This window comes from Lepus europaeus, chromosome 20, assembly GCF_033115175.1.
Source record: "Lepus europaeus isolate LE1 chromosome 20, mLepTim1.pri, whole genome shotgun sequence".
NCBI classification, from domain to species: domain Eukaryota; kingdom Metazoa; phylum Chordata; class Mammalia; order Lagomorpha; family Leporidae; genus Lepus; species Lepus europaeus.
Genome location: NC_084846.1, coordinates 13,299,731 through 13,371,819, shown reverse-complemented (window position 1 = coordinate 13,371,819; position 72,089 = coordinate 13,299,731).

The following is a 72,089-nucleotide window of genomic DNA, read 5'->3' as shown; positions in this document are numbered from 1 at the left end:
CACTGGTGTGTTGAGTCTGCCACTGGTGTCCTGAGCTTGGGCTCCCACGCTCTCCATGCAGGTCTACTGTGAATCACTAGTTCTGGAAGAGTTTCCTTTGCTGTTTCTTCCCCTATTCTTCCTTGAACCTGAAGTATCTCCACTTTTATTAAACTGTCTCTCCTCGGACTATCAGTGTGCTGCCTTCCTATTCGGCCATCTTGCCACTCTCCAGTGAAGTTGGTTTTGGAGAAAAGCACAGTGATTTTCCTGAGCAGGTAGATTCAATGTCATGTTTACAAACATTAAGATTATATTTCCCGCAGTTGCTCTAACTTTCTTCCTAGAAAACACGAATGTGTAGAAGTTTTTTCTCCATGTGGAACAATTAGCACTTGCCAGCACAAATAAAATGTTCCCTGCTAAAATTCATTCAAAATCATAAAGTCCATAGAGACTATCCAGAAAATACAAACAAATAAAGAGGCTGTAGCAAGATCTGGATTTTAGTTAGCCACAACACAACCAGATATTTCTGGTATGATCCAGTCATATCCTGAAAAAGTGTTATGGAATTCGTATGCAATGGATGCAGAAAATCGCAGTCAAATTGGTTCTGGAGAAAAGCACAGTCTTTTGCCTGGGCAAGTGGATTCAATGTCATATTTACAGACATAAATATCATGTTTGCAGCACTTGTTCTATCTTTCTCCCTAGAAAACACCAATGTGTAGAGCTTTTATCTTATTGTGGAACCAATTAGCCTTTGCAAGAACAAAACAAAATATTCTCTGCTAGATTTCCTTCCATAACGTAAAGTCCATAGAGAATATCCAGAAAACATAAACAAACACAGAGGCTGTAGCAAGATCTGGATTTGAGTCAGCCACTACACGACTGGATATTTCTGGTTTGACCCAGTCATATCCAAACAAAGAGTTGTGGAATTTGCATGCAATGGACCCAGAAAATCACAGTCAAACTGGTTTTGGAGAAAAGCAAAGTCTTTTTCTTGGGTAAGTGGATAAAATGTCAGGTTTACAAACATAAATATCATGTTTGTTTCCTGCAGTTGCTCTAGCTTTTTCAATAGAATCATGAATGTGTAGAGGATTTGTCTTCTTATGGAACCAATTAGAGTTTTCTTGCATAAAACAAAATATTCCCTGTTAAATTCATTCCAAACTATAAAGTCCATTGGTAATATCCAGAAAACACAAACACAGAGGCTGTAGCAAGATGTGGGATTGAGTTAGCCACAACACAACCGCATATTTCTGGTTTCATCCAGTCATATCTGACAAAGTATTGTGGAATTCGTAAGTAAGGGGCCCAGAAAATAACAGTCAAACTGGTTTTGGAGAAAAGCACATTCTTTTTCCTGGACAAGTGGATAAATTGTCATGTTTACAAACATAAATATCTTGTTTGTTTTCCACAGTTGCTCTAACTTTCTCCCTAGAAAACACGAATGTGTAGAGGTTTTGTCTGCATATGGACCAATTAGCGTTTGCCAGCACAAAACAAAATGTTACATGCTAAAATTCATTCGAAACCGTAAAGTCCATAAAGAATATTCAGAAAACACAAACAAACACAGAGGCTGTAGCAAGATGTGGGATTGATCTAGCCACAACACAACTGAATATTTCTTTTTTTTAAGTAGGAAAAATGTAATTTTTATCTTTGTTTATGTAATTATATAAACATTGTAAACCACAGAAATATTAGAAAAAAGTTTATCTGAATCTAGAAGAGGTAACATTTTAGTACAGAACCAATAGTATTTTAAATGAAAGACATAGAAATCCTCAAATTTCATTAATTCTATTTAACTAGTTCTTGTCTTCTTTGATCCCCATTACCAGTTTCAAGAATTCACTGGGTGCTTATCAAGAGTTCTGGAGATTCTTGTAGTCTATTGATTGAGACTATCAAAAATCTGTGTTCAAGAATATTTGCTAAGAGTCTTCTCCATGAATCTTTTCAGAGAATCAACAGAATTGTGAATGACAACTACCTAAAAGAGCCATAATTACAATTATAACTAAGCAGTTCATTTATATTCTTCATGTACAACATTTTAGAAAACACCTGTAGGGTTTTACAAAACTTGTATTTTTTTGCCTCTGGACACGTTATACAAGGGGCAGAGTCTCAAAGATCTTTCAAAGGCCTCTGGGCCCTTTTTCCTTAAGAAAAAAATCCCAAGTCACACCAGAAACATGAGAATGTTATAACTTTTACGTAATCTCTTGAACTTTGACATCTGTAGCATTTACAAAAAACAACATGAAATTTGGCATCATTTCACAACCCAACAATACATTTGCTACAACCAAAATAGCCTAAAGAGTTACTGGGTCTCCAAGATGAGAGGTACATCCTTTGAGAATTCCAGGGATCCAATTGGAAACCTCAAAAGTCAAAAGGCATTAGTTATAACTTTGAATAAAAAAAAGTGTGTAAAACATGTCAAGAGTTTCAAAACATTCAGTCTAACTAAGATGTCATATGATTGTGCAAAATAATCATCTATCCAACCAGGGTATTCCAGGAAGAGTGACACACCAGATTTAATCAGAGTCAAAAGTGATTACTCATTTCAAAATAAGTAGATACCCTAGAATAATCTTTACTTTTTTTCTTTTAGTTTAGACTATTTTTATTCTTTTTTACAGAAAACTTCTTTCAATAAATATGAATTTCGAAAGTATAACTTTTGGATTATAGCAATTCTTCCACCCCATAACCACCCTCCTATCCACAAACCATCCCATCTCCTACCCCCAATCCCATCCCATTCTTCATTAAGATACATTTTTAATTATCTTTATATACAGAAGATCAACTCTATACTAAGTACAGATTTTAACAGTTTACACCCACACAGACACACAAAATATGAAGTACTGTTTGAAGTTTTACAGTTAATTCTCATAATACAACACATTAAGGGAAGAGGTCCTACATGGGGAGGAAGTGCACAGTGACTCCTGTTGTTGATTTAACAACTGACATTCTTATTTATGACGTAAGTAATCACCCAAGGCTCTTGTCCTGAGCTGCCAAGGCTATGGAAGCCTCTTGAGTTCACAAACTCCAACCTTATTTGACAAAGCCATAATCAAAGTAGACGTTCTCTCCCCTCCTTCCGAGAAAAGTACCCCCCTCTTTGATGGCCCCTTCTTCCTTTCAGGATCTCACTCATAGATGTCATTCATTTAGGTCATTTTTGCCACAGTGTCTTGGCTTTCCATGCCTGAGAAACTCTCACGGGCTTTGTGGCCAGATCCCAATGTCTCAAGGGCTAATTCTGAGTCCAGAGTGCTGTTTATGGCCATTTGTCATTCTACTAGTCTTCTGTGTATCCTGCTTCCCATGTTGAACCATTTTCTCATTTTTAATTCTATCAATTATTATTAGCAGACATTCTTCTTATTTATGTGATCCCTTTGACACTCAATCCTATCTTCATGATCAGTTAGCATGTACTGAACTGTATATCTCCTCCCTCTTTTATTCCCACTCTTATTTTTAACAGGGATCAATGTTCAGTTGGATTTAAACACCTAAGAATAATTCTGTGTTAATTAAAGAGTTCAACCAAAGGTATTGAGTAGAAAAAGAAAATACTAAAAAGAATAAAATAGTAAGCTGTTCCTCGACAGTCAATCCTAACTGTAAGACTCGGGGTTTGGAGGATTTTTCCTTTCCCTAGAAACCTTTTATTGAAGGTATACAAACATCCTGCATTTTATATATACATATTGAGGAACACAGTGATTCTTTCCATCCTACCCTCTCCCCACCCAAACTTCCACCCTTCTTCCTCTTCCCTCTCCTATTCCCATTCTTTTTTTTTCACTAAGATCTATTTTCAATGAACTTTAAACACTTAAAATTAGTCCTGCACTAAGTAAAAAGTTGAACAGATAGTATGGAAAACATCTGTTTCTCAGCAGATGAAACAAGCACAGTCATCACATTTCAAAGTTTCAATTCCACTTCTATACATCTTAGGTACTCTTTTAGGTACCAAAGATCAGGGAGACCAGATGGTATTTGTCTTTCTGAGACTGGCTTACTTCACAAAGCATCCAATTGCTTGCATTTTGTTGCAAAGGACAGCATTGATTTTGTTCTTTTTTTTTTTACCATGGCGTAGTATTCCCTGGTGTACATATACAATAATTTCTTTGTTCCTCAGTTAATGGACATTTTGGTAGGTTCCATATCTTGCTATTGTGAACTGAGCTGTGATCAACATGGGGATACAGGTAACACTTTCATATGCTAATTTCATTTCCATTCAGTAAATTCCCAGCAATGGGACAGCTGCTTCATTTACTAGGTCTATATATTCAGGTTTCTCAGGAATCTCCATACTATCTTCCACAGTGGCTGTACCAGTTCACATTCACAACAACAGTGGATTAGGGTACTTTATTTCCCCACATCCTCATCAGCTGTTGGCTTGTTGATTTCTGAATGAAAGCCATTCTAACTGGGGGGCAAGGTAAAACCTCATGATTTTGGTTTGCATTCCCCTGATGGCTAGTGGTCCTGAACACTTTTTCATGTCTCTGTCGGTCATTTGGATTCTGTCTTTTGCAAACTGCTTATTCAAGTCCTTTGCCCATTTCTTAACTGAGCTGCTTGTTTCTTTGTTGCAGAGTATCTTAAAGACTCAAGTCTTTCCAAGAAATCATAACAAATACAGCAGAGAACATCAGGGACCATCCACACTACACATTAAGTCTTCATTTCCTGTCAAGAGCAGCTGCTTCTTTCCAGGGCTAGTGGGGAAGCTCTGGTTAATGGAGGAAGGGCTGAGGCTGACTTTCCCAGCACCACCATCCGACTGGAGCTCCAGAACAGCAGTCACAATTGTTCACCTAAATACTCTGCTCCAGCTCTCCTCACAACTCCTAGCTCCACAGCCAGGTGGCTCCACTCATTGCCCAAGATGTGGTGACGGGCATCCAGGCTGAAAGCTGCTATAGATGCTCTACAGGTGCAAGTGCAGGTTTAGGATTTCAGCAAGATTCTCTTCCTACAGGTCAGACCTGTGTGTTTGCATTAAAGCTAGCGTTCAGAGGAGCCTGAAGTTAAGTCCACACATATACTCTCATTCTGAGGTCTCGTCATGTCTCACTGGCCACTGCTGTCCAGCTAGCCAGGCTCCAGGATACACTTCCAGTCTATGGTACCTCTGGAGGACACACAATATGCCGGGCTGGTATAGTGGCTGCTTGGCAATATAGCTGTGAGGGCACAATGGACAGTGCTGTCACCTGGACCAAGGCATCCTGTAGTCAAACTGTCAAAAGTGAAGGATAAGAATCGAATCCAGTTGCTCCTCTCCAGGAAGAAGGCCCAGCTGGGGTTGAGCAGCAAGCCGTGCAGTCTCTGGAACTGGAAGATTACCAGGCAGTTGAGATTCAGCATTCACTCTGCATTAGTTTCACATCTGTGTCCTGTCTCATGTGGGATCTGTCCTTAATGTGCTGTCCAATGTGAAGTAATGATATAACTAGTACTGAAACAGTATTTTTACACCTTGTGTTTCTGTGTGGGTGCAAACTGATGAAATCCATACTTAATATATACTGAATGGATCGTCAGTTGCTACTGTCCAGGGTGAAGGTCAAGCTAGGTTTTACCAGCAAGCCAAGCAGGATCCAGAAATGAAAGAGTACCCAGCAGTTGAACTTCAGCATCAACACAGTGTCCAGTTTCATATCCATGAAAATGTCAGTTGCTCCTCTAGTGGATGAAGGCCCAGTTGGCGTTAAGCAGGAAGCCGTGCAGTCTCCAGAAATTGAAGATTGCTTGGAAGATGAGCTTCAGCATCTACTCTGAGTTAGTTTCACATCCAGGTCCTCTGGGAGGGAGGAGGGGAGGCAGACATCCGCTTCTCGGCTTCTTCAATGCTGGGCCTCTGCCCACCCCCACTGCCTGCAAACCTCATGGAACTAGAGATGGGAGGGTAGGTCCTGAGCCCAGCTGGATCCTAGGCTGTGTCTGGTGCTGAAGGAGGCACTCATGTCTGGCTTTCCCCAGCAATGTGTCCGATAGCTCACCTCCAAAGCTGGTGCAGTCTCCCGCTCTCAGCTCCTGTGGTCGTGTCTTGGGTATTTCCGGAGTCACTGAGGGAGAGAAGAAGAACCAGAACAGTGAGGTAACAGCTGAAAACTTGCCCAGGCTGGAGAAATATATGGACACTGATGTATGGGAGGCTTCAAAAGTCCCCTTTCTCACCTCCTTTGGTTTCCATCTACTCCAATGTGACCTTCTCCTTTTGGGGTTATTCACAGCTGCCAAACCTAATTTTCTTCCATCTGTTTCCTCAGTTCTAGATTCTGAGAAGAAAGGCTCAGGCCAGGTGCCTGTGAGATGCACACAACAGGAATTCAGATCAAGTCTCAGGTGCAGGCTCCAAGGCACACTGAACACAGATCACAACCCAGAAGAACTCACAGAAAACTGAGCAAGAAGGGTCCTCAGAGAAAACAACAAAAACTTTATCTTACTTATAAGAAACATGACACTCAGAAGAAGAGCTTTTGCACAGCCCCCTATCATGTGATGGTGGCAGGAGCATTCCATGAGCCTTAGCCTACAGATTCCCTGACTCAAACCTCTAATTCAACCTCTGGGAACTCAAAGTTACATGTTTCACAGTTTTACACAAACCATTATATTATCAAGAAAACAAAACAGATAGGTCTCATCCTGGACAAATCTTTTTATCGTTGCTCTATAGAGCCATTATGTATAGCTAGTTTTCATTCAGGATGGATACAAGGACAAGGGACATAACAGAGTGCAACCATCCTGATCACTCATATATAGAACTTAGGTTACTCTTTGTAGAAGTTCAGGCTTCTACGTTAGACGATCTTCCTGAGAGCAGGGACTCTGTCCTCATCCCCAGAGTCAGTTGCTTCTGTCCAAGGTGAAGGTATAGCTGGGTTTTACCAGGAAGCAGAGCAGTCCCTAGAAATGGAAGCTTACCCAGCAGCTGAACTTCCATGTCAACTCGGTGTCCAGTTTCAAATCCATGAAAATGTCTTCACTCCCGCACTCTCCGGGCCAGTACCGCTGCCGAAAATGCTTCCGGAAGCTGACAAATCCAGCAGCTGACAACACAACACCACCACTGGATACATCCTCTCCATCTCCACCCAACTGGATATTTCTTATTTGATCCAGTCAAATACGGCAAAGTGTTGTGGAATTTGTGTGAAAATGACATAGAAAATTACAATTAAACTGGTTTTGGAGAAAAGCAGTCTTCTTCCTGGACAAGTGGATAAAATGTCATGTATACAAACACAAATATCATGTTTGTTCCCCACAGTTGCTTTAGCTTTCTATCTAGGAAACACGAATGTGTAGATTTATTGTATCCATGTGGAACCACTTATTGTTTGCCAGTACAAAAAAATGCTCACTGCTAAAATTCATTCAAAACCATAAAGTCCATAGAGAATATGCAGAAAACACAAACACAGAGGCTGTAGCAAGATCTGGATTTGAGTTAGCCACAACAAAACCGGATATTTCTGGTATGATCCAGTCATATACAGAAAAATTGTTGTGGAATTCGTATGCAATGGACCCAGAAAATCACAGTCAAATTGCTTTTGGAGAAAAGCAGTCTCTTTCTTTGGCAAGTGGATAAATATGATGTTTACAAACAAAAATATCATGTTTTTCCCCCAGTTGCTCTAGATTTCTCCCTAGAAAACATGAGTGTGTAGAGGATTTGTCTTCTTGTGGAACCAATCAGCATTTGCCAGCACAAAACAAAATGTTACCTGCTTAAATTCATTCCAAACCATAAAGTCCATTGATAATATCCAGAAAACACAAATACAGAGGCTGTAGTGAGTTAGCCACAACGCAACCGGATATTTCTGGTTAGATCCAGTAATATCCGGAAAAAGTGTTGTGGAATTCGTATGCAATGAACCCAGAAAATCACAGTCTAACTGGTTCTGGAGGAAAGCAAAGACTTTTTCTAGGGAAAGTCATTAAATATGATGTTCACAAACATAAATAACATGTCTCTTTCCCACAGTTGCTCTAACTTTCTCCTTAGACAACACGAGTGTGTAGAGCTTTTTTCTCCATCTGGTAGCAATTAGTGTTTGCCAGCACAAAATAAAATGTTCCCTGCTAAAATTCAATCGAAACCGTAATCCATAGAGAATATCTAGAAAACACAAACAAACCAGAGGCTGTCGCAAGAAGTGGAAATGAGTTAGCCACAGACAACCGGATATTTCTGGTAGGATCCAATCATATCTGGACAAAGTGTTGTGGAATTCGTATGCAATGGAACCAGAAAATCAGTCATATTGGTTATAGAGAAAAAGACAGTCTTTTTCCTGGGCAAGTGGATTCAATGTCATGTTTACTAACATAAATATCATGTTTGTTTCCCACAGTTCTAGCTTTCTCCCTAGAAAACACGAATGTGTAGAGGTTTTGTGTCCATGTGGAACCAATTAGTGCTTGCCAGCACAATACTTAATATTCCCTGCTAAAATGCATTCCAAACCATAAAGTCCATTGATAAAATCCAGAAAACACAAAAACAGAGGCTGTAGCAAGATCTGGGATTGAGTTAGCCACGACACAACCGGATATTTCTGGTTTCACCCAGACATATCCCGACAAAGTGTTGTGGAATGTGTATGCAATGGACCCAGAAAATCACAATCAAGTAGGTTTTGGAGGAAAGCACTGTCTTTTTCCTGGTCAAGTGGATTCAAAGTCATGTTTACAAACATAAATATCATGTTTCACGCAGTTCCTCTAGCTTTCTCCCTAGACAACACGAATGTAAAGGTATTTCTCCATCTGGAAAGAATTAGTGTATGCCAGCAGAAAACAAAATTTTCTGCACTAAAATTCATTCAAAACCATAAAGTCCATTGATAAAATCCAGGAAATATAAACACAAAGGCTCTAGTAAGATCTGGGATTCAGTTAGCCACAACCCTACCGTATATTTCTGGTTTGATCCAGTCATATCTGGCAAATTTGTTGTGGAATTCATATGCAATGGACACAGAAACTGACAGTCAAACAGTTTTTGGAGAAATGCAAACACTTTTTCTTGGGCAAGTGAATTCAATGTCATGTTTATGAACGTAAATATGATGTTTCCCACAGTTGCTCTCTCTTTCTCCCTAGAAAACATGAATATGTAGAGGTTTTTTCTTCTTGTTGAACCTATTAGCCTTTGCCAGCACAAAACATAATGTTCCCTGCTATAATTCATTCAAAACCATAAAGTCCATTGATAATATCCAGAAAACAGAAACACAGAGACTGGAGCAAGATCCTGGGGTTGAGTAGGCCACAACACAACCGGATATTTCTGATTGATCCAGTCATATCCGGACAAAGTGTTGTACAATTCGTATGCAATGGACCCAGAAAATCACATTCAAACTGGTTTTGGAGAAAAGCAAAATCCTTTTCTTTGGTAAGTGCACAAATATGATGTTTACAAACATAAATATCATGTTTGTCTCCTGCAGTTGCTCTAGCTTTGTCCCTGGAAAAAATGAATGTATAAAGGTTTTCTCTTCTTGGGGAATCAATTAGCGTTTGCCAGTACAAAATAAAATGTTCCCTGATAAAATTCAATGAAAACCATAAAGTCAACACAGAATATCCAGAAAACACAAACTGGAGGCTGTAGCAAGATCTGGATTTTAGTTAGCCACAACACAACTGGATATTTCTTGTATGATCCAGTCCTATCTGGACAAAGTATTGTGGATTCGTATCCAAGGGACCCAGATAATCATGGTCAAATGGGTTTTGGAGAAAAGCAAAGTCATTTTCTGGGGCAGGAGTATAAATATAATGTTTGCAAACATAAATATTATGTTTGTTTCCCGCAGTTGCTCAAGCTTTCTCCCTAGAAACATGAATATGTAGAAGTTTTTTCTTCTTGTGGAACCAATTACTGTTTGCCAGCACAAAACAGAATGTCCCCTGCTAAAATTTATTCAAAACCATGAAGTCCATTCATATTATCCAGAAAACACAAACAAGATGCTGTAGCAAGATCAGGGATTGAGTTAGCCAAAACACAACTGGATATTTCTGGATTGATTCAGTCTTTTCAGGACAAAGTATTGTGGATTCATATGGAAGGGACCCAGAAAATCAAAGTTAAACTGGTTTGGAGAAAAACACAGTCTTTTCGCTGGGCAAGTGGATAAATATAATCATTACAAACATAAATATTATGTTTGTTTCCCGGAGTTGCTCTAGCTTTCTCCCTAGAAAACACGAATATATAGAGGGTTTGTCTTCTTGTGGAACCAATTAGCCTTTTCCAGCACAAAACAAAATGTTCCCTGCTAAAATTCATTCCAAACCATTATGTCCATTGATAATATCTAGAAAATACAAACACAGAGGCTGTGGCAAGATCTGAGATTGAGTTAGCCACAACACAACTGGATATTTCTGGCTTCATCCAGTCATATCTGGACAAAGTGTTGTGGAATTTGTATGCAATGCACCCAGAAAATTACAGTCAAACTGGTTGTGGAGAAAAGCAAAGTCTTTTTCTTGGGTAAGTGCACAAATACTATGTTTACAAACACAAATATCATATTTGTTTCCCACAGTTGCTCTAGCTTTTTCCCTAGAAACACGAATATGTAGAGGTTTTCTCTTCTTGTGGAACCAATTGGCATTTTCCAGCACAAAACAAAATATATGCTAAAATTCATTCAAAACCGTAAAGTCAATAGAGAATATCCAGAAAACACAAACAAACCAGAGCCTGTAGCAAGATCTGCATTTTATTTTTTTATTTTTTTATTTTTTTTCATTTTCAATTCTCTTTTTATACAGAAGATCAATTTAGTATATATTAAGTAAAGATTTCAACAGTTTGCACCCACATAGAAATACAAAGTGAAACATATTGTTTGAGTACTAGTTATAACATTAAATCACAATGTCACATTAAGGACAGAGATCCCACATGAGGAGCAATTGCACTGTGACTCATGTTGTTGACCCAACAAATTGACACTCTAGTTTATGGCACCAGTAACCACCTTAGGCTCCCATCATGAATTGCCAAGGCTATGGAAGCCTTCCGAGTTCGCCGACTCTGATCATATTTAGACAAGGTCATAAAAGACAGAGTGAGGATAGTAAACAATGATCCTAAGAGTGGCGTTAACCAGGTCTGAACAATTATACAGCATCAAATGGGGAAGAGGACCATCAGTATACACAGGTGGGAGTAGAGCCATTGGTGGTAGAGTAGAGGTTACGATTTTTTTAAAACTTTTATTTAATGAATATAAATTTCCAAAGTACAGATTATGGATTACAATGACTTCTCCCCCATAACTTCCCTCCCACCCACAACCCTCCCCTTTCCCGCTCTCTCTCCTTTCCCATTCACATCAAGATTCATTTTCAATTCTCTTTACATAAAGAAGATCAATTTAGTATATATTAAGTAAAGATTTCAACAGTTTGCCCCCACATAGAAACACAAAGTGAAAAAATACTGTTGGAGTACTAGTTATATCATTAAATAACAGTGTGCAGCATATTAAAGACAGAGATCCTACATGATATTTTTAAAAAATTATTTAATTTTCTATGCCATTTCCAATTTAACACCACTTTTTTTCATTTCTAATTATCTTTATATACAGAATATTGATTCTGTATATACTTAGTAAAGATTTCATCAGTTTGCATCCACACAGAAACACAAAGTGTAAAAATACTGTTTCAGTACTAGTTATAGAATCACTGCACATTAGACAACATATTAAGGACAGATCCCACATGAGATGTAAGTACACAGTGACTCCTGTTGCTGACTTAACAATTTATTTTTTTTAAACTTTATTTAATGAATATAAATTTCCAGTGTACAGCTTATGGATTACAATGGCTTCCCCCTCCCATAACTTCCCTCCCACCCGCAACCTACCCCTCTCCATCTCCCTCTCCCCTTCCATTTGCATCAAGATTCATTTTCAATTCTCTTTATATACAGAAGATCAATTTAGTATAAAGATTTCAACTGTTTGCACCCACATAGAAACACAAAGTGAAACATACTGTTTGAGTACCAGTTATAGCATTAAATCAATATGTACAACACATTAAGGACAGAGATCCCACATGAGGAGCAAGTGCACAGTGGCTCCTGTTGTTGACCCAACAAATTAACACTCTAGTTTATGGCGCCAGTAACCACCCTAGGCTGTCATCATGAGTTGCCAAGGCTATGGAAGCCTTCCAAGTTTGTTGACTCTGCTCATATTTAGACAAGGTCATAAAAGACAGAGTGAGGATAGTAACCAATGATCCTAAGAGTGGCATTTACCAGGTCTGAACAATTATACAGCATTAAGTGGGGAAGAGGACCATCAGTACACACAGATTGGGTGTATGACATAACATAAACCAAATTTGATCATTGTTACAAGGTGATTATTGAAATCTTTGAAAATAAGCACATATTTAAATAACCCTTAGCTCTTAATAAAAATTCAGCAGTTTTTGAACAATTAGAATTTAACAGACATCAAGAGAACATAATAGATTACTTTAACACATTGCTTTAACCGAGCATCAGAATTTAATTCCATGTCAAAGAGAAATTGAGCTTCCTGTGATCTTTTGCAATGAGGTTTCCTTCCTTTACCATCTTTCATATTGGTGACTATGTTTCTGTGTTTCTGTGTGTAACACATCTTTAAGCATCTTTTGCAGGGCAGGATGAGTGGCAACAAATTCTTTCAGTTTCTGTTTGCTATGAAAATTCTTAATTTCACCTTCATTCACAAGTGTGAGCTTTGCAGGATATAATATTCTGGGCTGGCAGTTTTTCTCTCTTAGTACCTGGGCTATGTCTCGCCATTCCCTTCTAGCTTGTAGGATTTCTGATGAGAAGTCTGCTGTGAGTCTAATTGGAGATCATCTAAGAGTGATCTGACGTTTCTCTCTTGCACACTTTAGGATCTTTTCTTTATGTTTCACTGTGGTGAGTTTGATTACAGCATCTCATGGTGAGGATCTCTTTTGGTCATGTTTATTAGCGGTTCTATAAGCTTCCTGTACTAAGATGCCTCTTTCCTTCTCCAAACCTGGGAAATTTTCTGCAAGTATCTCACTAAAAAGGCCTTCTAATCCTTTCTCCCTCTCCCTGCCTTCAGGAACTCCTAGAACCCGAATGTTAGGTTTTTTAATAGTATCCTGTAGATTCCCGACAATATTTTTTAGATTTCTAAGTTCTTCTTCTTTTCTTTGGTTTTCCTGTTTCCTTTCCTGTTCTCTGTCTTCTAAGTCTGATATTCTCTCTTCCACTTCGCCCATTCTGTTTTTAAGGCTCTCTAATGTGTTTGTCATTTGATCTATTGAATTCTTCATTTCATTATGATTTCTCATCACTATCACAGTTTCTTGTTCCACTAGTTGTTTCATTTCATTTTGATTCCTCCTTAATATTTCATTTTCATGAGAGAGATTTTCTATCTTGTCCATTAATGATTTCTGTAGTTCAAGAATTTGTTTTTGAGAACTTCTTAATGTTCTTATTGATTTTTTGAGATCCACTTCTTGCATTTCTTCTTCATAATCATGAATTGGGGTGTCTTTTTCATTTGGGGGCATCATAGTGTCATCCTTGTTCTTGTTACCTCGGTTTTTGCATTTGTTGTTTGGCATGTTGGAGATATTTGGTTTCTTCACTGTGGTGTTTTTTCTTGTTACACTATGGCTCTATATTATTTGTACTGTCTGCTTTCGGTGGCCTTAGAGGCTTGAGATGGGTGTGGCCTGAGAGCTCTGTTTGGTTCCTCAGGGTTGAGGGTGTGTCAAAGATGACACTCCCAGGTTAGGTGTGGTAAATCTCTCTTTCTTTTTTTTTTTTTTGATTCAAAAGGGAAGTAATTCCGCACAGCTGAACGTAATTGGAGGTAGTTAGCAGGCGAATGATATATCCACAGGAGCTAGACATTGGAAGCTCTTTCCAAAAGACCACACAGGGAATCTATGCTGCCCTCGGTGTGGGCTGCAATTCTCCTGCAGTCTCCCACTGGGTTGCCAAGTTAGATGCTAATCTCCTGTTATTTCACCCCTCCCCTCAGAGTCAGGTTTTTCTGCTAGGCTCAGGGCTGGTGCAGACCTGAGTTCGCCCTGCTTATGATGTATGTCCAAAATGGCGCCTGCTCTTTGTCTTGCTCGCCTTTGAGGGGTGAGCGGAGAGAGAGAAACTCGTGTCCATATCGGTCATTTTTTTTCCCTCTCTTTCTTCTAGTTAGCCTGGTGAACTTTTCCCCATGGATTTTCAAGCCTCATTCCCTCTAGTCTCCTCTTTCCATTTGCCCGCTGGTGTCTCGGGCTATTGAGTATCAGCTCACCTCCTGTTCCAGCGTTGGTGTGTTGATTCTGCCGCTGGTGTTCCGAACTTGGGCTCCCACACTCTCCACACAGGTCCACTGTGAATCACTAGTTTCGGAAGGGTTTCCTTTGCTGTTTCTTCCCCTACTCTTCCTTGACCCTGCAGTATCTCCACTTTTATTAAACTGTGTCTTCCCCGACTATCAGTGTGCTCCCTTCCTATTCCGCAATCTTGTCGCTCCTCGATCCTACGTGGTTTTCTGCAGTGTGTTCTTCTATAGGTATTCTTCCTCTTTCTCATATTTTTTGGGAAAGATTTATTTATTTGGAAGGCAGAGTAATGGGGGGGGGGTCAGAGAGAGTGATCTTTCATATGAAGGCTTACTCCAACATGGCCACAATAACCAGGGCTGCATCAGGTTGAAGCCAGAAGCCTAGAACTCCATCTGGGTCTCCTACATGTGTGCAGGGGTCCAATGACTTGAGCCACCGTGCGCTGCTTTATCAGCCACACTTGCAGGGAATGGGATCAGAAGTGGAGCAGTAGAGATTCAAAGTGGCACCCATATAGAATGCCAGCCTTGCAGCTGGTGGCTTAAGCCACTGTGCTACATTGCTGGTCCTCTCATTTTTTCCAGCTGGGAAATGTGAGGTTTGAGAAAGTGAGCCATAAGACAAAGCAATGCTTTCTTAAGCTGTGTTAGACTTCAGCTGGTGTTCCTTCTAGTCTAAAAGGCTATATTCCCCATAGGCAAATGACAAAATCTTTTCCACCTGAGTCTCCTCTTAGCAAACTACTGATAATATGGTCTCCAGAATTAATCTATGGGATAAAAGATATGCTGTAAGGCATTTAGTCTCTCAGGAATGTTAGTTCTCTATCCAGGTCTCCTGTTTATCTTTCTGTACTTGGTGAACTAAAGGATGATGTAAAATGATTTGAAAATAACTACCAAACACCAATAAAACACCAATACAAATTTTATTCTCAAATCTGGATGCTAAGTTTTTCCCTCTTCAACTCATCAAAAATTATTTTGCATTCATTCTCATTTATTATTTGACTTACAGGTAAAATCCAGAGAAAACTTCTAGGTAAGCAGCAGGTAAGGTACTTTTTGGAAGAAGGCAGAGTTTATAAAGCATCCTGAAATTGGGGTCAGCTTCAGTGGGTGTCACTCTTAAGGATGTTGGTTCAATTTCTCTGAAGGGCGGAGAGAACTTCCACTTTGCTTATGGCCCTATCTGAACAAGGTCGGAGGTTGTGAACTCAAATGGCTTCCGTGGCCTTGGCAGCTCGTGACAAGAGCCTCGGGTGATTACTGACGTCATAAATAAGAATGCCCATTGCTCAATCAACAGCGGGAGTCATTGTGCACTTCCTCCCCACGTAGCATCTCTGTCCTTAATGTGTTGTACTATGCGAATTAGTGGTAAAAGTAGTCTTCAAACAGTACTTTACCCTTTGTGTGTCTGTGTGGGTGCAAACTGTTGAAATCTTTACTTAATATATACTAAGTTGAGCTTCTGTATATAAAGAGAATTAAAAATGAATCTGAATGAAGAATGGGATGGGAAAAGAGAAAGAGATGGGATGGTTTGCAGGTGGGAGGTTGTTTATGGGGGGAAAAACCTGCTATAATCCAAAAGTTGTACTTTTATTAAATAAAAGTTGTATAAGAACATTTGAAAAAGGATGTTGGTTGAAGAAAGCAATAAGAGCAGCAACCTATCTTTGAAATTTCTGGAGGGCTTCGAAGATTGGAGAGATGCACACAAAAGCAAAGGCTCTTAGTTCCCATTCTGTCTCCACCTGCTGGAGACTGGAAAGCCCTTGAGGATGGCCAGCGAGTCTGGTCTGCAGCCAAGCCTTGGTCCTGGACTCCATTTCCCAGAGTACCTTGTGCCCTGACTTCCTGTGTACCCGAGTGCCTGTGTGCATGTGTGCAAGTCAGAGCGCACGTGTACACAGAAGGATCCAAGTTTCAGGACTGCATAAGTTCATTCACTGAGAAGAGCCAGTGCTGGGAGGTGGGGCGGTGACATGGCTCTGGCTCAGTGAGTGTGTTACTCTGCACCTGCAGTCCCAGCCAGTTTTCTAGCATAACACCGGGGGCAGCCCCTGCTGCTTCTCCTTCCACTGCTTTTGTTCTGTAGCCATGGCCACTACCATTCGCGAGCGTCCCTTTGCTTCCCTGCACGTCCTGAAGGGAGCTTCCGAGCTCCTGGGGAATTCCCACAGCAGATATGGAGACCATGCAGAAGGGTTGGGTGCCAGGGCTGCTGGTGCCTGGGGGTCCCGTCTCGCTGGGTGCCATTGGGTAGCAGCAGGGACTGAGAGGGACCCAGGCTGTCCCACATTTCCCCAAGCTCTGGGGCTCCTGCGTCTCCCCTTTTCTCAAGTTTACTTAATGCCTTTTATTTATGGGACCCAAGGGGGTGTTCCCGGTTGGACAGGGTGTGTGTGGGGTGTTCAGTTACTGGAGCGGATAGGTGGGTTCATTTCTTTGGCTCAGTGTAGCAATAAATGGCTGGGAAAAGGTTGCAAAAAGGCAGAGGTTTTATTGCGTCAAGCGAAAGTATAGTCTTATTCAAGCTGGATGCTGGTTTTCAGGAGGTGAACTAGGTTTTTAAAGGTCTCGCTTTTTTTTATTTAATTGGATCACAATCGGAGGGGTGGGGTGAGAGAGTTCATTTTTATATTGGTCTAAGTATGGCAGAGAACCCTCCTCTTAGGAAGATAAAATTAGCTAAAGGCAAAAAAAAAAAAAAAGATAGAAACAAAAATAACAGCAACAACACATAACAACCAGGTAGACGTTTTGGAGCTGAGACTTTCTGAGAAATGCCACAGTGCAGAGCTGGGTCAGTGGTCTGGGTGCATGCAGGCAGTTGACTGCCAGGAACTGGAGTTAAGAGCTAGCTTCCTCTTTCGGTACCCATGCGACCTCAGACTTACCAGGCCATTTTGCAGGGGTTCCCATGGAGCAGGGCTGAGTGGCCCCCAGCAGAGATCCTAGGGCTGCAGTGGATGGCTCAGCCCTGCGACCCCCACTCCACACTCACACAGCCCGCAAGGTGGGGTCCCCCTGGGCACTTGGGGCATTTATGGCTCTGTGGGCTCTGCTGACTTTTCCCCCCTCTTCTTCACTGTCCCCACAATGCTGCTCCCCACTGATTGTCCTACACTCCCTGCAGCTAGAAGTAAGGGGGGCACTGATTTTTCTTATTTTCTGGTTGGTGCCAAAGCCCAAGACATTTTTAGCATTGGAAACACTCTAACTAATAATTTGCACAAGGACTGGTCTGTGGAGGCGTTTGTACAAGTGTGAGGAGTGGTAAGACAGAAAAAGGACCAGAAATAAGTGCTCCCTTTCCCCCACAGAAATGCCCACGCAGTGGGGAAAGAGATGTGGCCTAGGAAAATATGGCACTTATCTTCCACATGGTGGAATTGTCAGGAGAGTAACCAGTATTGAGTGAGTCCCTGTTCTGTTAGATTAGTGCTGTCACCTGATTCCCTGTTGATGACCTGATTGCCCATCATGAGGTTGCCTAGAAGGGAGGAGCAGAAGGGACTCTAGGCAGTGGGTGTGAAGGTTGCTGAGTGACTCCTCTCAACCCCAGTATGGGGCTGCTTCCTGTCATGGCACCTCTGATGGACCAGCAACTGTGTGTCGCTGCTGGGAGGAGCTGCTTCAAGCCGGCATTCTGAGCACCCATGTCCTGTGACCATTCATCTCCCAGGGAAACAGCCAGGAACAGGATTCCTAGAGCTGTCCAGCTGGCTGGTTGTCCTCGGCAGATCATACCCTGTGCCACTGGAGGATGACAGGCAAGGTATTTAGCATCTGGAAGAGAAGTTTTTAATATGAGACACATGCTCTGGTGATTTAGCAGTGATGTCTCTAGGAAAGGCACCCTGTGAGGAAGCTGATGATGTCCATTCATCTTCCCATTAGTAGCAGCCACTGGCATCTGCTGTGGGATGGAGAAGGAAGCTTTGTGCTTGAACTCCAGTGAGTGGGAGGATTCAGCTACAGCTTAATGGAGACTTCATTTGGAGGGAGTAGCCAAAGTACTTCATTTTGCATTTTTTTAAAGAGGTAGTAACTATTTTTCAGTTACAGCTCTGCATGTAAGGATTGTAATTTGTAGCAAATGATGGTTTTTTTGGTTATATTTTGAGTTTCATTTAGTTTCTGTTTAATTTATGTTTTTCAAGTTAATGAGTCCTAGAAATCAGGTTACATTATCTTGGCTGTTAATGTGATAACCTTTCTCTCATCTCTCACCCAATGTACATTTTAAAGATTTATTTTACTTCTTGGAAAGGCAGAGTGACACAGAGAAGAAGAGAGAGACAGAGAGACAGAGGGACGCAGAACTCCATCTGGGTCTCCCATGTGGGTGGCAAGGACCCAAATACTGAAGCTATCTTCTGCTGCTTTCCCAGGTGTGTGATCAGGGAGCTGGATCAGAAGCAGAGCAAGCAGGTCTTGAGTAGTGTTCATAGGGGATGCCAGCATTGTAGGCACTGGCATATCCCTCTGTGCCATGGAGCCAGCTCCTCCATAGCCATTTGGAAATGCTGTTGGTGGCATTGGAAAGGTACAGTCTTAATTTTACAAGGGAAAGGGAAAGGGAAAGAAGTCTGTTCTAACTCTGGTCAGTTCCAGGGTCTGTTGGCTTACATAGAAGCTGTTTCTGAAAAGAGACACAGGAGATGTGTGTTTGTGTCTGTGCCACAGTATTGGAGGTATCCGTGTGTTTGCACACTGACTCACATATACAGATGTTCCTTGTGCAGATGAGTGTGATGCGGGGTTTCCTCTGTGTCTGCGCCTTGTCTGGGGAGATGAAGAGAAGATGCATGGGAGGGGGAACCACACAGCTAGAAACTGGACTCTGAATCAGGCCCACCAAGCATGGTGCTTCTAAAACACAGAGACCACCACCTGTTCTAGGTGATATGGCCTTGCAAAGCTCATCTTCCCAGGGAATATTGTAGCTGAAGGTTTTTCAGGTTTGTTGTTTTTGTTGTTGTGTTTTTTTGTTTGTTTGTTTGTTTGGCTCAACTGCATTTTACCCAGCATGTGTGCTGACCAAATTCAGCTGTGTGTAGATCCCAGGACACCATCTGTGGGTTTTATTGAGTGACAGTGCTCTGCTGCTGCTGCCCACTGGGTCCTAAGGCCTGTGGTGGCTCTCGCCTGAGCATCTGGAAGCCAGCAAGATGGCAGCTCAACCACTGGGGCTTCCCTGTTTTTCTGCCCCTGACTTTCTCTGCCTTCTCTCTTTTTCTATTTGCTGTTACTGCTGGTCTGGAAAGAGGATGATTTTCCAGGAATATTCACTCCTGGATCCAAATTGCCAGTCAGCCTCTGTCCCTCTGGGAAGACTGCTTCTTGAGAGACATTGGCCATTGGCAAAGATGCTGATGGACATAATGTGGGCACCTTTGAGACAGCCAACTTGTGCTACCTTTGCAGTCCTTCGGCAGTGGATGAATGCCCCTGCTTTAGCAAGTGTAAGTTCCTGTGGAATGTGGTGGAAGAGATGGCATCCAGAAATCCATCCATCCATCCCTCATGTCTTTGCTTTCCTCCTTATGCTTCTCTGACCTCGGAATTATTTTCCAGGGTTTCTGTTGTTTCCCACTTAACAGACTGCATGGGATTCTATTTTCACAACTCTCAGCCCTTGTCCACCTCAGAATATTTTTGGAGTGCTGAGCCCTATAATCTTCTACTGATATTTAACCAGAAAATAATTGTGTTTTGAAAAATTTGAGTGTCCGGCGCTGTGGCATAGCTGGTAAGGCTGCTACCTGCAGTGCTGGAATCCCCTATGGATACAGGTTGGAGAACTGGTTGCCCCACTTCAATCCAACTCTGCCATGGCCTGGGAAAGCATTGGAAGAATCCCAAGCCCTTGGACCCCTGCACCCAAGTGGGAGACCCGGAAAAAGCTCCTGGCTCCTGCCTTTGGATTGGTGTTGCTCCAGTTGTTTCGGCCAATTGGGGAGTGAACCAGTGGATGGAAGACATCTCTCAGTCTCTCCTTCTCTCTGTGCTTAACTCTTTCAAATGAATAAATAAGTCTTAAAAAAAAAACATTTGGGCTGTGGGTAGACAGGGCAGTTTGCTTCAAGCCTGGTGAGAATTTATGAACTGATGTTGTTTTATACCCCATATTAAAGATTTGCTTCATTTAATTTTCTTTCTTAAAAAAAGATTTATGTATTTGAAAATTAGAGTTAAAGAGGAAGAGGGAGAGACAGAGAAAGAGAGATCTTCCATCTATTGGTTCACTTCCTAAATAGCTGTAATGGCCGGGACTTTGCCAGGGCAAATTCAGGGGCTGCTTCCAGGTATCCTGCATTGGTGGCTGGGGCCCAAGAACGTGGGCCATCTTTCACTTCTTTTCCAGTGCCGTTGCATGGAGCCATGTCAGAAGGGAAGCGCCCTGTGGGATGCCAGCATTGCAGGCTGGGGCTTTTTCCACTATGCCACAATGCCAGTCCCATCACTTTATTTCCTTAAGCAAACTTCTCTAAAGTTTTCTTTCCCCTATTTTGGAATTTATGTAGTTCCATCCTTTCTATAACCACTCTTTTCTCTCTTCTTTTTATTGTGCTGAGAAGAGTAATAGAGCCACTGCAGCTCTATCCCTTGTCAGCATGTCCCAGGCCCATGGCAGGATGGGTTATCTGTTCTCAGTGGAGGCGGAGGATGTGACTTGCAGGGGCCTCCTAGGTCAGGTGAAAAATAAACAGCAGGCCTGAGTTAACTGGGGAGAGGCCTTTGCATGTAATCTGTAGGTATACTCCTAGGGCTGAAGGAGGACTGTCCAATACCCTGAGTGCATAAATTTAGCTCAATGTTTTCCTAGTAATAGGAAGGGAGCCTCCTAGGGCTTGGGAATACCAGAGAAGGGTTCTGATTGCCAGGGAGTGTGGAGTAGGAGTGTGGGAGTGGGAAATGCTAATCCTCTGCCTACTGACCTTAGACTTGAGTCTGTTACCTAAGTCCCCTTGTTTAAGTAGAGCTTGTGTTTGGAGTCTCACATTCATATGTGTGTAGCAGATGCAGGCAGATGCTACCTCAAGTCCTCTCAGCTCTTTCATGCCTGCCTTTTGATTTAAGGGAAGGGGTTCAGCTCACTGCTGGGGCAGGACCTACCTGTCAGTCACGGAGCACCAGTTCTGCCTCTCCCTGTATCCAGGCCTTCCCATCTAGGCTCACAAATCTGTTGGGGTGGCAGAAGAGCAACACTGAACATGGGATTCAGGACTAAAGGCCACAATCACAGTGCAGAAGGAATTCTAGAAAAAGCCAGGGTGGGGTGAGTGGTGTCTATTAAGTACAGGCAGCAGCCCAGGCTCAGCAGGACTGAAGTTAGGGCCTAGACTCCAGCTTCCTTCTTGAGCCATAAATTAAATAACAACAACAACAGCAACAACCCAGCAAAACCAAAGGGAAAAAAAAACAGTCATTGGATGACAAAAATCACAATGCATGGGCATCCTGTGTGAGTGGCCACCCCATGGGGCTTCATTCTGACTGGGGAGAAGGTAAAGGTGTTTTATGGCAAAAAGAACCCAGACAGGTGTGTTTAACTCTTTCCTGACTGCTGAGATGCTTCACAGCTGCCTCCTGACTTCTCAGCCTGCTCTGGCAGCTTTTATTGTCCTTTTTTCTCTATTTGAAGACAGCACATACTGTGGAAGTCCTCAGTGCCATCTCCATGACAGAGCTATGGAAGGTGAGTGAGTGGCTTATAGGAGACCTTACCATCAAGTCTTGGACACAGCTGGTGATGTGACTCATGGCCAGTGTGGACCTCACTCTCCTGATGACGCTGTCCTGCCCCTAGAGCATTTTGTCCTTCTCTGATGATGGGGAGTGTCCCATGGAGTTTGTATCATGGTGATCCTCTGAGATGCAGTTGTGACCCTGTGAGCTGGTGGTACTATAGAGCTGTAGCCCTGCCTGAGCTTAGGTGTTGATTGCTGACAGTCAACGCAACTGTGGCAGTTGTTGTTATAGGTAGAGAGTGATGTACTCACTCATTAATTTAAGCATCCAGCCAGATGTACTGCATGTCCACCATGTTCCAGGTGTGAGACCAGGCACTGAGTACAGGATGCTGAGCAAGGCAGATTATGCTTCCTGCTTGTCGTACCTTAACTTCTAGTTAGCAATTGCAGGGACTCCTGGAAAGTGTTCTAATCTGAAAAGTATAAAATGCCCTGGATTCCAAGGTCTGAGCGTCTAGTCTTGTATAAGAGTCAAGGATAATTTTCTGGAAGAAGTGACATTTGTGCTGATGCCTGAACTTCAAGAAGAAGTTGTTTATTCCAAGGAGCTATGCCTAGCAGGTTGTTTTTCATGGGACAGTATACAGTGTCTCAGTGGAAGAAAGAACTCCAGTGCTGCCAGGGTTTGCTTATGAGAAAGTGAGAATCAGATTCTCCCTGCCAGGATCACAAACTGACCTCATCTCCCTGCAGTATTTCTTCATCCAACAGCCAGGCCTGGTTGAGAATGTCCACTTGGAGCTCGTGTGGTTCTGAGGCATGATGTCACAGACAATCTTGCTTTTCAAGTAACTTTGCAAAGAGAAATCACTATCAAATACTTCCTGATGATGTGTGATCGCTTCACCACCAGAAGACCCCAAGAGTATACAGAACCATGCCCAGCACAGAGGAGACACTCAGGAAATATTCAATGAGCAAAGGAGGACATTGCCTTGCTGCTGTTTATTGGGAGGTAGATTAGGAGTCCTGATTAAACTGAAGTTAATGCTCAGCTGTATATTTTGCCCTCTGCATGGTTGGTAACTTGGCCACTAGCTGAAGCCCCATTGTCCTTTGGATTCTTAGCAGAGTTCTTTGGTTTCACATTATAGGTGCATTCCTTGGCCTTGGCTTTCTTGAGGGAGGCTAGGTCAAAAGAGGGAGTCCTACTTCTTCTTCCTGGGAGCCTGGTGTTCATGGTGGATAGCTAAGATGATTCTATGAAGCAGAAATGGTCATGAAAAACCACAGACAGGAAGGGCTTGAACATTTACAGGGCAGGCATCATCCTGTTATGTAAGGACTGCCGGCTTCAAATCATGTGTGGTGGTGGCAGAGAGGGGGTGGTAACTGTGGGGATCATCTTGTGTAATGCAGATTCCCAGGACTCACACTCTTCCTTCTGAGCAGAACCACAGGGAATGCTGCCCAGAGTTCTGTGTCTTTAGCAGGCAGCCTCCCAAAGTGATGCTTTTGTCCCTTGAGGTTTCTGGATCACTCTTCTAGGGGGACAGCATCAGAGGGAATGAAGGTTTTGCTCTATAAATATCATATTTGTTTGCCGCAGTTGCTCTAGTTATCTCGCTAGAAAACACGAATGTGTAGCGGTCTTGTCTGCATATGGGAACAATTAGCATTTACCAGGAAAAAAACAAAATGTCCCCAACTAAAATTCATTCCAAAACATGAAGTCCATTGATAATATCCAGAAAACACAAACACAGAGTCTTCAGCAAGATCTAGGGCTGAGTTAGCCATAACACAGAGGATATTTTTGGTTTGATCAAGGCACAACTGGACTAAGTGTTGTGGAATTGCATATGCAAAGGACCCAGAAAATCACAGTCAAACTGGAGTTGGAGAAAAGCAAAGACTTTGTCTTAGGAAGTGCATAAAATGTCATGTTTACAAACATAAATATCATGTTTGTTTCCCACAGTTGTTCTAGTTTTCTCCCTAGAAAACACGAATCTGTAGAGGATTTTCTTCTGGTGGAACCAATTATCATTACCAGCAGAAAATAAAATGTCCCCTGCTAACATTCATTCCAAACTTAAAGTCCACTGATAATTTCCAGAAAACAAAAACACAGAGGATGTAGCAAGATCTGGGAATGGGTTAGCCACAAAACAAGAGGATAGTTCTGGTTTCATCCAGTTTATTCGGACAAGTGTTGTGGAACTCTTATGCAATGGACTCAGAAAATCACAATCAATCTGGTTTTGGAGAAAAGCACAGTCTTTTTCTGGGCAAGAGCATTAAATGTCATGTATAAAAACACAATATCATGTTTGTTTGCTGAAGATGCTCTAGCTTTCTCACTATTGAACAAGAATGTGTAGAGTTTTTGTCTCCATGTGGAAACAGTTAGTGGATGCCAGCCCAAAACAAAATGTTCCCTGCTAAAATTCATTCAAATCCATAAAGTCCATTGATAACATTCAGAAAATACAAACACAGAAGCTGTAGCAAGAAATGGGATGCAGTTAGCCACAACACAACTGGATATTTATGGTTTGATCTAGTCATATTCGGAGAAGGTGTTGTGGAATTCATAAGCAATGGACACAGAAAATCACAGTCAAACTGGTTTTGGAGAAAAGCAAAGTCTTTTTATTGGGCAAGTATATAAAATGTCATCTATTCAAACACAAATATCATGTTTATTTGCGACAATTGATCTAGCTTTCTCACTAGAAAACATGAATGTGTAGAGTTTGTGTCTTCACATGGAACTAATTAGTGTTTCCCAGTGTAAAATAAAATGTTCCCTGCTAAAATTCATTCAAAACAATAAAGTCCATTGATCAATCCAGCAAACACAAACACAGAGGCTGTAACAAGATCTGGGATTGAGTTAGCCATGAAACAAGAGATTATTTCTGGTTTCATCTAGTCATATCCAGACAAAGTGTTGTGGAAATCATATGCAATGGACCCAGAAAATCACAGTCAAACTGGTTTTGGAGAAAAGCAAAGACTTCTTATTGGGCAAGTGCATAAAATGTCATGTTTACAAACATAAATATCATGTTTGTTTCCCACAGTTGCTCTAGTTTTCTCCTTAGAAAACACGAGTGTGTGGTTTTTTTGTCTTCTTGTGGAACCAATTAGCTCTTGCCAGCTGAAAACAACATGTTATATGCTAAAATTCATTCAAAACCATAAAGTCTGTTGATAATATCCAGAAAACTCAAACAGAGAGGCTGTTGCAAGATCTGGAATTGAGTTAGCAATAATACAAGAGGATATTTCTTGTTTGATCCAGTTTTATCCCGACAAAGTGTTGTGGAATTCATATGAAATAGATCCAGAAAATCACAGACAAACTGGTTTTGAAGAAAAGCAAAGTAGTTTTCTGGGGCAAGTGTTTACAATGTCATGTTAGAAATATAAATATCAGATTTGTTTGCAGCAGTTGCTCTAGGTTTCTCCATAGAAAACACCAATGTGTAGATCTTTTTTCTTCTGGTGGAACTAATTAAATTGGCAAGCAAGAAATACAATGTCCCCTGCTAAAATTAATTCCAAACCATAAAGTCCATTGATAATATCAAGACAGCACAAACATAGAGGCTTAGCAAGATATGGGATTGAGTTAGTGACAACACAAGAGAATATTTCTGGTTTAATGCAGTCATATTTGCTCAAAGTTTTGTGGAATTCGCATGAAATGGACTCAGAAAATCACAGTCAAACTGGTTTTGGAGAAAAGCAGGTCTTTTTCTTGGGCAAGTGCATAAAATGTCATTTATACAAACACAAATATCATGTTTGTTTGCTGCAATTCCTCTAGCTTTCACACTAGAAAACACGAATGTATAGAGCTTGTGACTCCATTGGAACTTATTAGAGTTTCCCAGAGCAAAATAAAATGTTCCCTGCTAAAATTCATTCAAAACCATAAATTCCATTGATAATATCCAGAAAACACAAACACAGAGGCTGTAGCAATATCTGGATTTGAGTTAGCCATAAAAGAAGAGGATATTTCTGGTTTGATCCAGTCAAATCCAGACAAAGTGTTGTGGAACTCCTATGCAATGGACTCAGAAAATCACAGTCAAACTGGTTTTGGAGAAAAGTGTACTCATTTTCTTGGGCAAGTGTATAAAATGTCATGTTAGAAATATAAATATCTCCCTAGGCTCTAGTCATGAGTTGCCAGGGCTATGGAAGCCTTTAGAGTTCGCTGACTTTGATCATATAATGATAGGGTCATAGTCAAAGTGGAAGTTCTCTCCTCCCTTCAGAGAAAGGTATCTCCTTCTTTGATGGCCCCGTTCTTTCCACTGGGATCTCACTCACAGAGATTTTTCATTTAGGTCTTCTTCTTTTTTTTTCTTTCCCATGGTGTCTTGGCTTTCCATGCCTACAATACTCTCATGGGCTCTTCAGCCAGATCCGAATGCCTTAAGGGCTGATTCTGAGGCCAGAGTGATGTTTAGGACATCTGCCATTCTATGAGTCTGCTGTGTATCCCACTTCCCGTGTTGGATCTTTCTCTCCCTTTTTGATTCTATCAGTTAGTATTAGCAGACACTAGTCTTGTTTGTGTGATCCCTTTGACTCTTAGACTTATCAGAGCCATCAAATGTGAACTGAAATTGATCACTTAGACTAGTGAGATGGCATTGGTACATGCCACCTTGATGGGATTGTATTGGAATCCCCTGGCACATTTCTAACTCCATCATTTGGGGCAAGTCTGATTGTGCATGTCCCAAATTGTACATCTCCTCCCTCTCTTTTTCCACTCTGAAATTTAACAGGGATCACTTTTCAGTTAAATTTAAACACCTAAGAATAATTGTGTATTAATTACAGAGTTCAACCACTAGTACTAGAACAACATTAACAACAACAACAACAAATACTAAAAAGGATAACGTATTACATTGTACATCAAGAGTCAGGACAAGAGCTGATCAGGTCATTGTTTCTTATAGTGTCCATTTCACTTCAACAGCTTTCCCATTTGGTGCTCAGTTGTTGCCAATCAGGGAAAGCAAATGATACTTGTCTCTTTGGGACTGGCTTAATTCACTCAGCATGATGTTTTCCAGATTCTTCCATCTTGCTGCAAATGACTGGGTTTCATTGTTTCTTACTGCTGTATAGTATTCTATGGAGTACATGTCCCATAATTTCTTTATCCAGTCCACTGTTGATGGGCATTTGGGTTGACTAGAGCCTGGGGAGATTACTGACACCATGAACAGGAGTGTCAAATTGTTAAGTCAGCAACAGCAGTCACTGTGTACTTACATCCCATGTGGGATCTGTCCTTAATGTGTTGTCTAATATGCAGTGATGCTATAACTAGTACTGAAAAAGTATTTTTACACTTTGTGTTTCTGCGTGGATACAAACTGATGAGATCTTTACTAATTATATACTGAATCGATCTTCTGTATATAAAGATGATTGGAAATGAAAAAAACAACCTGGTGTTAAATTGGAAATGGCATAGAAAATTAATTAATTTTTTTAAAAATATATTATGTAGGATCTCTGTCTTTAACGTGCTGTACACTCTTATTTAATGCTATAACTCGTACTCCAACAGTATTTTTATTCACTTTGTGTTGCTATAAGGGGGAAAACTGTTGAAATCTTTACCTAATATATACTAAACTGATCTTCTGTATATAAAGAGAATTTAAAATGAATTGTGATGTGATTGGAAGGGGAGAGGGAGCGGGAAAGGGAGGGTTGTGGGTGGGAGGGAAGTTTTGGGAGGGGGAAGCCATTGTAACCCATAAGCTGTACATTGAAAATTTATATTCATTAAATAAAAGTTTTATATATATATATATATATATGTATCATGTTTGTGTGCCACAGTTGCTCTAGCTTTCCCCCTAGAAAACATGAATGTTCAGAGGTTTTGTCTGCATATGGAACCAATTAGCTTTTGCCAGCACAAATTAAAATGTCCCCTACAAAAATTCATGCCAAAACGTAAAGTCCATTGATAATATCCAGAAAACAAAAACACAGAGGCTGCATCAAGAACTGGGATTGAGTTACTCACAACAGAATCAGATATTTCTGGTTTGATCTGGTCATATCCGGACAAACTGTTATGGAATTTGTATGCAATATACCCAGAAAATCACAATCAAACAGGATTTGGAGAGAAGCAGTCTTTTTCCAGGGCAAGTGCAAAAAATGTCATGTATACAACCAAAAATATCATTTTTGTTTGCTGTAGTTGCTCTAGGTTTCTCCCTAGAAAACAAGAATGTGTAGAGCTTGTGTCTCCATGTGGAACCAATTAGTGTTTCGCATCACACAAGAAAATATCCCCTGCTTAAATTCATTCAAAACAATAAAGTCCATTTATATATCCAGAAAACACAAACACGGAGGCTGTAGCAAAATCTGGGATTGACTTAGCCACAACACAAGAGAATATATGTGGTTTGATCCAGTCATATCTGAACACAGTGTTGTGGGACTTGTATGCAATGGACTCAGAATATCAAACTGAAACTGGTTTTTGAGAACACCAAATTCATGTTCTTGGGGAAGTGAATAAAATGTCATGTTTACAAATATAAATATCATGTTTGTTTCCCACCGTTGCTCTAGCTTTCTCCCTAGAAAACACGAATGTGTAGAGGCTTTTACTTCTGCTGGAGCCAATTAACATTTGCCAGCAAAAAGTAAAATGTCCCCTGCTAAAATTCATTCAAACCGTAAAGTCCATTGATAATATCCAGAAAGCACAAACATAGAGGCTGTAGCAAGATCTGGGATTGAGGTAGCCACAACAGAGGAGGATATTTCTGGTTTTATCCAGTCATATCCGGAAAAAATGATGTGGAATTCATATGCTATGGACCCAGAAAATCACAGTCAAACTGGTTTTGGAGAAAAGTACAGTCTTTTTTCCTGGGCAAGAGCATAAAATGTCATGTATAAAAACACAAATATCATGTTTGTTTACCAAAGTTCCTCCAGCTTTCTCCCTATTCAACAAGAATGTGTAGGGTTTTTGTCTACATGTGGAAACATTTAGTGTTTGTCAGCCTTAAATAAAAGTTCCCTGCTAAAATTCATTGAAAACGATATAGTCCATTGATAATATCCAGAAAACACAAACACAGAGGCTGCAGCAAGTTCTGGGATTGAGATAGCCATAAAACAAGAGGATATTTCTGGTTTCATCCAGTCATATCCAGATAAATTGTTGTGGATTTCGTATGCAATGGACCCAGAAAATCACAAACTGGTTTTGGAGAAGAGCAATCTCGTTTACTTGGGCAAGTGGATAAATATGATGTTTACCAACATAAATATCATTTTTGTTTGCTAGAGTTGCTCTAGCTTTCTCCCTAGAAAACATGAATGTGTAGAGGATTTGTCTTCTTGCGCAACCAATTACCCTTTGCCATCACAAAAGAAAATGTTCCCTTCTAAAATTCATTCAAAAATGTAAAGTCCATTGATAATATCCAGAGAACACAAACACAGAGGCTGTAGCAAGATCTGGGATTGAGTTAGCTACAACACAATAGGATATTTCTGGTTTGTTCCAGGCACAACCGGACCAAGTGTTGTGGAATTCATATGCAATGGACCCAGAAAGTCATAGTCAAACTGGTTTTGGAAAAAAAAAAGCAAAGATTTGTCTTTGGAAAGTGGATAAAATGTCAGGTTTACAGTCTTAAATATGTTTGTTTACCACCGTTGCTCTAGCATTCTCCTTAGAAGATATGAATCTGTAGAGGTTTTTCTTCTGCTGGAACCAATTAACATTTGCCAGCAAAAAATAAAATGTCCCCTGATAAAATTCATTCCAAACCATAATTTCCATTGATATTATCCAGAACACCCAAACACACAGGCTGTAGCAAGATCTAGGATTGAGTTAGCCACAACAAAAGAGGATATTTCTGGTTTCATCCAGTCATATCTGGACAAAATGTCATGGAATTCATATGCAATGGACCCAGAAAATGACATTCAAACTATTTTTGGAGAAAAGGACAGTCTTTTTCCTGGGCAAGAGCATAAAATGTTATGTATAAAAACACAAATATCATGTTTGTTTGCCGAAGTTGCCCTAGCTTTCTCCCTTTCAAACAAGAATGTGTAGAGTTTTTGCCCAAATGTGGAAATAGTTAGTGTTTGCCAGCTCAAAAAAAATGTTCCCAGCTAAAATTCATTGAAAACGATATAGTCCATTGATAACATCCAGAAAACACAAACACAGAGGCTGTACCAAGATCTGGGATTCAGTTAGCCACAACAGAACTGGATATTTCTGGTTTGATCCAGTCATATCTGCTCAAAGTGTTGTGGAATTCGTATGCAACAGACCCAGAAAATCACAGTCAAACTGGTTTTGGAGAAAAGCAAAGTCTTTTTCTTGGGCAAGTGGATAAAATGTCATGCTTACAAATATAAATATCATGTTTGTTTGCCGCAGTTGCTCTACTTTCTCCCTAGAAAACACGTATGTGTAGAGGTTTTGTCTTCTTGTGGAACCAATTATCGTTTGCCAGCACAAAACAAAATGTCCCCTAATAAAATTCATTCAAAACTGTAAAGGCCATTGATAATATCCAGAAAACAAAAACTCAGAGGCTGTTACAAAATCTGGGATTCAGTTAGCCACAACACAACCAGGTATTTCTGTTTTCATCCAGGCACAACTGGACCAAATGTTGTTGAACTCATATGCAATGGACTCAAAAAGCACTGTCAAACTGTTTTTGAGAAAAGCAAAAACGTTTTCTTGGGCAAGTGGATAAATATGATGTTTACCAACATAAATATCATGTTTGTTTGCCACAGTTCCTCTAGCTTTCTCCCTAGAAAACACGAATGTGTAGAGGATTTGTCTTCTTGTGGAACCAATTAGCATTTGCCAGCACAAAACAAAATGTTCCCTGCTAAAATTCATTCTAAACCATAAAGTCCATTGATAATATGCAGAAAACACAAACATAGAGGCTGTACAAAATCTGGGATTGAGTTAGCCACAACACAAGAGGATATTTCTGGTTTGATCCAGTTTTATTGGGACAAAGTGTTGTTGAATTTCAATGCAATGCATCCTGAAAATTACAGTTAAACTGGTTTTGGAGAAAAGCAAAGTAGTTTTCTTGGGCAAGCAGATAAAATGTCACGTAAGAAATATAAATATCAGGTTTGCTTTCTACAGTTGCTCCAGCTTTCTCTCTAGAAAACTCGAATGAATAGAGTTTTTTTTTTCTTCTTGTGGAACCAATTAACATTTGCCAGCACAAAAAAAAGTCCCCTGCTAAAATTCTTTCCAAACCCTGAAGTCCATTGATAACATAAAGAAAACACGAACACAGAGGCTGTAGCAAACTCTGGGACTGAGGTAGCCATAACGCAACTGGATATTTCTGGTTTGATCCAGTTATATATGGACAAAGTGTAGTGGAATTCGTATGCAATGGACCCAGAAAATCACAATCAAACTGGTTTTGGAAAAAAGCAAAGTGTTTTTCTTGGGCAAGTGGATAAAATGTTATGCTTACAAATATAAATATCCTGTTTGTTTCCAACAGTTGCTCTACTTTCTCCCTAGAAAACATGAATGTGTAGGGGTTTGGTCTTCTGGTAGAACCAGATAACATTTGCCAGCACAAAACAATATGGTCCCTGCTAAAATTTAATCAAAACTGTATAGTACATTGATAATCTCCAGAAAACACCAACACAGATACTGTAGCAAAATATGGGATTCAGTTAGCCACAATACAACTGGATATTACTTGTTTCATTCAGTCATATCCAAACAAAGTGTTGTGGAAATCGTATGCAATGGACCCAGAAAATCACAGTCACACTGGTTTTGTTTAAAAGCAAAATATTTATCTTATGAAGTGCATAAAATGCAATTTAGACAAACTCAAATATCATGTTTGTTTGCTGCAATACTTCTAGTTTTCTCCCAAGAAAACACTAATGTGTAGAGTTTGTGTCTCTGTGTGGAACCAATTAGTGTTTGCCAGCACAAAAGAAAATTCTCCCTGCCTAAAAATATTCAAAACCATAAAATCCATTGATAATATCCAGAAAACACAAACACAGAGGCTCTAGCAAGATCTAGGATGCAGTTAGCCACAACACAACCAGATATTTCTGGTTTCATCCAGTCAAATTTGGACAAACTGTTGTGGATTTAAAATGCAATGGACCCAGAAAATCACAGTCAAACTGGTTTTGGAGAAAAGCACAGTCTTTTTCCTGGGCAAGTGCATAAAATGTCATCTATACAAACACAAATATTATGTTTGTTTGCTGCAATTGCTCTAGTTTTCTTCCTAGAAAACACGAATGTGTAGAGTTTGTGTCTCCATGTAGAACTAATTAGTTTTTCCCAGCACAACATAAAATGTTCCCTGCTAAAATTCATTCACAACCATGAAGTCCATTCATAATTTGCAGAAAACACAAACACAGAGGCTGTAGCAAGATCTGGGATTGAGGTAGCCACAACACAAGATGATATCTCTGGTTTCCTCCAGTGATATCCGGGCAAAATGTTGTGGAATTCATATGCAATGGAACCAGAAAATCACAGTCAAACTGGTTTTGGAGAATAGCACAATCTTTATCCTGGGCAAGTGGATTCAATGTCATTTTTACAAATATAAATAACATGTTTGCAGCATTTGCTCTACCTTTTTCCCAAGAAAACACGAATGGGAAGAGGTTTTTTCTACATGTGGAAACAATTAGCGTTTCCAGCACAAAATAAAATGTTCCCTTCTAAAATTCACTCAAAACCATAAACTCCATTGATAATATCCAGAAAACACAAACAAAGAGGCTGTAGCAAGATCTGGGATTCAGTTAGCCACAAAATGACTGGATATTTCTTGTTTTATCCAGTCATATCCAGAGAAAGTGTTGTGGATTTCATATGCAATGGACCCAGAAAATCACAGTCAAACTGGTTTTGAAGAAAAGCAGAGTCACATTCCTAGGTAAGTGGATAAAATCTCATGTATAAAAACACAAATATCATGTCTGTTTGCTGCAGGTGGTCTAGCTTTCTTCCTGGAAAACACGAATGTGTAGAGTTTTGTCTCCATGTGGAACAAATCAGAGTTTGCCAGCACAAAACAAAAAGATCCATACTAAAATTCATTCTAAATCGTAAAGTCCATGGAGAATATCCAGAAAACACAAACACAGAGGCTGTTGCAAGATCTAGGTTTGAGTTAGCCACAACACAACCGTATATTTGTGGTATGTTCCAGCATATCCTGACAAAGTGTTGTGGAATTCGTATGCAAGGGACCCAGTAAATCACAATCAAACTGGTTTTGGAGAAAAGCACAGTCTTTTTCCAGGGCAAGTGGATTTAATGTCATGTTAACAAACAGAAATATCATGGTTGCAGCATTTGCTCTAGTTTTTCCCAAGAAAACACGAATGGGAATAGTTTTTTTTTTCTCCAGGTGGTAACAATTAGCATTTACAAGCACAAAACAAAATGTTCCAAGTTAAAATTCATTCCAAATCATAAAGTACATTGATAATATCCAGGAAACACAAATACCGAGGCTGTAGCAATCTGGGATTCAGTTAGCCACAACACGAATGGATATTTCTCCTTTCATCCAGTCATATCCAGAAAAAGTGTTGTGGAATTCGCATGCAATGGATGCAGAAAATCACAGTCAAACTGGTTTTGAAGAAAAGCAAAGTGTTTTTCTTGGTCAAGTGGATAAAATGCCATGTATACAACCACAAATATGATGTTTTTTCCCGCAGTTGCTCTAGTTTTCTCCCTAGAAAACATGAGTTTGTAGAGGTTTACTCTTCTTCTAGAACCAATTAGCGTTTGCCAGCACAAAACAAAATGTTCCCTGCAAAAATTCATTCAAAACCATAAAGTGCATTGATAATATCCAGAAAACACAAACATAGAGGCTGTAGCAAAATCTGTGATGGAGTTAGCCAGAGCACAACCGTATATTTCTGGTATGATCCAGTCATATGCCAACAAACTGTTTTGGCATTCGCATGCAATGGACCCAGAAAATCAGAGTCAAACTGGTTTTGGAGAAAAGCACAGTCTTTTTGCTGGGCAAGTGGGTTCGATATCATGCTTACAAACATAAATATCATGTTTGCAGCATTTGCTCTAGCTTTTTCTAAAGAAAACACGAGTGGGAAGACATTTTTTATACATGTGGAAATAATTCGCGTTTATCAGCACAAAATAAAATGTTCCCTGCTAAAATTCATTCAAAACCCTAAAGTCCATAGAGAATATCCAGAAAACACAAACACAGAGGCTGTAGAAAGATCTTTATTTGAGTTAGCCACAACGCAACTAGAGATTTCATGTTTGTCCAGTCACATCCAGAAAAAGTGTTGTGGAATTCGTAAGCAAGGGACCAAGAAAATCACAGTCAAACAGGTATTGGAGAAAAGTAGAGTCTTTTTCCTGGGCAAGTGGATAAAATGCCATTCTTAGAAATATAAATATCATGTTTGTTTGTTGCAATTGCTCTAGCTTTCTCCCTTGAAACACGAGTTTGTAGAGATTTTCTCTTCTTGTGGAACCAATTAGCGATTGCAACCACAAAACAAAATGTTACGTGCTAAAATTCATTTAAAAAACATAAAGTCCAATGATAATAATGAAAAAACACAAACACAGAGGCTGTAGCCAGATCTGGAATTGAGTTAGCCACAACACAAGAGGATATTTCTGGTTTCATCCAGTCATAGCCGGACAAAGTGTTGTGGAATTCCTAAGCAATGGAGCCAGAAAATCACATTCAAACTGGTTTTGGAAAAAAGCAAAGTATTTTTCTTAGGCAAGTACATAAAATGCCATCTATAGAAACACAAACATCATCTCTGTTTGCTGCAATTGTTCTATCTTTCTCCCAGAAAACACAAATGCGAAGAATTTGTGTCTCCATGTGGAAACATTAAGTATTTGCCAGCACAAAACAAAATGCCCTCTGCTAAAATTCATTGAAATCCATAAAGTGAATTTATAATATCCAGAAAATACAAACACAGAGACTGTAGCAAGAACTGAATTTGAGTTAGCCACAACACAACCATATATTTCAGGTATGATCCATTCATATGAGGACAAAGTGTTTTGGAATTCGTACGCAAGGGACCCAGAAAATCACAGTCAAACTGGTTTGGGAGAAAAGCACAATTTTTTCCTGGGCAAGTGGATTTGATGTCAAATCCACAATATATCAGGGTTGCAGCATTTGCTCTAGCTTTTTCCCAAGAAAAGACGATTGGGAAGAGTTATTTTTTTTTCTCCAGGTGGAAACAATTAGCGTTTGACAGCTCAAAACAAAATGTTCCCTGTTAAAATCCATTCCAAATCATAAAGTCCATTGATAATATCTAGGAAACACAAACACAGAGACTGTAGCAAGCTCTGGGATTGAGTAGTCAAAACAGAACTGGATATTTCCAGTCAGATCCAGTCATATCTGGACAAAGTGTTGTGCAATTCTTATGCAAGGGACCTTGAATTGCACAAAGTGGTTTTGGAAAAAGCAAACTCTTTCTCTTGGGCAAGTGGATAATATGTGATGTATACAAACACATATATCCTGTTTGTTTCCCACAGTTGCCCTAGCTTTATCCCTAGAAAACACGAATGTGCAAAGCTTTTGTCTCCATGTGGAACCAATTAGAGTTGGGCAGCACAAAACAAAATGTTCCCTGCTAAAATTCATTCCAAACCAAAAAGCCCATTGATAATATCCAGAAAACACAAACACTGAGGCTGTAGCAAGATCTGGGATTGACTAAAACACAACACAACAGGATATTTCTGGTTTCACCAAGTCATATCTCGACAAAGTATTGTGGGATTCGTATTCAATTGACCCAAAACAATCACAGTCAAACTGGTTTTGGAGAACAGCAAAGTTTTTCTTGGACAAGTGGTTAAAATGTCATGTTTACAAACACAAATATCACGTTTGTTTGCTGCAGTTGATCTAGCTTTATCCCTGGAAAACACAAATGTGTAGAGGTTTTGATTCCATGTGGAAACAATTAGCATTTGCCAGCACAAAATAAAAAGGTTCTCTGCTAAAGTTCATTCAAAACCGTAAAGTCCATTGACAATCTCCAGAAAACACACACACACACACACACACAGCATCTGTAGGATGATCTGGGCTTGAGTTAGTCACAACACTAGTGGATAGTTCTGGTTTCATTCAGTCATATCCGGACAAAATGTGGTGGAGTTTGTATGCAATGGACTCAGAAAATCACACTCAAACTAGTTTTGGAGAAAAACAAAGTCTTTTTTCTTGGGCAAGTGGATAAAATGCCATGTAGAAAAACAAACATATTGTATTTTTTTGCCGATCTTGCTATAGCTTTCACCTCGAAAACATGAATGTGCAGATTTTTGTCTCCATGTGGAACCAATTCATGTTTGGCAGCACAAAACAACATGTTCCCTGCTAAAATTCATTCAAAACGGTAGAGTCCATTGATCCTATCCAGAAAACACAAACACAGAGCCTGTAGCAAGCTCGGGATTGAGATAGCCACAACACAACCAGATATTTCTGATTTCATCCAGTCATATCTGGACAAAGTGTTGTGGAATTCATATTCAATGGATGCAGAAAATCACAGTCAAACATGTTTTGAAGAAAAGCCAAGTCTTTTATTGGGTAAGTGAATAACATGTCATGTTGACAAACAGAAATATCATGTTTGCAGCAGTTGCTCTACCTTTCTCAATAGAAAACACAAATTTGTAGCGGTTTTTTCTCCAAGTGGAAATAATTAGCGTTTGCCAGAACAAACTAAAATGGTCCCTGCTAAAATTCCTTCCAACCCGTAAGGTCCATTGATAATATCCAGAAAACACAAACACAGAGACTATAGCAAGATCTGGGATTCAGTTAGCCAAGACAAAACTGGATATTTCTGGTCTGATCCAGTCATATCTGGACAAAGTGTTGTGCAATTCTTATCCAAGGGACCTCGAATTGCACAGTCCAAGTGGTTTTGGAAAAAGCAAAATCTTTCCCTTGGGCAAGTGGATAAAATGTCACGTATACAAACATATATATCCTGTTTGTTCCTGCAGTTGCTCTAGCTTTATCCCTAGAAAACACGAATGTGCAAAGCTTTTGTCTCCATGTGGAACCAATTAGTGTGTGGCAGCAGAAAACAAAATGTTCCCTGCTAAAATTCATTCCAAACCAAAAAGCCCATTGATAATATCCAGAAAACACAAACACTGAGGCTGTAGCAAGATCTGGGATTGACTAAAACACAACACAACAGGATATTTCTGGTTTCACCAAGTCATATCTCGACAAAGTATTGTGGGATTCGTATTCAATGGACCCAAAACGATCACAGTCAAACTGGTTTTGGAGAAAAGCAAAGTTTTTCTTGGACTAGTGGTTAAAATGTCATGTTTACAAACACAAATATCACATTTGTTTGCTGCAGATGCTCTAGCTGTATCCATAGAAAACACAAATGTGTAGAGGTTTTGACTCCATGTGGAAACAATTAGCATTTGCCAGCACAAAATAAAAGGTTCTCTGCTAAAGTGCATTCAAAACCGTAAAGTCCATTGACAATCTCCAGAAAACACACACACACACACAGCATCTGTAGGATGATTTGGGCTTGACTTAGTCACAACACTAGTGGATAGTTCTGGTTTCATTCAGTCATATCCGGACAAAGTGTTGTGGAATTCGTACGCAATGGACTCAGAAAATCACACTCAAACTGGTTTTAGAGAAAAGCAAATTCTTTTTCTTGGGTAAGTGGATAACAAGTCAAGTTTACAAAGAGAAATATCATGTTTGCAGCAGTTACTCTAGCTTTCTCAATAGAAAACACAAATTTGTAGCGGTTTTTTCTCCATGTGGAAGTAATTAGCATCTATTAGCACAAAATAAAATGTTCCCTGATAAAATTCCTTCCAAATCATAAGGTCCATTGATAATATCCAGAAAACACAAACACAGAGACTTTAGCAAGATCTGAGATTGAGTTAGCCAAAACACAACTGGATATTTCCGGTCTGATCCAGTCATATCTGGACAAAGTGTTGTGCAATTCTTATGCTAGGGACCTTGAATTGCACAAAGTGGTTTTGGAAAAAGCAAAATCTTTCTCTTGGGCAACTGGATAAAATGTTATGTATACAAACACATATATCCTGTTTGCTTCCTGCCGTTGCCCTAGCTTTATCCCTAGAAAACACGAATGTACAAAGCTTTTGTCTCCATGTGGAACCAATTAGTGTGTGGCAGCACAAAACCAAATGTTCCCTGCTAAATTTCATTCTAAACCGTAAAGTCCATTGATAATATCCAGAAAACACAAACACTGAGGCTGTAGCAAGATCTGGGATTGAGTTAACCACAACACAACTGGATATTTTTGGTTTCATCCAGTCCTATCCAGACAAAGTGTCGTGGAATTCGTACGCAAGGGAACCAGAAAATCACAGTCAAATGGTTTTGGAGAAAAGCAAAGTCTTTTTCCTTTGCAGTTGGATAAAATGTTATGCTACAAATATAATTATTATTGTTGTTTGTCGCAGTTGTTCTAGCTTTCTCCTTAGAAAACACGAGTGTGTAGATGTTTTCTCTTCTTTTGGTACCAATTAGCATTTGTCAGCACAAAACAAAATGTTCCCTGCTAAAATTCATTCAAAACCATAAAGCCCATTGATAATATCCAGAAAACACAAACACAGAGGCTGTTGCAATATCTGGAATTCAGTTAGCCTAAATACAAATAGATATTTCTTGTTTCACCCAGTCATATCTGAAAAAGCGTTGTGGAATTCGTATGCAATGTCCCTGGAAAATCACAGCCAAACGGATTTTGGAGAATAACAGTATTTTTCTTGCGTAAATGGATAAAATATCATGTATAGAAACACAAATATCATGTTTGCCACAGTTACTCTAGCTTTCTCCCTAGAAAACACGAATGAGTAGAGGTTTTGTCTTAATATGGAACCAATTAACGTTTGCCAGCACGAAACAAAATGTTACCTGCTAAAATTTATTCAAAACTGTAAAGTCCATAGAGAATATCCAGAAAATGCAAACAAATACAGAGGCTGTAGCAAGAACTGGATTTGAGTTAGCCACAAGACAATCATATATTTCTGGTATGATCCAGTCATGTAAGGATGAATTGTTTTAGAATTCGTATGCAAGGGACCTAGAAAATCAAAGTCAAAGAGGTTTTGGAGAAATGCACACTCTTTTTCCTGTGTAAGTGGGTTCAGTGTCATGTTCACAGACATAAATATCATGTTTGCAGCATTTGCTCTAGCTTTTTCCGAAGCACACACAAATGGTAAAATGTTTTTCCTCCATGTGGAAACAATAAGTGTTTGCCAGCCCAATGAAAATGCTCCTTGCTAAAATTCATTCAAAACTGTAAAGTCCATAGAGAATATCCAGAAAACACAAACAAACAAAGAGGCTGTAGCAGGATGATGTGATTTAGTTAGCCACAACAGAACTGAATATTCCTGTTTTAATCCAGTCATGTCCAGACAAAGTGTTGTGGAATTCATATGCAAGAGACCTAGAAATTCACAGTCAAACTGATTTTGGAGAAAAGCAAAGTCGTTTTGTTGGGCAAGTGGATAAATGTAATGCTTGCAAATGTAAATATGGTTGTTAGCTGCAGTTGTCTAATTTTCTCCCTAGAGAACATGTGTGTATAAAGATTTTCTCTTCTTGTCGAACCAATTAGAGTCTGCCTGCACAAAACAAAATGTTCCCTGCAAAAATTCATTCAAAACTCTAGAGCCCATTAATAATTTCCAAAAAAAAAAAAACCATAGGGGCTGTAGTAAGACATGAGATTCAGATAGCCACAGCACAACCGGATATTTCCGGTTCCATCCTGTCATATGCCAACAAATTATTGTGGAATTCTTAAGCAAAGGACACAGAAAATCACAGTCAAACTGCATTTGGAGAAAAGCAAAGTCTTTTTCTTGGGCAAGCGGATAAATATGAAGTTTACAAACAAAAATATCATGTTTGTTTCCCTTACTTGCTCTAGCTTTCTCCGTAGAAAACACAAATGTGTAGAGGTTTTATCTGCATATGGAACCAATTAGTGTTTGCCAGTAGGAAACAAAATGTTACATGCTAAAATTCATTCAAAACCATAAAGTCCATAGAGAATATCCAGAAAACACAAACAAATACAGAGGCTGTAGCAAGATCTGGATTTGAGTTAGCCACAACACAACCATATATTTAGGTGTGATTCAGGCATATCTGGACCAAGTGTTGTGGTATTCGTATGCAACGGACCCAGAAAATCACATTCAAACTGATTATGGAGAAAAGCAAAGTCTGTTTTTTGGGGGCAAGTGTGTAAAATGTCATGCTAGAAATATGAATATCATGTTTGTTTCCCACAGTTGTTCTAGATTTCTCCTTAGAAAGCACGAGTGTGCAGAGCTTCTCTTTTCTTGTGGAACCACTTAGTGTTTGCCAGCATAGAACAAAAGGTTCCCTGCTAAAATTCATTCTAAACCCTTAAGTTCTTTGATAATATCTGGAAAACACAAACGCAGAGGTAGCAGCAAGATCTGGGGTTCAGTTAGCCACAACACAAAAGGATATTTCTGGTTTCATCCAGTTATATCCGGATAAAGTGTTGTAGAATTCATATGTGGTGGACAGAGAAAATCACAGTCAAACTGGTTTTGGAAAAAATTAAAGTCTTTTTCTTTGGCAAATAAATAAATTGTCATCTATAGAAACACAAATATCATGTTTGCTTGCTGCAATTCCTCTACCTTTCTCCCCAGAAAACACAAATGCGAACAGTTTTTGTCTCCATGTGGAATCAATAAATATTTCCAGCACAATACAAAATGCTCCCTGCTAAAATTCATTCAAAACCATAAAGTCCATTGATAATATCAGGAAAATGCAAACACAGAAGGCTGTAGCAAGTTCTGGGATTGAGTTAGCCACAAGACAACCAGATATTTCTGGTATGATCCAGTCATGTCCAAAGAAAGTGTTGTGGAATTCGTATGCAATGGACCCAGAAAATCACAGTCAAACAAGTTTTGGAGAAAAGCAAGGTCTTTTTCTAGGGATAGTGGATTAATGTCATGTTTACAGACATAAATATCATGTTTGTTTCCCGCAGTTGCTCTAGTTTTCTTCTTAGAAAACAGGAGTGTGTAGAGGCTTTGCCTTCTTGTGGAACCAATTAGCATTTGCCAACACAAAACAAAATGTTCCCTGCTAAAATTCATTCTAAACTATAAAGTCCATAGAGAATATCCAGAAAACACAAGCAAATACAGAATCTGTAGCAAGATCTGTGATTGAGTTAGCCACAAAAATAACTGCATATTTCTGGTTTGATCCAGTCATATTTGGACAGACTGTTGTGGCATTCACATGCAATGGACAAAGAAAATCACAGTCAAAGTGGTTTTCGAGAAAAGCTTAGTCTTTTTCTTGGGCAAATGTATAAAATATCATGTATACAAACACAAATATCATGTTACCATGGTTACTCTTGCTTTCTCCCTAGAAAACACGATGTGTAGAGGTTTTTCCTGCATATGGAACCAATTAGCATTTGCAAGCACAAAACAAAATGATACATGCTAAAATTCATTCTCAACCATAAAGTCCATAGAGAATATCCACAAAACACAAACAAACACAGAGGCTGTGGCCAGATATGCGAATGAGTTAGCCACAACACAACTGGATATTTCTTGTTTTATCCAGTCATATCCTGCAAAGTATTGTGGAATTTGTGTGAAAATGACCTAGAAAATCACATTCAAACTGGTTTTTGGAGAAAAGCAAAGTCTATTCCTTGGGCAAGTAGATAAAATGTCATGTATACAAACACAAATATCATGTTTGTTTCCCACAGTTGCTCTAGCTTTCTCCCTAGGAAACAGGAATGTGTAGAATTTTTGTCTCCATCTGGAACGAGTTATTGTTTGCCAGGGCAAAACAAAATGTTCACTGCTGAAATTCATTCCAAACCATAAATTCCATTGATAATATCCAGAAAACACAAACAGAGAGGCTGTAGCAAGAACTGCATTTGAGTTAGCCACAACACAACTGGATAATTCTGGTTTCATCCCCTCATATCCTGACAAAGTGTTGTGGATTAGTGTGCAAGGCACCCAGAAAATCACAGTGATACTGGTTTTTGAGAAAAGCCAAGTCTTTTTCTTGGGCAAGTAGATAAAATGTCATGTTTACAAACAAAAATATCATGTTTGTACCTGCAGTTCCTCTAGCTTTCTCCCAAGAAAAGACCAATGTGTAGAATATTTCCGCAGTTATGAATATGTAGATGTATGCCTGCATATGGAAAAAATAGCATTTGCAAGCAGGAAGCAAAATGTTATATGTTAAAATTCATTCAAAACCGTGATGTCCATAGAGAATATCCAGAAATCACAAAGAATCAGAGAGGCTGTATCAAGATCTGGGATTGAGCTAGCCAAAACACAACTGGATATTTCTGGTTTCATCCAGTCATATCTGGACCAAGTGTTGTGGAATGCGTATGCAATGGACCTAGAAAATCACAGTCCAACTGGTTTTGGCGAAAAGCACAGTCTTTTTCCTGGGCAAGTGGGTAAAATGTCATGTTTACAAACATAAGAATCATGTTTGTTTACCACATTTGCTCTAACTTTCTCCCTAGACAACACGAAGGTGTAGAGTCAATAAATATGATGTTTGAAAACATAAACATCCTGTTCGTTTCAGGCAGTTGTTCTAGCTTTCTCCCTAGAAAACACAAATGTGTAGAGGTTATGTCTTCTGGTGGAACCAATTAGTGTTTGCCAGCACAAAACAAAATATTTCCTACTAAAATTCCTTCCAAACCGTAAAGTCCATTGATAGTATCCAGAAAACATAAACACAGAGGTTGTAGCAAGATCTGGGATTGAGATAGCCACAACACAACCGGATATTTCTGGTTACATCCAATCATATCCGGACAATATGTTGTGGAATTCATATGCAATGTACACAGAAAATCACAGTTAAACTGGTTTTTAGAAAAATAAAGTCTTTTTCTTGGGCAAGTGCACAAATATGATGTGTACAAACATAAATATCATGTTTTTTTTTTCCAGAGTTGCTTTAGCTTTCTCCCTAGAAAACACGAATGTGTAGAGGTTTTGTCTTCTTGTGGAACCAATTAGTCTTTGCCAGAAGAAAACAAAATGTTATATGTTAAAATTCCTTCAAAACTATAAAGTCAATAAAGAATATCCAGAAAACACAAACAAACCAGAGGCTGTAGCAAAATCTGGTTTTGCATTAGCCACAACACAACCGGATATTTCTAGTATGATCCAGTCATATCCCGACAAAGTGTTGTGGATTCGTATGCAAGGGACCGAGAAAATCACAGTCAAACTGGTTTTGGAGAAAAGCACATTCTTTTTTGCTGGGCAAGTGGATTCAATGTCATGTTTACAAGCATACATATCATGTTTGCAGCAGTTGCTCTAAATTTCTTCCTAGAAAACACGAATGTCTGGAGTTTATTTCTCCATGTGGAACCAATTAATGTTTGCCAGTACAAAACAAAATGTTCCTTTCTAAAACTCATTCAAAACTGTAAAGTCCATTGATAATATCCAGAAAACACAAACACAGAGGCTGTAGCAATGTCTGGGAATGAGTTAGCCACAACAATACCAGATATTGCTGGTTTGATCCAGTCATATCTGGACAAAGTATTTTAGATTCCTATGCAATGGACTCAGAAATTCACAGTTAAACTGGTTGTGGAGAAAAGCAAATCTTTATCGTGGGCGCATGGATAAATATGATGTTTACAAACATAAATATCATGTTTGTTTCTCCCAAGATGAAACCGCAGTCTCTTGCCTTCTGTATGTTCCTGGGAAACCACCCTGTAATATGTTACCAGGCAGCCTCTCTGCCTTGTGGGGTCTTTGTTCTCCTTGAAGCCCTGTGGTGACTCCCCAGCATGTGCAATTCAGACACCAAGCTGCCTTATGTGGTGGGCCTGGTGCTCTTCCTGACACTTAATGCTCTTTAAACTCTTTTCGCACCACGTCCTGATTCCAACTTTGTACTCGAAAAGCACCATCCTGCTAGCTACCTCTGCACGTTGAGGTTTTTGGCTGTTTCTTGCCTTTATTAGCCAAACTCCTTGGAGTGCTCCTTTCCCTGTATTTCCCTTAATGATTCCTTATTCTGTAAGTGCAGCTGAGGTGTCATCCCCTCCAGGAAGCCTCCTCTGACCCTCTCATGACAGGGCAGGTAGCCTTCCATAGAGATATTCACTGAGTAACTTGACTTGTATTATATTGGATCACTGTCTTTGTCTGATGCAACCTTCTTCCCAGCAGAAACCATATAATTCAGTTTCCTATTTTTGTGCTGAGTTGGATGCTCAGCATGGAGTAGGTGCTCATGAAATGTTTGGTAAATGAGCAACTGAGTTCTCTGAGAGACCTCAAATTCCAGTGTGTGTGGACTACAGTGTTCTAGGGCAAGCCTGGGAATCAGCAGTTCAAGCCTGGGCTGGGGCAGGCACAACTAAAGAGACAGCCTTCAATTCTTTCCACTGAGCACCCAGCCCTAGCACCTGCAGTCAGATCATCAGCCCTCTACTGTCATAGTGAGCCTTGAAAGTATTCCTTCGAGGAGTAAAATAAAGTAGTTTAAATCCTAGGTGTAATTCTTACTTTATTATTATTAGAGAACACTTTAATATTTTAGAACCTATGGTAATATTGGCAACTTCTGTTTGCATATGAAGTCCCCTGATAGAAGATCCTGAAGATGTAAGTCTTCCTAAGCAGTGTGGCACCATAGTAGAACTAGGTTATCATTCAGGAACCCCAGGGTGTTGATTGTAGGGCCACCCTTAGATCTCAGAATCTGAGGATGCTTAAGTTGCTTCTTCTTGTATACTTTAAATCATCGCTAGATGCCTTACAATACCTAATGTAATATAAACACTGTGTGAACTTGTTAGGGTCTATGATGTGGGCAGTAAAGACAAGAAGCAAAGTTTGTGTATGTTTAGTACAGATGTCTTTTTGCCAAATATTTTCAGTCTGCACTTGGTTGAATACACAGGTACAGAACCCCTGGATATGAAGGGCTGGCTAGTATCCATGGAGATGAAGGACATGTATGCTATGAGAACAGGACCTCTGAGAGCTGTAATTAGGCTATATTCTTTGAGAGGCTACCTGAATCCCAATTGTCCTTTAAAAAAAAGATGATGACCAAACACTGAAAAGCTTGGAATCTTCTAGAATTATATTACCAAATGTAGAGTGCTGTATTGCATCTGGAAAAGTTTTATGCAACTCACCAAGGGAAGACTGTGTGTTGAATAAATGAAATTGTTTTCTTCCTGCTTCACATACTCATATGAATCCAAAGCAGCTAAAATATGTCCTGGAAAACAATGTTTACATTTCTTAAAGAAAGCCACATATGCTTGCTTTGAATGGCAGAGAAATGAGGTGTATAGTTGGATAATAATATCAAAAAGTTTTTACAAAGTAAAAAAAAAAATGAAAGTTAATATTTACTTCCCTTTTTTCCTTCCATAGTTAGTTAAATCTGCTCTCTGGCTTCTGGTGGCCAGACTAATGAGAGTAAGTCTAGAGGACCCCTAGGGTGAGGTCAGCTACATCTGCTGCTAGAAGTTCTTAGTCAGGGACCCAACTGCTTGAACTGTCACCTATGGATTCCCAAAAGTCTGTGCTGGCAGGAAGCCAGACTCAGTCACTAGCACTGGGTAATGAAACCAGGTACCCCAATATGGAATATATGTGTTTTTCATTGCTAGGCCACATGTCTGCCCTTAGACTGCCTTGACCAGTGAGAAGGGTGAAAGAGAAGGTGAAAAGCATTGGAGACTGAGAACGAAGAGTATGAACACATTCAACAGATCGCATATGCTTGCAAGTGCAAACCTTTCAGTGCTAATGGAGTGGAAAGCATGAAGTGGAGCCTCATGGACTAGAAAGGGATGTGGTATAGTTGGAGACCAGCTCATCAAGAAGCAGGTAACCTCTGTAAGGATACAGGTAACATTAATCCACTGTCTCAGGAGACATTGCAGCATTTTATCCAGGGGTATAAATGGTCAGACTTGCCTTTTGGATGGATTGCCAGAACAACCCAGTGGATCACGAATTTGAGGTTGGTCTGTAGGAAGTTATGGTGACAGGGCAGCTGGGAATGGATGCATACAAGCAGAAAAGCAGGCAAAAAGGTGCAAAGAAGATAGGTTTGAGAAGTTCCCAAGATGTGGAGCTGACGTGGTCTTTTGACTATGAGAATATGAACAATATGGAAGAGAACAGCATGTCCCAAAGAATATCCATATATATATATATATATATATATATATATATATATATATATATAATTTTTTGGGCAGGCAGTTGGGACAGTGTGGACAGTGAGAGAGAGAGACAGAGAGCAAGGTCTTCCTTGCCCTTGGTTCACCCTCCAATGGCTGCCAATGCACACACCTATCCTCTATTCATGACTATTTCACTAAGGAAAAGCAGTACCAAGAAAGAATTCCGGAATTTGGAAGCAGTTAAAGAAGCAGAAGTCGCAGCACGTATCAAGGACAGCAGGTGAAGCTGCATAGAGAAAAAAGGTATAGATACATAATGAATTGCACCCAGATTATTCTTTCAGGTTTAACCAACTAAAGTCAATTTGTCAGTATGTCCTTTTCTCACATAAAATTTTCATGAATGTCAACATTTTTCCAAGGACTGGTTTGGCCACTCGTTCCCACTACAGGGCAATAATACGACTTCAGGAAGCATTGTGCTAATTCACTCGTTTACCCCCTCACTCAGGAAAGCAACACTTCCTGGGACTATCAAGTCACAGTCACAATCCGAAGAGAAGCAAAAAGGACGAAAGCTTGATTTTCCCCATCATTCAAGTGGAGGAACAGATGGGGAAAAACTAGAAGAGCAAAGTCTTCTATAAGTCCCCCTCAGACCGGGAACTAGACAAAGATATCAACTCCTACCACTCTTATTTCATGGAGTATTGGAAGCCTTCTCAAGAGCAGTTCGAAAAAGAGAAAGCCAGCAGGAGTCAGACATGGGGCTGTCACTCTCAGGGGGGTAGGACAAAGCATGGCTGTCACTGCCACAGGGGTGGAATAAAGCAGGGCTGTCACTCTCAGGGGGCAGGACCAAGCAAGACTGTCACAACTGGAGGGGGGGGGGATAAAGCAAGATTGTCACTCAATGGGATCAGGACAAAGCAAGGCTGTCACATCCAGAGGGGCGCAGCAAAGCCAGGCTGTCAGTCCCATTGGGCTCTACAAAGCAGGGCTGTGACTCCAGGGGTTGGGACAAAGCAGGGCTGTCACACCCAGTGGGGCAGGGCAAAGCCAGACTTTCAGTCTCAGGGGGTGTTATAAAGCAGGTTTGTCAACCCAGAGGGCAGGACATAGCAGGGCTCTCAGTCCCAGGGGGCGGGACTAAGCAGGGCTGTCACTCCCACAGGGGGCAGGAATAAGCAAGACTGTTACAACCAGAGGGGCGGTACAAAGCTGGCCTGCCATGCCCAGAGGGGCGGGACAAGGCAAGACTACCACAGCCACAGGGCCTGGACAAACTAAGTCTGTCACTCTTAGAGGGGCTGGACAAAGCAGGGCTCTCATAGGGTGTAGGATTAAAAGAAAAACTGAAAGTCCATATCTGCAGGTGACATGATTAGACCCTCAGAAACACCTCCACAGCCCATCCAAAAGCTGTGAAAATGGATGAACTATTCAAGGAGGAGGTGGGTCACAGTGTGCATCCGTACCTAACGTGGTCTTGGGCCGCTTCACCTACGCTGGTAGACCCCGGACTGGGATTTCATCCTACCCACTGTTTTCACACCTGATCCCCCTTCCGAAATGGGAAGGAGCAAGCCTTCTCCTGGCCCAAGACTGGCGGCCACCTCTCACAGACTCCAAGGCCTGAGGAACCTGTTGCAGCTGTGTGCAGCTGCAAGCCAGGGGCTCAGGGCACTTCTCTGAGCTCACAGTAAGTGTTGCCAAGCAAGGCCTGCACACACAACTGTGCAGGCATGCCTTCCTCCCCAGCTCTGTTGGCTGTGCATGCGCACAGCAGCAGGGCGGCCGGGAGTGCTCAGTGCACATGCACAGGTGGGATCCCCACACTTGGGTTGCTTTCCAAGCTCAGTGGAACTTCACTAAGCATTGGTGATGTTTTGGGAATGCGGTAACTGCAGTCTGGCACGACTAAGCTTGCACAGAGTGCCAGGATGCTGAAGGCCTCATGCAGAGTCAACTCCCTTGAAACCCCTCTCTCTGAATCGCCTGATCCCACAGTGGATTCCCCATCCAAATCCCCCAGGGTCCTAGTCGGTTTCCATGGGAATGCAAGAAAGTAAGCCAGGACTTGACACACACACAGAGTATAGATAGCACTAAGGCAGTCACACATTTCATTTCCAGAAACGTTTTCAACTGCTGATAGACTACTCAACCAAACTGTTGTTCCTGTATACCTTGCATTACACATTAGCAAAATGATTGCTAAAACTCTAACCAGTGATTGTCAGTCAGTTCCTCAGAGTCCCAGGTTGATATTATTCTCCTCCTCTTCTCCTAACCCTCATCTGGATGTCACGTCTATAACATGTTGGTACTGATCCATTCGTGAAAACATTGATGACTGTGAATGTGAAATCGACGCACACACCTATCCTCTATTCATGACTATTCCAATACAGAAAAGCAGTACCAGGAATGAATTCCAGAAGTTGGAAGCAGCTAAAAAGCAGAAGTTGCAGCAGGCGTGAATGTGCAGCAGGGGAAGCTGCCACAAGAGATAATGGCATCCATATTCAAGTGCATTAGGAGCCCTGTAAACTCTGCATCTAACCCAGCTTCTTGCTAATGCACATGAGAATGAGGTGGTTCATGATCCTAGTCCTGGAGTCCCTGCCACGCCTATCCAACTCAGGGCCCTGAATAGAGCTCCAGGTTCCTGGATCCTGCCTGGCCCAGCTCAAGTTCATGGAGCAATCTTGAAGAGTCAACCAGCAGATGTGAGCTCTGTCACTCTCTCACTCTTCCACTCAAGTAAATACATGTCTGATATAATGCAAAAAAATGTTACAAAGAATAACTTCTAATACAATATCAAAAGAAATGAACATCCTATTTGGATCTGCCAAGTATAGCAAAAATAGTTGTCCAGCACCAGATTTTTTTATATTTTGAAGTATCTATTTATCATAATTCCTTTTTACATCACATTTTCAACCTAGATTCAGGTAAGCATCTGTGTCTCCTGTCAAAGGAGAATGGTCCTGCACATTACAAAGAGCATTTTTTTTTCAGAAGTAAAACTTTAAATTCGTCCATTTCTATTTTCTAAAGTTTCTTGAGTACATTGGAGAGTGGAAAAAATATACAGGAACATATATACATCAAACAGGGACATTGTGATAACTTTAGTTAGGTTGGTAAGGTATATATTCTTTTATCTGTAATTCAGACCCTGAACCCTCTGACATCCCCTCAAAATTCCTAAATCACAATGCTCTAAATTCTCCTACATCTCAATGTCAAAGAGCTTGTTGGTAACCATACACCTATTATCCTTCCCCAAGAAGGCTGACAAAAACCAGCAGGCTATTCTAGTGTCTTGTTAGCGCTGAGGTCCAGCTTTCTTTAAAGGCCACTGGAGAGCTATGTTTTTAGAGCCTGGCTGCAGTACCACTTCTTTAAAAATCCATAGACTCTCAAGGTCAGAAACATCTGGGCTTGGATATCAGCTCTAGCAATTACCGGATCTGTGACTAAGGCACTGGCTTTACCTCGCTGAGCCTCCCTTTTTTCATCCCATGAATATATGTATTCACATATGTATATATATATATATATATATAGAATATATGTATATATGCAATATAGGTAATTTACACAGGGCCTATGCTAAGGCACAATCATAAAAATAGTGATAACAAAGTGAGCTAACAGAGTATGTCTGGAAATGTTTCATAAGCATTGAAGAAATAGAGGATGAATTTTAATGCTCTCTAGAATCGATTCTTTTCAGAGCGTGGTTTACTTAACTTCCCCCAGAACCCACCTATCTTTCCAATGAAGCCAAAGAGATGTACTTGTCAGAAAGATTAAATACCAGTTTCAGTGGATGCTGAAAGGGGTCATACAAAAAAAAAAAAAGACAGTTTTGCAGGACAAACATGTGTGGGAAAGCCTGGGTTAATTAACATTAAAAAAAGCAGTTTCTCCTTTGAGACTTCTGAGGACTTCTACACTAACATGCGTTATGGTCTCTAAAAGATGGCGCCAGTACAGCTTGATGCATTTATCAAGCGCTCACTGTGTGCTAGCCTCTGTGTTAAATGTTTCATGTGTATTAATCCTTGCTTAATCTTGTCACATGACATAGATGATATGATTACCTTAATGCTAAAGATGAAGAAGTGAAGGCATAGAGTGGTTAAGTACCCCATCCAAAATCGCAAGCAAGAAATCAGCAGAAGCTGATACTCTGGGGACTGCACAGATGTTCATTGAATCCATTTCCTCTTCTCATAGGTCTCACCACTGAAGTACATTCCCCAAGCCCTTTGGAAGTTGAACAGATGAGCCCCCACCCTATACTCTGTTTGGAGTTTTATGTATATATTTACAATAGAGAGAGAGAGAGAGAGAGAGAGAGAGAGAGAGAGAGAGAGAGAGAATCTTCAATCTGCTGCTTCACTCTCAAATACCCACCAACAGCCAGGGCTAGGCCAGGCCAAAGTTGGGAGACTGAAACTCCCACATGGGGGGTCAGGGCCCCAAGGACTTAATCTCATCATCTGCTACCTTCTAGAGTGTGCATTAGAGGGAATCTGAATTGGAAGTGAAGTCCTGGGACTTGCACCAGGCCCTCTGGAATTGGATGAGGGTGTCCCATGGGGCAGCTTAACTGCTATGCCAAATGTCTGCCTTTATATTCCCTTTCCCCTTATCTGTTGGAAGATTACAGAGGACTCAATAAGAGAGTCTAAGGATGTAAAAGATGGACAAGAAACACCATGAAATGAACTTGGACCCCGGAATGACTTCACAAGTAGTCCATCAACCCAACCCAGCCCTCACCCTTTCCGAGCAGCACCAGACTGTGACACTGATGAGAGTTATTGATTACCTTACACCCCTGAGATTTGGATGGTACCTGTTACAGAATTCATGCTGTCCTATCATGACTAACAGTCAGGACGTCCTTATTTCCTGTGGAATCTCCTGTGCCCAAGATCTGGGGGAGTGTGTTGGCACTGAGGAATGACTGAATGACTAGCATACTAAACACTAACTTCAAAGTCGGTCAGAACTGGATTCAACTTTTGGGTCTGCACCAGCTGTGTAACTTCAGGCAAGCCACTTAACTTTTCTGAGTTCCTGTTGCCTAATTTAACAGTGGAGATTTTAATGGCCAACTCACAGACTAACCACTGTGAAGTAGGTGGGTTCAAGGACAGAAAGTACCTGATACTCAATGGCTGCTCATTCAAAGGTAGCTATTATGAAAGGGAGACCATGGCACCTGCCTGGCATAATAAGGACCTGATCGATAGTAATTCCCCTAACTCCTTTCCCCATTCTGATGCCTATAGGCTGGCTTAGATTTTCAGGTACCTTGTGGTGGACTGCTGCTCTCACAGCTCCATCCTGGCCAGCATCCTCTCGGCTGCATCTTTTCCCTCACTCTTAGGAGCTGGTCCATGACCCATCTTCACCTATTCCAAATGCCAAAGCCCCAGGTGAAGCCACTCTGCTGAGCACCTTCCCCTTGAGAATGCCTTGTGCAGCGAATACTGCCCCTCTTCTGTAGATACTTGTGATCTCATTGTTATCACAATATTACTCACAATGCCTATGATAGAGAAGTTTCCTAGGTGTCCATTGACACACGAACAGATGAATGTTATATACAACGGAATACTATTTATTCAGAAAAACGAATGAAATGCTCGGGGCTGCTGTTGTGGTTCAGTGGGTTAAGCCACTGCCCATAACTCTGGCATCCATATGAGCTCCAGCTCCAGTCCTGACTGCTCAACCTGTGATCCAGATCCCTGAGAATGTGTTTGTGAAAACATCAGAAGATGGACCAAGTGTTTGGACCCCTGATATTCACTTGAGAGACTCAGGTGGAGTTCCAGGCTCCTGACTTTGGCCTGGCCCAGCTCTGACGATTGCAGCCATTTAGGGGGTGAACCAAGCAGATGGAAGATCTCTCTCAGTCTCTCTCTTGCTCTCTCTTTCTCCCATGCACTATCCTCCTCTCTCTTTCTGTAACTCTGCCTTTCAAATAAATAAAATACATCTTAAAAAAATCCAGTCACTTGCAGCATGGATGGAACTGCAGGGCATACTAAGTGAAATAACCCAGCCATAGAAGGACAAATACCACATGTTTTGTCTCATATCTAGAAGCTAAAAAATGCTGATTTCACAGAAGCAGAAAGAATGGTTACCAGAGCCTGGGAATGGGGAGGACAAACTCTACGTACACCTTGTTGATGGGTACTAGCATTTTGTGGCACAACAGGGTTATGGCAGTTAACAATAATAATTTATTGTGTATTCCAAAGTAGCTATAAAGAGAGAATTCTGAATGTTCTAATCACAATAACAAATTGATAAAGGTATGTGGTGATAGATAATGCCTATTACTCTGTTCTGAGCATTACATTCAGTCTTCATGTATTGAAACATCACACTGGATCTTATAAATATGGACAATTATTATGTGTGAATTAAAAATTTTTAAAATGATTTCAGTCTCCTATACACAGTCTCTCAGCCACAATCCTCTCCTATTTCTGGAATGGTGGAATCGTCGTTCCTCAGTGCCCAGTCTGATGCTACTCTAGGTCCACAGGGACCAAATGGGAATTCATCAAGTGTCACCTGTAGGCAGAAGCTGGTGGGGGCACAGGGGATTCTGGTGACAAGGGAATCCTTGATCTGTGTGCAGTGAGTGAGTGCTCAGGACAGTGACCCAGAACATTTCATTCACACGTATCTTCTCCTCCCGGAGAAGAATAAACAAATGCTTCTTGTGTCCTGGCCAGCACCGGCCATCCTCAGTCTGCCTCCACCATCCAGAGAGAGAAGAAACAAAGATTCAAAGTTCCACTATTTTTAATTCTCTGCTTCTCCAAAGTTGGCCTGGATCTTTCCACTCTCGTTTCCTTTCCCAGTATATGAGAGTTTTCAATGATTAGTATCTCAGTGATTCCCTGGGCCTTGGGCTGTGGAGCCTCCTGGGCCCCTTTGTCTGGTTGCATTGCTGGATGTTGTTTGGGAGGTTGCTCTTGCTGGAAGCATGAAGGGCCTTCTCTGGGGTGCTGCCAACCTCATCAGAGCTATGCAGCATCTGTGCCTTGGTTGCCTTTCCCACAAAATGAGGACATTGTACAGATTCCATGCATACTTATCTATGAGCAATTCAGAGCAGAGGTTCCAAAAGTTGTAGGTGTGACGGTGTTCAGGAGAAATAAGACATTCAGATCACTTTTGTAGAAAAGAAATTATTTGTTTGAGAGGTAGAGTTATAGACAGTGAGATGGAGAGACAGAGAGAAAGGTCTTCCATAGCATTCATTTGGTCCCATTTACTTTTCTCTTTGGTTTTAATATGAATTTGTTGAAAATTTCAGTGACCAAAACCAAGTGCAGCAGCACATTGGTGTTTCTACAGGACTGCAAGTGCCTAGAAACTGCCAGGCTTGGGAAATCACGGCCTCCTTGGGAGAAACCTCATGGCAAGGGCGAACTCCCTGAGGACACATATGCTGCAGTTCAACATGTTTTTGAAAAATTAATTTATTTATTTGAATGTCAGAGAGAGAGAGGGAGAGAGAGAGAGAGTGAGAGAGATCTCCCATCCACTGCTTCACTGCCCAGATGGTTGCAATGGCAAGGGATGGGCTGTGCCAAAACCAGGAGCCAGGAGCTACTTTCAGGTCTCCTACGTGTGTGGCAGGGGCCCAAGCACTTGGAGCATCTTCCACTGCTTTTCTGAGACCATTAACAGGGAGCGGGATTGGAAGTGGAGCAGCCAGGATTTGAACTCATGTCCATTTGGGATGCCAGAGTCACAGGCAGTGGCTTTACCTGCTATACTGCAGTGCCAGTGCCCAACATATATATTTTTAAATTAGCCTTTTTCTTGTTGGCTTTAACCTCTCATTTGATCAGAAACCAAATGAAGCCACCTGTCAAGAGTGGAGCTCTTCCTCTAGCAGCTCCACACTCTACTTCCTGTGTCTCATCTAGTTCTCACCTCTTCTCCTCACTTCCTCTGTCACCATTCAGCCAACCTTGCCCGCTGGCCAAGAGTGATGCATGCACATGCCCCAGAAGAATGGGTCAGAATCTCAATGAAGCCTCTAGCCTGTCCCAATGCACAAGGCCTGCTTGAGGTATGCATCCAATGGCCACAGACTACGCACCTCTAGAAATGTTGGAGCCCAGGGTCCCTGAACTATGGGGCTCATAGGGGAAGAAAGAAGCAAAGGTTTACTTTTTTGCAAGGCAGCCAATCCTGTCACAATTTATTTTCTCCTCCTAACCCAAGAATTTGCATCCTTCCTTCTCATATCACCAGTGCTATTCTGCATATGCCCACTCCTCTCAACCCTAGCTCAAGAGCCCTCTGCTCCCTTGTCCTCCAGTTGTTTTGTTCATAAGTAACCTGGTTTCCTGCCTCCAGTGGCTCCCAAAGCTAGAACCACTGTCACCTCTAGACTCTGGAGTCAGCCCTTCCCAAGGGGAGGATCACTATGGCTTGTTCACTTTGGAGACATATATCACCATCTCTTCTGGGTCTGAATTGCTGCTAGATTCCTTGCAAATGCCGCTTCCCAATTCCCAAAGTCCTCTCTTTGCTCTCAAAATCTCCCTGCCAGCAGCAAGGACCACTACCCCTCTGAACTATACTGTGTATTAGGATGCTGACAACTAAAAGCTGGCCCACTAAGGTGGTGAAGTTCACACCCAGATAGTCCACGATTTGAATCCTGCCTCTCACACGGACTGATCTTATGGCTTCATTGTACCTTGTCTAAGCATCCTCGTGTAATATGATGATTTGCCTCTATCTCCTATGATATCTGGAGCTTCTTGGGAAAATCTTACCCATTTATAAGTTCCTTGTGCATATATTTGGTGAATAAGTGAAATCATCTTCTCTTGGCCTGCTTTCTCAATTATAAAATGGAGCTATTACTTACCTGCCCGATTGAGTGAAGAGGGCACCCATCACGTTTCCACTGGCATAAGTTGGACTCTTAATGGGTGAAGTTTTCTTCAATTTCCTCTTCAGTTTGCTCAACAGTTTTCACCCATTTCTATCTCAACTCCAAGCTCAGCTTACTGGGGCTTTCCGTTTTCTCCCACATGGGTGCAGGGGCCCAAACTCTTGGGACATCTTCTACCACTTTCCCACACTATAAGCAGAGAGCTGGATAGGGAATGGAGCAGCTGGGAGATGGACTGGCACCCATATGGGGGATGCTGGCCCTGCAGGTGGAGGCTTAGCCTAGTATGCCACAACACTGGACCCCCAAAACTCTTCTATTAATAGAAAGATTTTATGCATTTCATGGGTATGATTCCAAGAGGATAACCACACTTCCCTTAATTTTGTATATACATGTGTGTGTGTGTGTGTGTGTGATTTACCTATCTATTTAAAAGTAGAGAAATAGAGAGAGAAGGAGAGTCAGGGAGAGAGAGAGGAAGAGAGAGAGAGAGAGGAAGAGAGAGAGAGAGAGAGAGAGAGAGAGAGATTGATTCCATCCACTGGTTCTAGCCAGAAGCCTAGAACTCCATCTGGGTCTCCTACATGTGTGCAGGGGCCCAATGACTTGGGCCACCATACACTGCTTTTTCAGCCACACTTGCAGGGAATGGGATCAGAGGTGGAGCAGTAGAGATTCAAAGTGGCACCCATATGCAATGCCAGCCTTGCAGCTGGTGGCTTAAGCCACTATGCTACATTGCTGGTCCTTTCATTTTTTTCCAGCTGGGAAATGTGAGGTTTGAGAAAGTGAGCCATAAGACAAAGCAATGCTTTCTTAAGCTGTGTTGGACTTCAGCTGGTATCCCTTCTAGTCTAAAAGATTATATTCCCCATAGGCAAATGACAAAATCTTTTCCACCTGAGTCTCCTCTTAGCAAACTACTGATAATATGGTCTCCAGAATTAATCTATGGGCTAAAAGATATGCTGTAAGGCATTTAGTCTCTCAGGAATGTTAGTTGTCTATCCAGGTCTCCTGTTTATCTTTCTGTACTTGGTGAACTAAAGGATGATGTAAAATGATTTGAAAATAACTACCAAACATCAATAAAACACCAATACAAATTTTATTCTCAAATCTGGATGCTAAGCTTTCCCCTCTTCAACTCATCAAAAATTATTTTGCATTCATTCTCATTTATTATTTGACTGTTACAGGTAAAAACCCAGAGAAATCTTCCAGGTAAGCAGCAGGTAAGGTACTTTTTGGAAGAAGGCAGATTTTATAAAGCATCCTGAAATTGGGGTCAGCTTCAGTGGGTGTCACTCTTAAGGATGCTGGTTCAATTTCTCTGAAGGGAGGAGAGAACTTCCACTTTGCTATGGGTCTATCTGAATAAGGTCGGAGGTTGTGAACTAAAGGGGCTTCCGTGGCCTTGGCAGCTCATGACAAGAGCCTCGGGTGATTACTGACATCATATATAAGAATGCCCATTGCTAAATCAACAGCGGGAGTCATTGTGCACTTCCTCCCCACGTAGGATCTCTGTCCTTAATATGTTGTACTATGCGAATTAGTGGTAAAAGTAGTCTTCAAACAGTACTTTACATTTATGTGTCTGTGTGGGTGCAAACTGTTGAAATCTTTACTTAGTATATACTAAGTTGAGCTTCTGCATATAAAGAGAATTAAAAATGAATCTGAATGAAGAATAAGATGGGAAAAGAGTAAGAGATGGGATGGTTTGCAGGTGGGAGGGTGGTTATGGGGGGAAAAACCTGCTATAATCCAAAAGTTGTACTTTCGACCTTTATATTTATTAAATAAAAGTTGTATAAGAACATTTGAAAAAGGATGTTGGTTGAAGAAAGGAATAAGGGCAGCAACCTATCTTTGAAATTTCTGGAGGGGAAGAGTGGAGAGATGAAAGCAAAAGCAAAGGCTCTTAGTTCCTATTCTGTCTCCACCTACTGGAGACTGTAAAGCCCTTGAGGATGGCCTGCGAGTCTGGTCTGCAGCGAAGCCTTGGTCCTGGACTCCATTTCCCAGAGTGCCTTGTGCCCTGACTTCCTGTGTACCCGAGCGCCTGCGTGCTTGTGCATGTCAGAGTGCACATGCGCACAGGTGGATCCAAGGCCCAGGACTGTGGAAGTTCATTACTGACCAGAGCCAGCGCTGGGAGGCGGGGCGGTGACTTGGCTCTGGCTCAGGAGTCTGTTACTCTGCACCTGCGGTCCCAGGCAGTTTGGGAGCACAACACTGGGGGCAGCCCCTGCTGCTTCTCCTTCCTCTGCTGTTGGTCTGTAGCCTTGGCCACTACCATTCCCGAGCGTCCCTTTGCTTCCCTGTGCGTCATGAAGGGAGCCGCTGGGCTCCCCGGGAATTCTTATGGCAGATATGGAGACCATGCAGAGGGGTGGGGTGCCAGGGCTGCTGTCGGCTGGGGGTCTTGGCTCGCTGGGAGCCATTGGGCGGTGGCAGGGACTGAGAGGGACCCAGGGTGTCCCACATTTCCCCACGCTCTGGCGCTCCCGCGTCTCCCCTTTTCTCAAATTTACTTAATACCTTTTATTTACGGGCTCTAAGGGGGTGTTCCCGGTCGGGCACAGTGTGTGTGGGGTGTTCAATGTTACTGGAGCGGATCGGTGGGTTTATTTCTTCGGCTCAGTGTACCAATAAATGGCTGGGAAAAGGTTGCAAAAAGGCAGAAGTTTTATTGCATCAAGGGAAAGTAGAGTCTTATTCAAGCTGGATGCTGGTTTTCAGGAGGTGTCCTAGGTTTTTAAAGGTCTCCCCTTTTTATTATTAAACTTTTATTTAATGAATATAAATTTCCAAAGTACAGCTTATGGGTTACAATGGCTTCCCCCCTCCCAAAACTTCCCTCCCACCCACAACCCTCCCCTTTCCCGCTCCCTCTCCCCTTCCAATCACATCAAGATTCATTTTCAATTCTCTTTATATACAGAAGATCAGTTTAGTATATATTAGGTAAAGATTTCAACAGTTTGCCCCCATATAGCAACACAAAGTGAAAAAAAAAATACTGTTGGAGTACTAGTTATAGCATTAAATAAGAATGTGCAGCACATTAAAGACAGAGATCCTACATAATATTTTTTAAATATTAATTAATTTTCTATGCCATTTCTAATTTAACACCCGTTTTTTTTTTCATTTCCAATGATCTTTATATACAGAAGATCGATTCAGTATAGATCTCACCACAATCGGAGGGGTGGGGTGAGAGAGTTCATTTTTATATTGTTCTAAGTATGGCATGGACCCCTCCCCTTGGGAAGATAAAATTAGCTAAAGGAAAAAAAAAGAAACAAAAATAACAGCAACAACAACACATTACAACCAGGTAGACGTTTTGGAGCTGAGACTTTCTGAGAAATGCCACAGTGCAGAGCTGGGTCAGTGGTCTGGGTGCATGCAGGTGGGTGACTGCCGGGAACTGGAGTTAAGAGCTAGCTTCCTCTTTTGGTGCCCATGAGACCTCAGACTTAGCAGGCCATTTTGCAGGGGTTCCCATGGAGCAGGGCTGGGTGGCCCCCAGCAGGGAGCCCAGGGCTGCAGTGGATGGCTCAGCCCTGGGGCCCCCACTCCACATGCACACAGCCCACAAGGTGGGGTCCCTGCAGGCACTCGGGGGAGCTAGGGCTCTGCGGGCTCTGCTGACTTTTTCCCCCACTTCTACACGGTCCCCACAATGCTGCTCCCCACTGATTGTCCTACAGTCCCTGCATCTGGAAATAAGGGGGCCACTGAGTTTTCTTATTTTCTGGTTGGTGCTGAAGCCCAAGACAGTTTTAGCATTGGGAGCACACTAACTACTAATCTGCACAAGGACTGGTCTGTGGAGGCGTCTGTACAAGTGTGAGGAGTGGTAAGACAGAACAAGGACCAGAAATAAGTGCCCCCTTTCCCCCACAGAAATGCCCACGCAGTGGGGAAAGAGATGTGGCCAAGGAAAATATGGCACTTATCTTCCACATGGTGGAATTGTCAGGAGAGTAACCAGTATTGAGTGAGTCCCTGTTCTGTTAGATTAGTGCTATCACCTGATTCCCTGGTGATTGCAAATAATGAGGTTGCCTAGGAGGGAGGAGCAGAAGGGACTCTAGGCAGTGGGTGTGAAGGTTGCTGAGTGACTACTCTCAACCCCAGTATGGGGTTTGCTTATCTCCAGGCTGCCTCCTGTCATGGCACCTCTGATGGAACAGCAACTGTGTGTCTCTGCTGGGAGGACCTGCTTCAAGCTGGCATTCTGAGCACCCATGTCCTGTGACCATTCATCTCCAAGGGAACCAGCCAGGAACAGGATTCCTAGAGCTGTCCAGCTGGCTGGCTGTCCTCAGCAGATCATACCCTGGGCCACTGGAGGGTGACAGGCAAGGTATTTAGCATCTGGAAGAGAAGTTTTTAATATGAGATACATGCTCTGGTGATTAAGCAGAGATGTCACTAGGAAAGGCACCCTGTGAGGAAGCTGATGGTGTCCATTCATCTTCCCATTAGTAGCAGCTACTGGCATCTGCTGTGGGCTGGAGAAGGAAGCCTTGTCCTTGAACTCCAGTGAGTGGGAGGATTCAGCTACAGCTTAATGGAGGCTTCATTTGGAGGGAGTAGCCAAAGTATTTCATTTTGCATTTTTTTAAAGAGGTAGTAACATTTTTTTTCAGTTACAGCTCCGCATGTAAGGATTGTAATTTGTAGCAAATGATGATTTTTTTTGGTTACATTTTGAGTTTCATTTAGTTTCTGTTTCTGTTTTTGAAGTTAATGAGTCCTAGAAATCAGCTTATATTATCTTGGCTGTTAATGTGATAACCTTTCTCTCATCTCTCACCCAATGTACATTTTAAAGATTTATTTTACTTCTTGGAAAGGCAGAGTGACACAGAGAAGAAGAGAGAGACAGAGAGACAGAGGGACGCAGAACTCCATCTGGGTCTCCCATGTGGGTGGCAAGGACCCAAATACTGGAGCCATCTTCTGCTGCTTTCCCAGGTGTGTGAGCAGGGAGCTGGATCAGAAGCAGAGCAAGCAGGTCTTGAGTAGTGTTCATAGGGGATGCCAGCATTGTAGGCATTGCATATCCCTCTGTGCCATGGAGCCAGCTCCTCCATAGCCATTTGGAAATGCTGTCGGTAGCATTGCAAAGGTACAATCTTAATTTTACAAGGGAAAGGGAAAGAAGTCTGTTCTAACTCTGGTCAGTTCCAGGGTCTGTTGGCTCACATAGAAGCTGTTTCTGAAAAGAGACACAGGAGATGTGTGTATCTGTGCCACAGTATTGGAGGTATCCATGTGTTTGCACACTGACTCACATGTCTAGATGTTCCTTCTGCAGATGAGTGTGATGCGGGGATTCCTCTGTGTCTGGGCCTTGTCTGGGGAGATGAAGAGAAGATGTATGGGTGGGGGAACCACACAGCTGGAAACTGGGCTCTGAATCAGGCCCACCATGCACGGTGCTTCTTCACTACAGAGACCCCCACCTGTTCTGGGCGACTTGGCCTTGCAAAGCTCATCTTCCCAGGGAATATTATAGCTGAAGGTTTTTCAGGTTTGTTGTTTTTGGTGCTTTTTTTTTTTGGCTTGGCTCAACTGCATTTTACCCAGCGTGTGTGCAGACCAAAGTCAGCTGTGTGAAGATCCTAGGACACCATCTGTGGGTTTTGCTATGTGACAGTGCTCTGCTGCTGCTGCCCACTGGCTCCTAAGGCCTGTGGTAGCTCTCGCCTGAGCATCATGAAGCCAGGAAGATGGCGGCTCAGCCATTGAGGCTTCCCTGTTTTTCTGCCCCTGACTTTCTCTGCCTTCTCTCTTTTTCTATTTGCTGTTACTGCTAGTCTGGAAAGAGGACGGTTTTCCAGGAATATTCACTCCTTGATCCAAATTGCCAGTCATCCTCTGTCCCTCTGGGTTGACTGCTTCTTGAGGGACATTGGCCTTTGGCAGAGCTGCTGATGGACATAATGTGGGCACCTTTGAGACAGCCAACTTGTGCTACCTTTGCAGTCCTTTGGCAGTGGAATGAATGCCCCTGCTTTAGCAAGTGTGAGTTCCTGTGGAATGTGGTGGAAGAGATGGCATCCAGAAATCCATCCATCCATCCCTCATGTCTTTGCTTTCCTCCTTATGCCTCTCTGACCTCGGAATTATTTACCAGGCTTTCTGTTGTTTCCCACTTAACAGACTGCATGGGATTCTATTTTCACAACTCTCAGCCCCCATCCACCTCAGAATATTTTTCAGAGAAGGACGGAGGTGTCATCAGTCATCCATAAAGCATCCATCTTACATTTCAAGCAGCTGTGTTTTCCTGGTGCTTCCCTTTAATGGGACTGGAAAGCTGACTTCTCTTGGGATATAACAGGCTTGCTGTCCTGGGTCTCACTTTGAATACTGGACATAGCTGTCCTGTGTGACTGCCCCATATTTCATGTCTACAACTTATGAAATAGCTGTTCTCAAGTTTTTCAAGTGCATGGTTGGACTCTGGCTACATTCGCCCAGAGTGACAACTCAATATTTATTTGGTGCTTGGAGACTTGGAGTGCTGAGCCCTATAATATTCTACTCAAATTTAACCAGAAAATAATTGTGTTTTGAAAAATTTGGGTGTCCGGCGCTGTGGCATAGCGGGTAAGGCTTCTACATGCAGTGCCAGAATCCCCTATGGGTACTGGTTTGAGAACTAGCCGCTCCACTTCCAAACCAACTCTGCTATGGCCTGGGAAAGCATTGGAAGATTACCCAAGACCTTGGACCCCTGCACCCACGTGGGATCCCCGGAAAAAGCTCCTGGCTGCTGCCTTCAGATTGGTGTTGCTCCAGTCGTTTCGGGCAATTGGGGAGTGAGCCAGTGGATGGAAGACATCTCTCAGTCTCTCCTCTCTGTGTTTAACTCTTTCAAATAAATAAATAAGTCTTAAGAAAAAAAAAACATTTGGGCTGTGGGTAGACAGGGCAGTTTGCTTCAAGCCTGGTGAGAATTTATGAACTGATGTTGTTTTACACCCCATATTAAAGATTTGCTTCATTTACATTTCTTTCTTAAGAAAAAAAGATTTATGTATTTGAAAATCAGAGTTAAAGAGGAAGAGGGAGAGAGAGAGAGAGATCTTCCATCTATTGGTTCACTTCCCAGATAGCTGTAATGGCCGGGGCTTTGCCAGGCCAAATTCAGGAGCTGCATCCAGGTCTCCTGCATTGGTGGTTGGGCCCAAGAACATGGGCCATCTTTCATTTCTTTTCCAGGGCCATTGCATGGAGCCATGTCAGAAGTGAAGCAGCCCTATGGGATGCCAGCATTGCAGGCTGGGGCTTTTTCCACTATGCCACAATGCCAGTCCCATCACTTTATTTTCTTAAGCAAACTTCTATATAGTTTTGTTTCCTGTAGGGAACCAGACCGGAGGAACCGTGCCCCTAAGATGGCGCCGACTCCCTGCTTCCGGGTTCTTCCTCATCTCAGGGAGTTCCCACTCTTGCTCGCTCCTTCCCGCCTTAGATTTCCCGCTCTAGCTCGCTCCTTCCCGCCTTGCCACGAGATTGTCCTATCCCCGCGCTTCTAGCCTATCACCTGATTTGTGACGTGTATTGTGCATATAAACCCTTGCTACGCGGGTGTAAGGGAAGTTCCTGCCCAGAAGAGATCGAAGCTGGATCTCCTGCTTGCCGAGCAATAAAGGAACCCCGTGCAAAGTGTTCGGTCTCTGTCTCTTGCTGGACGAGGACGGCGCCGAGCAGCTGGTGGCCCGTACGGGGAGCTTCCTCTACGTTGCCCGGTAAGTAGAAGGTAAGCGAGGTCAGTCTTACCGTCTGGGCCCCGCGAGTGAGGTATATCTCGTGGTTGGAGGGTGGACGCACCCTAAGATAGCGGACGTGTTTCCCCGCTTTAAACTGAAAGAATAGCAGACTTGTTCCCCCGCTTTAAACTGAAAATAAGATAGCGGACGTGTCTTCCCGCTTTAAACTGAAAATGGGAAATTCATCTAGCCATTCAATGTTGCTTAATCCGTTAAAAGCATTATTGCGTAGCAAAGGGATTAAGGTTTCTAAGACCACACTTGTCAGGTTCCTTGGAAGTGTTGATTTCTTTGCGCCGTGGCTCACCCACGAGGGCCAAATAACTCTTGAGTCTTGGGAGAAATTAGGAAAGGATCTCCGGCGCACAGTTAACGATCCCCAGGAACCCGATATCGACCCCGTTGTTCTCCCCTTATGGGAACTACTGCGGGCGTGCCTCCAAGAGGAGAGGTCGGTGGGAGCGGACCGCCCGACTCTTACGGCGGTTCGCGAGGCTCTCGAGGAAGTTCGTTCTCAGAGCTCGGACGGCGCCCGGGACCTCATACAATTTAAGGACACGGGATGCCAGACTTCCTCACTGGCCTCAGGCTCCGAATGTGGCTCCGCCTCCTCTGAGTCTGAGGGGGAAGGGGACGGCGATCCTAAATCCCCGCCTCCTACGTATGCGCAGCTGCGGCAAAAGTTAAAAGATGCCTGTTTACGCCCTCTAGTGCCTACGGCTCCTCCTATCGATGTCGTGCCCGCCCATCAGATTAAAGACGCAGCGCCTCCTACTGGCGGTCATGTAGGCGTGCCTCAGCCCCATCTAACACCCGTGCCGCCATGGCCATTAAACGTCCCAAATGTGCCACCTTTTTCAGGCAGACAGTTTCATCAACAAGCCTGGAAACAGTTGCGAACTGGCGCTCCCGCTGCCCCCGCTCAGGCTTACCCTGTTTTGGCTTTGGGCACGCGAGAGGCCCGGCACGAACCATTGGACATGACAGTATTAAAACAACTTAAGGCTGCGGTCCATGACTATGGACCCACAGCCCCATTCACATTGTCACTCCTTGAATCAGTCGGCCAGTCCATTTTAACACCTAGCGACTGGACCCAATTGGCTCGGGCCTGTTTAAGTCCAGGCGGCTTTCTTTTGTGGCAATCTATGAATACAGAGTGCTGTCATGACCAGGCAGATGAAAATGCTGAGGACGGCCACCCTACGTGGAATGCTGATATGCTTTTAGGGCGTGGACCTTATCAGGCTGACCAGACCCAATTCCCTAGACAAGTATACAGGCAAATTTCCAACTGTGCCCAACGTGCGTGGAGGCAGGCGTCCAATCCAAGTGACTCAGCTAGCCACCTCACCAAGATCGTTCAGGGCACGGCCGAACCCTTCGCTGATTTTGTCGCTCGCATACTTGAGGCTGCGTCGCGTATTTTCCCTTCCGAGGTTGACGTTCAGCCACTGGTCAAACAAATTATTTTTAAACAGGCTAATAAAGAGTGCAAAAACATTCTTCGACAATATAGACATAAATCTCTGGACTCCTGGTTAAAATACTGCAGAGATACCGGTGGGCCACTTACTAATGCGGGCCTAGCTGCGATGCTGGCAAAAGTCAAAGAAAACAGTCCAAAATCTAAATCGACCCGACCCCCCATATCTTCAGGACTTTGCTTCCAATGTCATCAACCGGGTCACAGAAAACGCGATTGCCCCAATCTCAGCCATGGGTATTCCACGGCACAGCCTTCAGGCATAGAGCCTTGTCGCCGTTGCCGCAAGGGCCCTCATAGGGCAGAGGTATGCCGTTCTGCTTTCGATATCGATGGCAACCCACTTACAGGTAGCGCCCAGGGGCCAAAAAACGGCCAGAGGGGGCTCCCCAACCCAGCGAGGAGCCCCCAAAATCAAATCTACTCTCAGGTTCCACCTCCCGTGTCTGCGCTACACCCAGTGCACCCTCAGCCCGTGCCACTCACGGGTCCGCAGGCCTGGACCTCCGCGCCACCTCCCCTCTCCTCTTAACTCCGGAGATGGGGGTACAATTAGTGGAGAGCGACTGCTCCGGTCCTCTGCCCCCTGATTCGGTTGGATTAGTGTTGGGTCGGTCCTCCGCCGCCCTCCGAGGGCTAGCTGTGATCCCCGGGGTAGTTGACTCTGATTTCACTGGTAAAGTAAAGATCATGGTTCAGGCCCCTCAGGGACCTTTAGTAATCAATCCTGGAGACCGTATCGCACAAATGTTATTACTGCCCAGTCTTCACTCTTTAACCCCAGCTAAAAACCACGTTCGCGGCGCTGGTAACTTTGGGTCCTCTGGCATTAATTTTACCGGCTTACATATGCTTTTAAATGAACGTCCCACTTTAGTGTTGCAGATTAATGGCAAGGACATTAAGGGACTTTTAGACACAGGAGCCGACAAATCCATTATAGCAACAAAGGACTGGCCTAGTACATGGCCTACAAATGTGGCGGAACAAACCTTGCAAGGACTTGGTTTTGCTCATTTCCCAAAAATCAGTGCAGCCTTGTTGTCATGGCAGGATAGCGAGGGTCATAGAGGACAGTTTTCTCCATTCATTTTACCTCTACCCATTTCCCTTTGGGGGAGAGACGTCCTGGCAGAAATGGATGTTGCTTTGGTCACCACTTCCCCTGCAGTACGATCTATGCTACAAAATATGGGTTACGTCCCAGGCAAGGGACTCGGTGTCCAGCTCCAGGGCCACCCTTCCCCCATTGAACCAAAACAAAGACCAAGTAAAGTTGGCCTGGGTTTTTCCTAGGGGTCACTGTTTCGCCTCCTAAACCAGTGGAGCCTTTACCCATCTCGTGGCTAACGGACGTACCCGTCTGGGTTCCACAGTGGCCCCTATCTCAGGAGAAACTGGAGGCAGTCAACACTCTGGTCTTGGAGCAGGTCAACGCTGGTCATTTGATCCCATCCACCTCTCCATGGAATACGCCTATTTTTGCCATCCGCAAAAAATTAGGTCAATGGAGACTCTTACATGATCTTAGGGCAGTCAACGCACAGATGCAGCCTATGGGCCCTGTGCAACGTGGTCTTCCTCTGCTTTCGGCACTTCCCAACCAATGGCCTGTTATTGTAATAGATCTTAAGGATTGTTTCTTTTCCATTCCATTGGACAAAAAGGATACCCCACGTTTTGCTTTTACTGTCCCCACCCAGAACCAGGAACAACCGGACAAGCGTTGGGAGTGGACAGTCTTGCCTCAGGGTATGACTAATAGCCCCACCATGTGTCAAGTCTATGTAGCCCAAGTACTAAAACCTCTTAAAGACCAATATTCCGACTGCAGGTGCCTACATTATATGGACGACCTACTGTGTGCAGCCCCCACAGCAGAGAGGCTCCTGGCCTTATACAGTACACTCCAACAAGTGCTGAAAGGGGCAGGGCTGCATATTGCACCTAATAAGGTGCAATTGTCGTCTGTAGTTTCTTATCTTGGGGCTATAGTCGCCCCTACTCAAATTAAACCTCAAAAAATTCAAATAAAAATCAATGCTATCTCCACTCTAAATGACTTACAAAAACTTTTAGGGGATATCAATTGGATTAGGCACTACCTTAACATTCCTAATGCTGCATTGCAGCCCCTCTTTAATATACTTAAAGGAGACCCGGATCTTGCTTCCCCCCAAACCTTCACCTCTGAGGCCAAACAAGCACTGTCAATTGTCAACGATGCCCTTAGTAAAGCTGCCCTAAAACGTTGGGACCCTGCGGGAGACCTTACTCTTTGGGTCCTCGACACCCTTAAACAGCCCACCGCGGTCCTATGGCAGGATGGGCCTCTCCTCTGGATCCATCCCTCAATGTCATCTACTAGATCTATTAGTTACTATCCCGTGGCAGTGGCGGAGATAACTCTCCTAGCCATTCAGAGGGCTATCCAACATTTTGGACGCGAACCATCCACCATTGTTGTCCCCTATTCCATGGAACAGGTACGTGTGCTAATCGCTTGTACTGATGCTTGGGCGGTTTTAGTCTGCTCCACTTCCGCAACTATTACAAACAGAACACCCTCTGATCCTTTGCTAACCTTTGTTCAGTCTCACCCAGTTATTTTTCCAAAGTCCACATCCCAAAAGCCCTTACAGGGAGCCCCAGTAGTGTATACCGACGGTTCTAAAACAGGAGTCGGTGCATATGTTGTTTCAGGATCTGTGCCAAAAACATTCCAATTCGCTACTAACTCCCCCCAGGTAACTGAACTTCTTATAGTTAACCAAGTCTTCTCTGATTTCCCCGGACCTGTCAATATTGTGTCTGATTCACGCTATGTGGTTAATTCTGTGTCTATCCTTAAGGCCGCAGGACTAGTCAATTCTTCATCCTCCGTAGCGACAGTTTTCCTCACCCTGCAAAAATCTATTTGGAATCGGTCTGCTCCTTTCTTTATTACTCATATTAAAGCTCATTCTTCCTTACCTGGACCCATGACCACAGGCAATGCTATAGCTGATCAAGCCACACGCCCCATTTGGATACTCCAATTTTCTTCCCCAGAAGAGCAGGCTATCCAGTTTCATTCAGAGTTCCATGTAAACGCAAAAACCCTTGCCGCCAAATTCGGTCTTTCTCGTGCTGCCGCTCGCGATATTGTTCGCCATTGTGCCGCATGCCCTACTTTAACCCCTGTGCCTTCGGTGGGGGTTAATCCCCGAGGATTACTACCAGGACATATCTGGCAGATGGATGTCACCCACATATCCGAGTTTGGGACCTTAAAGTATGTTCATGTGTCAGTTGACACCTGTTCCCAAGTAATTTTTGCTTCTCTGGAGACGGGTGAGCGTACCACCCATGTCATTAATCACTGCCTTGCTGCATGGGCAGCCTGGGGCAAACCAAAAACTTTAAAAACAGATAATGGTCCTACATACACAAGTAAATCATTCCAAGATTTCTACACCCGTATACAGGTACAACATAAAACTGGAATCCCTTATAACCCTCAGGAACAGGCCATAATTAAAAGGGCTCATCAAACCCTCAAGGCTTTTCTCTTAAAACAAAAGGAGGGAATTGCCACGGGCAAAACCCCTCGAATGCGCCTCTCCCTTGCACTGTTTACTATAAACTTTTTGAATTTGACAGATCATTCTATGTCCCCCGCTGAGAGACACATGTTAAAGGAGCCATCTTCACGAGGCTATGTCCGTTGGAAAGATGTCCTCACGGGAAAGTGGTACGGCCCGGATCCGGTATTATGCTGGAACCGAGGCGCGGTCTGTGTCTTCCCACAGGAATCTGGAAGAGAACCTCTCTGGATACCGGAAAGATTGGTCAGAAAAACAGCCCCGCCGCCACAAGATACACCTCTATCACCTACGGACGACATCTCCCCCGAGATAACCGAGATTACCACGCTCTCACAGGACGACAAATTGCAACAAAACAACGAGACGTGAGATGCACCCCTTCCGCTTCTTCATACTGGCAGCGGCTTTGCTCCCTGGCTCTTATGCGGGCTTTAACTCCAACCCCACTGCTTTACTGCAGAACGTAGGCAACCCTTGCGACTGCAAGGGGGGGACCAGCAACACCGTACTGCAGCGTACTCACATCGCCACAGCTGATTGTGGGGACAAAACTGCATATCTGCCCCTCCAGGGGATCCCCGGCCTACCACGCGGCCACATATGGACAATGCCTCCATCAGGCACACACCTTCCTCGAGTTGTCTTGTTCCCCCTCTCATTCATTGGGCTGTATCACCCATCCCTGACGGGGAGCGAAAACTGGGTATGCGAGACCAAAGGTACTGCAGCAGGAGTCCACCCGGGGGTTCCGGGGGTCCTGGGAGAGCATATGCATATGCATGCAGGTTCAATTCCCAGCCTGCCCCAGCAAAAGGGAATAAAAACTGACCCCTAACGGAGACATCAGGGGTTGTGGCCAGGCCCTTGAAGTTCCGTAACTAACGGATCACAAGCACGCTGGGTATGCACCTCTACTCTCTGCCTAGTAAATATTCTCCCGGCCCTCATGAGCCAGGGCCGTCGGGGATGTGATTTGTGCAAAAACAAAAGGAGGGAGATGTAGGGAACCAGACCGGAGGAACCGTGCCCCTAAGATGGCGCCGACTCCCTGCTTCCGGGTTCTTCCTCATCTCAGGGAGTTCCCGCTCTTGCTCGCTCCTTCCCGCCTTAGATTTCCCGCTCTAGCTCGCTCCTTCCCGCCTTGCCACGAGATTGTCCTATCCCCGCGCTTCTAGCCTATCACCTGATTTGTGACGTGTATTGTGCATATAAACCCTTGCTACGCGGGTGTAAGGGAAGTTCCTGCCCAGAAGAGATCGAAGCTGGATCTCCTGCTTGCCGAGCAATAAAGGAACCCCGTGCAAAGTGTTCGGTCTCTGTCTCTTGCTGGACGAGGACGGCGCCGAGCAGTTTCCCCTATTTTGGAATTTATGTACTTCTTTCCTCTCTATAACCACCCTTTTCTCTCTTCTTTTTATTGTGCTGAGAAGAGTAATAGAGACACTGCAGCTCTGTCTCTTGTCAGCATGGCTTCCTCAGGCTGTCTCCCTGAATGAGGAGCAGCTACTTCCTGTGTTCAGGCAGGAAACTGGTGGATCATAACACCCTCAGGATTTCTGCTTTGCTCTCCTCTGTGATGGATTTGAAAACCTTTCTCAGCTCTGAGTAGGGGGTGGCATTTGGTACTCTGAGATGTGTCTTTATAAAGCCAGGTGTCATGGAGGAACCTGTGTCTTAAATCAATTGAGCCCATCCAGGCCATGGGCAGCCTGGGTTGAGCAGGGCCTGGCTGACATCAGGCAGATGGTGTTGGGGGTCAGGGGTACCTTCCAAGGGCTCTGGTCATGAAGCAGGGGTGGGGACACCAGTCTGGGCTTTTAGCAGATCTGCAGTTGCTGAGAAGATGGGAGCAGTGCCCAGGTCACCAGGCTCCAGCTCTGGAGCAGAGCTGGAGTCCCCAGTGATGGGTAAAGTGAATCCCCAGATGACATGGGCCATCCCTCTGTGCGGACTGCATGGAAGTAGCCCTCTTCCTGCTCAGCTGCTCCTGGGTTCTCTGAGCCTCTTTCCTCCTCTGCCTCTCCAAGGGGGGCCCAGGCTCCTGTGAGGAGTGTGGTGCTTTCTGCTTGCTCACTCTCAAGACACTCATGGGGACTCCTTTTCCTGCTGCTGGGTCTGTCCTGTCGGGATGAGGCAAAGTTTGCACAGCTGAGGTGGGGCCTGGCTGGCAGGAGCAGTCCCTGAATGCTGCAGAGCCATCTGGCCCAGTGTGGCCTGGCTCTGCTTGCTGATGGCAGACAGCTGGCTGCTCCACCTGGGGGAGCTGCTGGGTCATCCAGCTCTGTTCCTGCCCCTTTCAGTCACTGCCATGCAGATGTGATCCCTGCTGCTGCCTGCTCAAAGCTGCCTGCCGACTTAACTGAGCTGTGAACCTGGACAAAGATCATCTGTGGGAAGTAGCCTCGGGGGCAGCAGGACCAGCCTGGCAGAGGCAAGGCCACAGAGGGGCTCCTTGTGCTCACTTGCCAAGGACATCCCCCCAGTCTCCACCCCTGATGAGGCTTGCAGGTGCTTTAACAGTTGTTGGTGAGCTCATCATCTCTCTGCAGGATGTGGCACTCATGAGTGAGTTCTCTACTTAGAAACCAGAGTGGGAGGGTCCCTTCCACCTCTTTCAGGCTTCTCTGTGCCCCTGGGTCCATTTGCTATCTTCTGGGTGGAGGGTGGGAGACTGGGTCAGTAGCACGAACATGACCAGACCTGCAGTGGAGAGCAGACTACGGGGCCATGTTGTGATAGGAGCCAGCCGAAGGTGCAGGTGGCTGTGGAGGTGGTGGCAGAGGGAAGGCATATGGGGCCCTGAGAGCATAGAAAGGGTGAGGGGTGTGTGGTTATGGGTGTGGATGTGCAGACTCATGCTTTTAGGAGATCTGCTGTTGCGGGGGAATGGGGGCAGTGTCCAGGTCACCAGGCTTTCCCTGGTACACTGGGACTTAGCTTCTCCCTGGGCAGTTTCACAGCCATCCATTCAGTCCAGAGGCATTTCCTTTTTCCTTTTCAATGTCGGGAAGCACTTGGGGAGCATTTCTCAAGCCCAGGCTTTGCAGCTGGCAACGTGTCCATCCATGGGCCACTCAACACTTGCCCCTACAGGCAGCCCCACAGCAGGTGCTACAGTGCTAATTAGGGCCCTGGTGCTTTCTGAAACTCTTCCCACAGGCAGTTTTTCTAGGGATGCTTGCAGGTCAACCCTAGGTTGATGATTTGGAGGACTTTCTCTGACTCAAAATGCACACAAGGTATCTAAACAGCAGAAGCTGCACCATCTCCTCCCTTGCCATTTATAATAATGTGGGAAAGGAGGGAGGGAGGCTCAAAATCCATTTTCGGTGCTGTTCCAGCTGCTCTCCCTTTATTATTATCCACACACCAGGACTAGGCCTGGGTTTCCTCCAACTTCTTTTTCCTTTTATTTGACTCAGATGCAAGCTCCTATTAGTGAAACTGAGTCCCTGAGTCAGATGGACTAGGGATAGAGAACCCCCGATCTCAATATACTTTCTTGTCCTGGAAATTTGTTTTGTCAGATGTTGTTTGAAGAACAGTCTGCTAGAATTCATGTGTCATGGAGATTGGGGTGATACAGAATCAGGTTTGCTGTGATGATATTTGAGCAGCACTCAGGTACAAGGTCTTA